This window comes from Leguminivora glycinivorella, chromosome 25 (genome assembly GCF_023078275.1).
Source record: "Leguminivora glycinivorella isolate SPB_JAAS2020 chromosome 25, LegGlyc_1.1, whole genome shotgun sequence".
In the NCBI taxonomy this organism is placed as follows: Eukaryota; Metazoa; Arthropoda; class Insecta; order Lepidoptera; family Tortricidae; genus Leguminivora; species Leguminivora glycinivorella.
The window spans coordinates 3,105,935-3,178,023 of record NC_062995.1 but is presented as its reverse complement, the minus strand read 5'-3'; the positions used below and the strand labels follow the sequence as shown (position 1 = coordinate 3,178,023).

General features: G+C 37.5%; 4 protein-coding genes and 1 long non-coding RNA gene across 8 annotated transcripts in view; 3 read left to right on the top strand and 2 right to left on the bottom strand.

The window, feature by feature from the left end:
* The window catches only part of LOC125239251, an 11,783-nt gene extending 11,539 nt beyond the window's left edge, over positions 1–244 (top strand). Inside the window, exon 6 of the mRNA XM_048146784.1 lies at positions 1–244. This exon is cut by the window's left edge and continues 59 nt beyond it. Within this exon, the coding sequence (XP_048002741.1) occupies positions 1–55 (55 nt within the window). The 3' untranslated portion in view covers positions 56–244.
* Positions 245–3,696: 3,452 nt separating this feature from the next.
* On the top strand, positions 3,697–25,027 carry LOC125239396 (U1 small nuclear ribonucleoprotein 70 kDa). 2 transcript variants are annotated; one of them, XM_048146965.1, is made up of 11 exons: positions 3,697–4,046; positions 6,794–6,976; positions 8,344–8,406; positions 10,197–10,278; positions 17,406–17,507; positions 17,970–18,092; positions 20,223–20,334; positions 22,310–22,442; positions 23,150–23,216; positions 23,989–24,181; positions 24,962–25,027. In XM_048146965.1, the coding sequence occupies exons 1-10, from the start codon at positions 3,903–3,905 to the stop codon at positions 24,102–24,104; spliced, it is 1,125 nt and encodes a 374-aa protein (XP_048002922.1). In that variant the 5' UTR covers positions 3,697–3,902; the 3' UTR covers positions 24,105–24,181; positions 24,962–25,027. The 2 variants fall into 2 exon arrangements, with proteins under 2 accessions (XP_048002922.1, XP_048002923.1); XM_048146966.1 differs by having other exon boundaries at positions 23,989–24,171; positions 24,952–25,022.
* Positions 25,028–44,213: 19,186 nt separating this feature from the next.
* Positions 44,214–46,444, bottom strand: LOC125239113. Of its 2 annotated transcripts, none has more exons than XM_048146606.1 (2): positions 44,933–46,444; positions 44,214–44,634 (listed from the first exon to the last, which is right to left on the bottom strand). In XM_048146606.1, the coding sequence occupies exon 1, from the start codon at positions 46,442–46,444 to the stop codon at positions 44,996–44,998; it is 1,449 nt and encodes a 482-aa protein (XP_048002563.1). In that variant the 3' UTR covers positions 44,214–44,634; positions 44,933–44,995. The 2 variants fall into 2 exon arrangements, with proteins under 2 accessions (XP_048002563.1, XP_048002562.1); XM_048146605.1 differs by having other exon boundaries at positions 44,214–44,639; positions 44,938–46,444.
* On the bottom strand, positions 45,162–57,610 carry LOC125239114. 2 transcript variants are annotated; one of them, XM_048146607.1, is made up of 8 exons: positions 57,327–57,610; positions 56,703–57,011; positions 55,352–55,573; positions 54,601–54,867; positions 48,996–49,064; positions 48,659–48,867; positions 47,842–48,001; positions 45,162–47,064 (listed from the first exon to the last, which is right to left on the bottom strand). In XM_048146607.1, exons 2-8 carry the CDS (start codon positions 56,905–56,907, stop codon positions 46,937–46,939), a joined length of 1,260 nt encoding a protein of 419 aa, XP_048002564.1. In that variant the 5' UTR covers positions 56,908–57,011; positions 57,327–57,610; the 3' UTR covers positions 45,162–46,936. The 2 variants fall into 2 exon arrangements, with proteins under 2 accessions (XP_048002564.1, XP_048002565.1); XM_048146608.1 differs by having other exon boundaries at positions 56,703–57,610.
* Positions 57,611–59,578: 1,968 nt separating this feature from the next.
* LOC125239248 lies at positions 59,579–61,523 on the top strand. Its single transcript, XR_007178511.1, has 3 exons — positions 59,579–59,742; positions 59,878–60,002; positions 60,381–61,523. It is a non-coding gene; the product is annotated as an uncharacterized LOC125239248 (long non-coding RNA).
* Positions 61,524–72,089: the final 10,566 nt, after the last annotated feature.

The following is a 72,089-nucleotide window of genomic DNA, read 5'->3' as shown; positions in this document are numbered from 1 at the left end:
ATCAGACGTCCGCTCCGTGCCAGACGAATCCATCGAGTGTATCGACCTGTGTTGACGTGTATACACGTCAACTATACGCAGAGAGTACGCGTTTACTACCAGACAAAAAATGGCGGACTACGTCAGAAACCGGTCGTAATTTATAACCGCCTAAGCCATAGAGGACTAAGTATGGCACTGATTCCACCGCGAGCTAGTAAGCTATGAGCTATCGGCTATAAAAACGAACAAAAGATAATCACTCCCGTGCAAATAAAAGAGACACGGCGATGTTTATAGTTACTCGCCCAGCGGTGAGCTATCAATATCGCCGTGTCTCTTTTATTTACATGGGAGTGATTATCTTTTGTTCGTTTTTATAGCCGATAGCTCATAGCTTACTAGCTCGCGGTGGAACCAGTGCCTAAGGGTGAGTTGTAACTCCATACTTGTCAATAGATGTCGCGACGAACGAAGAGTCTAATGCTCAACAATTTTTAGCTAATTTTAGAATAGTATGAATCAGTATTCTCTTTTCAATTCCTTTTCCTTGTAATTTACGTTAGTTGACGCGTGATTGTCGCTAGATGTAACTTAACTATTACTATACAAATAACTTTCATTTACTGATGTATGGAGTTACTACTCTTCCCTCACTTATTCCTCTATGTAAAGCCACTGATTATATCCATACGATATTGCCACTTTTTTATTTCCACTTTTTCTTTGACAAGTTGTACTTGTAAGTTAGGGTCACTATCAAGTTTACCTTATCGCTAAACGACTATTTCGGCTAGATGTCAGAAAATTTAAATATACAGTCAGTATAAAGTCAATTCAGCTGGGATGACATGAAAGTAGAATACTCAATCAGCAAAAAGTAAATTTAACTGGATGGCTAAGACTTAGAATGAATGAGTAGCCAAACGTCTGGAAATATATATAGTCCGTATGATTAGCATATCTAAAAAGCCAAAAGTGTAGTTAGTTAATTGACGTCAACACAGAACTATTCAGTAGCAAAACGTCCGGAAATATAATGTCTCATCGCCATGGTTTATAAATAAATATGTAACAGAACAGTTCTTATTAACAGTGCGAGAAGGTTTGAATTCTCAAGACACTTAAGCATTTTAAAACCAGACGTTTTGCTAACGGGTCGTTTGGCGTTTATTCTATTTAGCAATAAAAACATTAAACAATCCAGATTTTTTGCTCCTTGACCGTTTAGCGTTCATGTCTGTTTTGTAATACAGACATTCGAAGATGAAGATGTTTTGCAGTTAGATCATTTTAAATTGTTACGTTTTAAGATCCAGACGTTTTGCTAAAGACACTTTTAGCATTCATGTCTACGTAGCCACAAAGACATAACACAATCCAGACGTGTCAGCTATATAGTCTTTTAGCGATAAGGTAAATTTGATAGTGACCCGTAAGTTACAGTATTTTGTACTGAATTATATATGTAAGTTAAGTTACTTTATAAGGTAAATATCACTAGATTGAGACCAAACTAATTTGAAATCGATTTTTATTCAACTAATTGTGCCATTGGTCATTAATAAATAAATAAATATTGAGTCCCACGGTAAGCTCAAGGAAGCTTGTGTTGTGGGTACCCAATAATGACAATATAAAAAATTAGAAATACTTATACATTTGTCCCGGATCTGTAAGTTCACATCAGCCGGCGTATCATGCTGCCAATTTTATCACTTATCCACGTGGATAAGACATCTGTCACTCTCACACCGACATACTTGCTAAAGCGTGACGGATGCTTTATCCACGTGGATAAGTGATAAAATTGGAAGCATGATACGCCGGCAGGTTCACATTTTTGACACGTTTGTTTTGAAGTATGTTGCGATGTGGCTAAGACGTATCGTTTGCTAAGTCTAACGATTAATTTCGAATTGGTTGAATCGATTAAGCCCTATGTACAAGGAGGCGCTTATACAAATATATGGTTTCTATCAACTTACTGAAATGTCATTTGAATCGAAATGACAGACTCTGCCACAGCACTAGCTTAAAAATAAAAATGAATGATAAATGACATAATAAGTAAATCCTGCGTGATAAATTAATATCGTAAAATACTTACTAACGAAGATCCCCAAAAATGTAACATGTGTTAGATTATGTTTAAAGTAAGCGAAATATTGTTTTTTTTTTTTTTTAGTTTATTCAGATTCATATTGTTTTTAAGTACTTGATTTTTTTTAAATATTATTACAGGATTTTAACTAAAATTTCATTAGGTTGCGCGAGTTTACGTATTGTGGACGCTGTCATGTGTCAAAAAGAGGTTCTTACAGCTCTGGTTCTATAGATAATTAAATCAGACTTAGCACACGCGAAGAACGCCCTATAAATTGGTCTGCCTGATGTTTCATTGACTGCCGGTGTACAAGTGACAGTGTTATATTATATGTATAGACATAAATTAAATATAACAAGATCATACCATCCCATACATTAAAATGCGACCGCCTAAGACCGCGCTTACACTCCACCACACATAGATGGCGCCACAAAAAAAATGTCTTGTAGCTTTCGATTATACTTGTAGATGGTGTTAAGTGTCACTTTTGACATAGATTTACGGCTCGGAATTGACACTTAATGCCAATCTACAAATAATTGGTGGTAACAAGGCATTTTTTTGTGGCGTGCATCTATGTGTGGTGGAGTGTAAGCGCGTTCGTAGGCGGTCGCATTTTAATGTATGGGATGGTATGATCTTGTTATATTTAATTTACGGTATAGATATCCATATCTAATGTTTTTATATAGACGTCACTCTGTATGCTGTAAGACCTGTAAGTACCAATATACCTGTGTCATGAAATTATAAAAATAAAGATTTTTGGAAAATACAGTCGCCGTGTGTTATAACTTATAAAAAAGGTATAGCCTTATTAGAAATGTATGACAACGCGCCATGTTGCGGAAATTCATTAGAACTATTTTCAATATACTATAATTATTATTTACTGAACTGTCACCGCACACATAAGAACAACAGCGCCCTCTTGACAATAGTCTCAGGCTTTAAAGTTCGTATTTAGATCTTTGAGCACTTCGGCCGTTTAGATACCTCTAATGGCGACAATATGAATTACTCTTATACCTACTAGATGTAAGTATAGTTTATCGTACTAATAAGATAATATAATAAATTTAAGTCGTACAAAAATGTCTTGTATTATTTAATTTTCTGTCCTCCGACCTGAAAATGTCAAATTTCGGGCCGCTGCGGTGAACGAAATTTAGTGCTTTCTCTCTAGTTTAATAAAAATTTAAAATAAAACTAATAAAATCAATCTGAATTTCCTATGTAAGTTTTAGAAACCGCGCCTTTTGTATTTTTCTATTGATCAGTGGGCTGCCATACTAAAATAACATATTTAGACCACAAGTATGTAACTGCATACTAAATTTGAACTTCTTGCTATTTGTACTGAAAAAAGCTGGATAAAAGTATGGAGTATAATCATAATTACATTTAACTGGTCTTGCTGCTGCGTGTATAAACAAATAAAAGTAGCTTTATTTGACGTTCATATGCGCATTGTAATATGCCTACTTGAAAAATAAATATTTCATTTTCATTTCATTTTCATTTTCATTTTCAAAATGCAATAACAAAACGCAACTCAAATGTCGCAAAAAAAAATGCCAGCTAGCGTTTTCTGTCATGGCGGCCGCTGCGTGAAAATTGCGGATCTGCTAATTGCTATTCAATTCGTTGTGATTAATTAAAAAGTGTTATTTAATCAAGCTAGTGCAAGCAGCTTATAATTAATTTCATCATGGTTTGAGTTACCAAGCGTCACGGTGTAGAATTTTAGAAAATTAAGTGAATTTTATAGTGGACTATGTGCTAACGCTAAGCATTAGGTTGGGTTGTAACCATGACGCAGTTTTTACCTCCTAATTTGCTCGCCCTATTTGCGGCAAGGGACCCTATCCCTTATTTGCCGCCTGCTGCGAAGCTCCCGCATGAAAAGAAACAAAAAGGCTATGATGGCGTCGGCGCTTTTCTCAACATCTTTGAGGTTAGTTTTTTTTTTAATTATTCATCCCTTATGCGCTACTCATAATTATGTGGAAGATATTGGATAATTATCTGATTAGATAAGGCAGATGATCCTGTGAATTTCGGAGGTCAATATTCAAAGATCAAATTAGTGTTTATACATTTCTTTTCTTTGCTTTATTCGATTCGCATGGTTGAATCACCGTGAAATCGCATACATGAAATTAAATTTAAAATGAAATTTCTCTAATATGAAATTTCCGAGATAAGTAATGTTGAGTTAATAAATCTCTTGGAATTATTTTTTACTGCTATACAGATGATGGAGAAAGCTTGCAGTCAATAAATCATCCACTATGTGATTATTTGTCTGGAACCAATTCATTCCTATCCGGTCTATTCCTATTCAGTCCGTCCGTCCGTCCGTCCGTCCGTCCGTCCGTCCGTCCGTCCGTCCGTCCGTCCGCGGATAATCTCAGTAACCGTTAGCACTAGAAAGCTGAAATTTGGTACCAATATGTATATCAATCACGCCAACAAAGTGCAAAAATAAAAAATGGGAAAAAATGTTTTATTAGGGTACCCCCCCTACATGCAAAGTGGGGGCTGATATTTTGTTTCATTCCAACCCCAACATGTGATATATTGTTGGATAGGTATTTAAAAATGAATAAGGGTTTACTAAAATCATTTTTTGATAGTTAATAGTGATGTTAATAGTTTCGAAAATAATCGCTCTTAAAGGAAAAAAAAAGTGCGTCCCCCCCCTCTAACTTTTGAACCATATGTTTAAAAAATATGAAAAGAATCAACAAAGTAGAACTTTGTAAAGACTTTCTAGGAAAATTGATTTGAACTTGATAGGTTCAGTAGTTTTTGAGAAAAATACGAAAAACTACGGAACCCTACACTGAGCGTGGCCCGACACGCTCTTGGCCGGTTTTTTATTATCAGTTTTCCAGATGGTAATGACCTGTCAGTTAGAAGTAAAAAATTATGTGTAATTTCAAACTGATAGTCATTTGATCCGTTTAAATTGCTGAACTGATGTAAATATATAAATTGAAATAGATATAATACATGAAAGAAAAAATGACACCACTGGTGGCCAAGCCAGGAATCGAACCCGGGTCTTCAATAAAATAATTTGATTTTTTTCCCTAGTTGTACTGATGTAGATGTAATTTGGAATATATACACTTGTAACCATTAAGTCTAAACAAAAAATCATTCAAGGTCCAGAACCTTAAAATCATTCAAGGATACTATGGCTGTCCAGAACTAGTCGACCTGTTCACTAGACTCAAACATGCGCACAAGAGAACACAGTCAAAAATGTTGGCATCCGGTTTTAGGATGAGCAGTACAGAGTTTTGACAATCTATTACTACCATTTTTGACCCAACCATGTTTTGATACTTGATACTAGAGATGGGCCGAATATGGACTTTGCCGAATACGAATATTCGGCCGAACATTCGGTTCAGCTCTTACTGAACCGAACATTCGGCCGAATATTCGGTTACGCCATATTTAGAATGCGGATGTTAAGAAAAAACTATTAAATGATTGATAATGGTTACATATGTTACTAGAACCACATATGTTATTACGATTTAGTGAATTTAACTAAAACTTAGTTAAAACAACTCTAAACTCTTCTCAACTCTTAAACTACGGTTTTTCCAACTTTGTATTTGTATTTTGATGCATAGGCAATTATCTCTTTCTAGTAGTTCCTTAGAAAGCTACTAAAATAGGAGCTTATTATCCGAAGGAATACGTAAGATCTTCATTATTTTTTTACTTTGTTTATTCGGTAAATATTCGGCAAAGCAACCGAATTATTCGGCCGAATACGAACATTGAAAAACTTGCCGAATACCGAATATTTACCGAAAACTTGCTGACTGTAGATTAAAGAATTTATTTTGAATTGGTTATGTGAAGTGGCACCTTAGAGAGAGGGGGGGGGGGGGGGGGGCAATGTGGGGCAATGCTTAACCCTTAAATGCATGGTGATGTTTTAAAATAAATAAATAAATGTATACATTTTAAAAATTATGAAGTCTTTAAATTTTTAATTTTTTATACAAAATAAATATTAGCTTCAATGTACGCCATTATTGTTGTCATTGACGTTGTCTGTCACACTTTAGACTTAACAGAATTCGCAATACATTACCTCTTAGAAAAAACTTTCAAGGGTAATAAAAATCAAAATACAAGTTATTTTTAAAAGTCGCCGAACAAATGTTGATCAGTATAAGGAGAATAGCCTACAGTTCAATTCTTCACCTTGGTTACAGGCCCCACTCTGTATATGCATCATATATTTGATGGCCCGTGGCTCGATATGTAGCTATCCAAAATCACATTTATTGCTTAATTATTATTCATTATTATTTAATATACAATTAAATAAATTAAATAATATAATGATTTACTAATTATTATTTAAGGATTAAGATGACATGGCGGAAAAGTGTGAAAAAACAGGACGATGGCGATTTTTAGTATGTGATTTAGGCTGATTTTTTCGGAGTTAGTAATTAGCTTATGTTTAAACATTTTATCATAAAGGTTTCACAAATATACATTTTTCCCAGAGTCAGAAAACCATTGTCTATCACATATATTAATATCTCGTTAAAAGAAAAATTCATGCATTTAAGGGTTAATATCTTCACTTATAGCAATATCCTCATGCAGTTATGTAGAGTATGCACTGAGCTTGTCTAAAATATTTCAAATTCTACATTTCAGCACCCGTCAGAAACACCACCGCCCACCCGTGTAGAGACACGAGAGGAGCGCGCAGAGCGTCGTCGCCGCGAGAGAGCGGAACAGACCGCTTACAAGCTAGAACAGGAGATTGCACTGTGGGACCCGGTGGCCAACGCGAGGGCTACCGCTGACCCTTTCAAAACGCTCTTTGTTGCGAGAATTGTAAGTTATAAGAACTTTATACTTGTCGGCAAAGAAGCACAGGTCGCCTAATGCTTAGTGATTACTGCCGCCCAAAGACATCCGATACACTTAAAGATATGTGCACACTTTTTTCTTAAAGGTTGTACCCGCCTGGAAACACCGCATGTGACAGTTCATTCCATAGTTTAGCCACAGAATAATAAAGAGTACTATCGTACAGTACGGCCACTCCCGCTCCCCGCTGAAAATGCCGCCCACCCCCTCTCGGTTACCTGACAGTTACCGCCTGTCAAAAATGCGAACAGTCGACCTGTCATATCTCACTCATACAAGCATAGTACGCGTTTACCTACACGAGCTTAGACTGTGTGCTAGGAACGCGCCTCTTTCATATATTTGATCACCAGTGTCCGAGGTGTGGTTTAGCTGTGCGAGGCAGGAAGTGAAGTCATGGCACGTCCCATAGCTTTTAAAGGATTATGGAGTACTTTTTTCAGTTTCACCAAAGCCCTAACCTAAGCTAACCACTGGGGCCCGTTTCTCGAAGTTACAAGTTACAATTTACAAGTGGTAGTCCATGGGCCCGTTTCTCGAAAGGTACAAGTCTTGTATTACAAGTGTGTTTCCATGGAAACCCATACGATTTGACAGTTCGCGCACTTGTAATACAAGGCTTGTACCTTTCGAGAAACGGGCCCCATGTCTAATATGACAAGTTGGAAAGACACTTCCGCTTATAACTTGTAACTCTCAGTTTTGAGAAACGGGCCACTGATCTAGGTTTTTGTAATCCTTTTATGACAATACTAGCTTTTGCCCGCGGCTTCGCTTTCGTCAAATTATAAAATTCGACGAGACAAACTTCCACCCCCCGTTTTAGGGAAGTATGGGGTTAGAAAGAGATAAAAAGTAGCCTATGTCACTCTCTAGCCCTTCAACTATCTCCACTTAAAAAAATCACGTCAATTCGTCGCTCTGTTTTGCCGTGAAAGACGGACAAACAAACAGACACACACACACTTTCCCATTTATAATAAGTAAGTAAATATTCTTTATTGAACCATTTTACATGTTATAAATATACAGAATGTTGAGTGAGAGTATAACTAGGTAACAACAGGCGGTCTTATCGCTAACAAGCGATCTCTTCCAGACAACCTTAGGGTAGCTGGAAAAACGGAACAGAAACAAAAGTTAACAGGCAGTGCAAGAACAATAAAAAATATAGAGAAAACCAACACAAACACACATACATATATACAAAATACATAAATAAATATACCTTAAATACACATAATACATACATACATACATAAATACAATAAATAAAAATGGCAACTTAACATAGATAATATAACTATTCACCTATTCAATTTTTGTTACAGAACTATGACACATCAGAATCAAAACTGAGAAGAGAATTTGAAGGCTATGGAGCTATTAAAAAGGTAAGATTCTAGATCTAATTATTGATTACTGAGATTCACACATCTCTGTAACAAACAAAACTTGACCTGGTGTGGACCCGGCTAATTAGGTAGGGGGTAGGGCATAGCAAATGATATTCCGCTTTGTGTGGTAGGGCACAGCACAGTGGATATCATCTCGCTCGAATCTAGAGCAGAGCCCAACTGGGGAAGCCTTACAGAACTGCAGCCAAATAGCATTAGACCCTTCTCATAGTGTTGTGTTCCTGCCAGTGAGTAAGGCTGCCAGAGCTCAACGAGGGTGCGGTGTACTGAACTAATTTGTTCCGTCTATTGTCCTTTGAGTTGTCGGCAACCCGAACCCTCCTAAGAACTTGTTCACTCCTTCATTATTTTTAAAATCGGGACTTAATCGCATATAACTACATATTAAACTGACCTCCAACGTTTCAAGGACGGCGTTGTCCCCGTGGTCTCGGAGAAGACTCTTCTCTCTTCTTCTCTTGAGTCTTCTCCGAGACCACGGGGACAACGCCGTCCTTGAAACGTTGGAGGTCAGTTTAATATGTAGTTATACGCGATTAAGTCCCGATTTTAAAAATAATGATGTGTAATAATCGTGAAAGTTTAAATCAGTGTTGTTCACTCCTTGCTTTGTACTTAACACAGCAAAGAGGACTATTACAAGTTTATAATGGGTTGGCATTGCTGGCAACGCGTATGTGACACTCCTTGAGTTGCAGGCGTTTATAGGTTACGGTGACCGCTTTCCATCAGGCGGACCGTATGCTTGTTTGCCACCGACGTAGTATTAAAAAAACATGGAATGTGTTTGTAACAAGGTTTGATATATTTAGGGCCGGTTGCATCAAACCATCTGCCACCGTCAAAGAGGATTGAGTATTAAAGAGAGTTACTGTCAAAGTAAAATGTGTAATCACAGTGCATACACTGCCATCTCTTGACACAGGCTTAAAACTTTTGAACCTCAGTTTTGACAATTTGGCCCATATTCTTAGCTTGGTATGTGTTAAAATGTCAAATATTAATAGACACTAGATGGCGACACAGGTCAAGGCTAAAACGAATAGAAAATACACTATTTGAGTTTTTGTGGCGAAATGCGCGCCATCTCGTGTGGAGTAGTTGTGTTGTTAAGGCTGAGAATTCTTTCGCTCGATGTAGGTACTATTCATTTTTGAACTAGATGGCGACACATGTCAAGGATACGAAACAGAACCGAGCGAAGCTCGGTTGCCCAGATATTATAAGTATTAATTGTATATTATATATGTCATTGTCTGAGTACTTGCAACACAAGCCTTCTTGAGTTTACCGTGGGACTCAATCAATTTGTGTAAGAATGTCCTATAATATTTATTTATTTATTTTTAACCCCCGACACAAAAACGAAGGGGTGTTATAAGTTTGACGTGTCTGTCTGTCTGTCTGTCTGTCTGTCCGTCTGTCTGTCTGTCTGTCTGTCTGTCTGTTTGTCTGTCTGTCTGTGTGTGTGTCTGTCTGCGTCATCGTAGCTCCCGAACGGATGAACCGATTTTGATTTCGTTTTTTTGTCTGAAAGCTGAGTTAGTCGGGAGTGTTCTTAGCCATGTTTCATGAAAATCGGTCTACTATGTCGCGGTCGGGGGTTTTTTCAAAATTTATTAACCCCCGACGCAAAAACGAAGGAGTGTTATAAGTTTGACGTGTCTGTCTGTCTGTCTGTGTGTGTGTCTGTCTGTGGCATCGTAGCTCCCGAACGGATGAACCGATTTTGATTTATTGTGGTTATATTTATTTATTTGTTACAGATATACATGGTGTACAATAAGGAAGACGGTAAACCTCGCGGCTACGCGTTCATCGAGTACGAACACGAGCGCGACATGCACTGTGAGTCATATGCGTGCGCGCATGTACACAGGGTGTATGGTTTGTGACGACAAATGTTACCGCTGCTTGGTTTAATGTTTTAGAACTATTCAATACTAGCTTTTGCCCGCGACTCCGCGTTTAATTCGAAAATTACGGAATGCTCCATATAAACTTCCACCCCCCAGTCTAGGGAAGTGGGGGGTTAGAAAGAGACAAAACTAGCCTATGTCACTCCACCCCTTAAACTGTCTCCACTTAAAAAATCACGTCAATACGTTGCTCCGTTTTGCCGTGAAAGACGGACAAACAAACAGACACAGACACTTTCCCATTTATAATATTAGTAATGATGTTCGTTTTCCTTATAAAATTAGTATTAGTAGTAAAGTAGTAATACACTTTATTGTACAAAAAAAAAGGCGTACACCCATCTTAAAGGCCGGCAACGCACCTCCAACACATCTGGTGTTTCGGGTGTCCATGGGCGGCGGTGATCGCTTGCCATCAGGCGACCTGTCTGCTCGTTTGCCTCCTATCACAAAAAAAAATGACAGGTTAAAAATATCACACATCATTTGTACAAAGGCGAACTTATCCCATTAAGGGATTTCTTCCAGTTAACCTTAGAGCAGTTAAAGGAGAATAGGAGAAATAAAATAATGTAGAACATGTGGATATTCAGCAAAAAGAGAAAGGAATCCTTGTTGAATTTTTGACAGTGCAAGGACAAAAATTGCATATCACACCTAACCTAGTAAATTTTCCAGAGTTGTTCTAACTCATACATACAATCACGCCTGTGTCCCATGAAGGGGTAGGCAGAGCACATGAAACTACTCAGGTTTCAATGCCACTCTTGGCAAATAAGGGGTTGAAAGAAAACGAAACTGACATTGCAGTGACAGGTTGCCAGCCTCTCACCTACGCCACAATTTGACCCATATCCCACAGTCGCCTTCTACGACACCCACGGGAAGAAAGGGGGTGGTGAAATTCTTAACCCGTCACCACACGGGCAACTCATATAATTACGGATTTTGTCTTCTCTTTAATATTGCAATAAAAAAAAATTATCAATTAAATTGTTAATTCTGGTTAAGTTAATGTCGAAACTTGCAGCACCTAACCCCGTAGCCGAATGGCATTTCTGCAACGCGAAACGCCACCGAAACGCCGCAGAAAGGTAGTCTGGCTCTGTCGCGCCAATACGCAAGAGCGATAGAGATAGATAGCTAGGAAAGAAATATTGTCGTGAGCGTTTGTGCATTCGGCTATGCACACTGACCCGCAATTCAGATTAAAACATTGCCTACTTAATTTGGTCCGACTTGCATCCTTTACCAAGCAGTGGACGAAGGTTAGCATTAATGAGCATATTTCTATTATTATTAATTTGTCATAAATATAATTAAACGTCATGAACTATACATATACCTGACCATGCATTAACATATATCATGTTCATACATGTGTATGACATTTATTTTACATTTTCTATACTTTCGGGCACCTACTTCATTGAAATATCAACGTATTTTCTATGTATATGTTTATCATTATTTCCCCCTGTAATAATATCATTACTTCTCCCTTGGTTTAGGCGGTTATTAAGTAAAATATAATGATGACACATTTATGAATATGATCTAAACTCTTCATTAAAGAGTGTCATTATTTTACTAAAATAATGATTTGGAGAGTTATTGACCTTTTTGCGGGGCGGTTTTAGAAGAAACATTTTAAATACCTATGAAAAAGTTTTGATTGTGAAGAATAGCTTTATGGACTTTTCTTATTCACTACTGTAATTTCATTACTTTCATTGACTGTGGAGTACATCTATTTTGTCTTGCTAATATTTACGAAAAATATCAGGATACAAACACATATAAAGCATTACATAAATTCTAAGATAGTTTATATATATTCAAACTAATTAAATAAGGTAATACGTGTATCCGCTTTGTATTTACTTCCAAGCATGGGTTTTAGATCTTCTAAGATTGCCTTACTCTCGTGAATATGGGTACACTTTGACACAAATTGATATTTTGTGAATACAAAAGTTTATATAGCGATGTATTCTGAAACTTAAAGGCAGCCCGTTGAATTTACGCTGGTAGTTTAGTTCAATTACCTTTCCTGTCTTAGATAATTGATATTATATGATATGATAATTGATATTATATCTAAATAAATGAGTCTCATTTTTCAATCCCGTTAAGAACTATTTCTCCAATCTTCCATTGATATATATTACATTAGAATACAAATTCAAACCCCGCAGAAAGGTCCACACGGAACCTAGACACTTGAGTACATGATTAACAAGGCATTTTCTATTTTATATCACAGACCCAGCCGTTAAGACCCCACTCGAGTAACCGGCCATAAAATAGGTTTGTATGTGGTAAGATGCCAACATACAAATATTTATTAAAAACCCAACCAAACCTTTTTAATTATAGTAGACCGAATTCGTTGATAAAGCTGCTTATATTCAAACTTTTTAGGCGGAGAGATTTCTCAGGATTTTGCATTTAAAACTTACCCAATATTGCCTTAAACCCCTGTATAAAGTTAAAGATATTATATTATATTGAATATATTATAAACTAGGGAAAAATAGGAAAGGAAATGCTTGAATAATGTAATTTGTTTCCTTGTCAACACAATACCAATTTGTATTGTATTTACTTTTTATTGGGACTCGCATATCATATGATATAAAATGAAGAATATTCTTTATCCGTAATATAATGCATTATACTTATTCGAGAACAGCTTAGATCGTGTCCTCGAATCGTATGAATTTATCAAACAGGTTATTAAAAATAAAATATTCTCAAAAATATTGATACTTTATAATAATAAAGTAAAGAAGTTTTCACATTCTATTCTTTAAAAACTTCACTGTACCACTCTTGCCTAATAGTTGGGATGTAAGCAAGCATTAGTTGGCTCTAAAGAGCACCAGGTAAAGGTATCTTCGCGTCGGTAAATGTTAAAAGTGTAAGTAAAAGGTTGAAAAAAGCGTAAGTTTTCGGCTCGGGGCGTGAGCGGGCGCCGCGATTTTCGACGAGTTAGGTATCTGAAGTATTTAGGTACAGTATAATATAACAAATATCATAATACAAAACATTAATGAAATGCTTATTTCCTGTTCTATATGTTATACAAAAAAAGACAAAATTTACCTGCTCTAATTAAAAATGATAATAAATTATAATAAAATTTCCCCTGATATAATTTATTTGATACAAGTTACTCAAAATGTAATCATAATTTAATAACCCTTGCCATAATATTTACAAACTTGTTTTTTTTTTATCAAGAAGAAACGTCTTGTGTTTTGCTTTACTATAAAAAAACATAAATCAGTTCAAAGGTATTGTGAATCGTGTACACATTGTACACATCAAAGGTAAATAATAAATGTGTGCAGTGTGCAATTAACACAGAGGAGACATATTATGGTGGACTTTATAATATTAAAAATAATTATGAAAATGTCTGCAATAAACCTTCTTTACGAGAGTTGCGATCGCTCATGCCTCAGCATTTGGATAAAATGGTAAAACGTAAAATTCCGGTAAGTTACGGATGGTGGGTATAAAACAATTTGTACTTTTTTAATTGACTATATCGTTCTGGCGTCTCTCGGCTCGGTCATGGTAGGTACTACAGTAGGTATGATTTCTATTTATGTCTATGTTTACAGGTAATCATTAAAGTTGAAAATAATGATCATTATTTTCAACTTTAATAGTATGTACACGATTTTTAAATATATTTACTATGACGATTGATTATGATTATTATAATTGATTGTAAGAACATTCTCAATTATAATTTAATTGATATAATTATTTCTTACTTTATCATTATTTTCAACTAGGGTTGAAAATAATGACTTTATTCAACTGCAAGGTAATTGACTCAATTGACTGTTGTAATTATGTTTTAAGTGTTATTATTTTCACTGTGAATGTTTTTAATGAAATATTACAAAAAAAGTAACAGTGAAAATTTTATTTTATATGAACTATTCTTCATTACACAAATAAAATTATTATTATATTTTGTTTGTATGAACAATAGTCCATATAAATAATAACACTAACATATGACTGATCTGTGGCGACTAGGCGATACTTCATACATCATTTGTATGATATTGTCTTTCCAACACCAATATTAATTTGACCTTGTCCTTATATTTCAATCTACTAACTGAAAATGCACTTCGAATTATTTTTTCTAATAAATTTGTGTTTTGGTGGGTGGGTAGCACTGAAGTGTGTAAAATTATATAAATATAGATGTATATTACTCTAAATTTTGTGATTTTTCATGGGTTCACAAGATATTAACAATTTTAAATAGCCCCAAGGTATACAACAAAAGAAACGGGGTAAATATTACAATCTACATTTTGGTCAAGACAAAAGAAATATTATGCAGGTTTAAATACGGACATGCGAATGAAAAGTTTTACGCCCCCAGTCGCTATGGTACAGTCAAGTGTAAAAATATGGGTGTACACATCTTACTCAAAAATATGTCCTATAGCATCTTAGTCCGGTGTAATAAGAGCGTAGTACCATATTTATGAGACGATTATTTCGATACGTATTTTTGCACTTGACTGTACCCAGCATGGCTTAATAGTACAGTCTTTAAAAACCAGTTATCACCTCCTCTATATCAAAGATAATTGAGTTTATAGAGTTACTGCACACCTCGGACACTGGCGATCAAATATATCAAAGAGGCGCGTTACTAGCACACATTCTAAGCTTGTGTAGGTGAACGCGTACCATGCTTGTATGAGTGAGATATGACAGGTCGACTGTTCGCGTTTTTGACAGGCGGTAACTGTGAGGTAACCGAGAGGGGGTGGGCGGCACTTTCAGTGGGGAGCGTGAGTGGCCATACTGTACGATAGTACTCTGTATTATACTGTGGTTACTGTCAATGTAAAATGTGTATTCACAATGCATAGACTGCCACTGCTAGCCATTGTTTTGTTTTTACGATTTAAACGATTTATTTGTTTGTAAACATAGGTAACAATGTTGGTACAAAATTCTGTCAGAGCGCTATGCTTCGCCGATAGGCATACAAAGTACAATTTTGAAATTGGGTATACACATACCAATTACATTAAATGTCTATATATTAACATGCAAACATTAAAAAAGACAAACAACTAACAAGAAAATGGTTGAAATACATTAAAAATTATTACATTAAAATCCAAATTAAATTAAAAACTGATACTACAAGTTAATTGAATCAAACACATTATATTATGAATATTTAGAATAGATAAAATATCAAATAAAATTTTGTTAATAAATAAATAATAATAATAATTAAGCACAATACATACATATATTTTCTTATGTCAATAAGTCATGCACACACATACATATTATATACACTATAATTACAATCTAATTTAAAGCGTCAACAAGAAATTCAGGTATGGAATAATAGCACTTAGATGTCCATAATTTGTTTAGGTCATTTTTAAACAAGTGCAACGGCTTCATTCTTATAGCAATAGGAATTTTGTTATAAATTTTGCTTGCCAGACAAAACACGCTTTTCCGCATTACTGCAGTACGAGCAAATACTGTACAAAGGTTGTGAGCTCGGTAGGTGTCTCTGTTAAATATTTGTGACACTTGTTTAAATAAATGAAGGTTTGTTTTGACAAATACAGCGGTTTGAAATATAAAGAGGCATGGAAGAGTCAAAATGTTACGCTCCTTGAAATATGGAACACAGCTATCTAATTGATGCAGTCCAAACATAGATCTTATGCATCGGTTTTGTGCCTTGAACACGATCTCCCTGGTGGTCGAATTCCCCCAATATATTAGCCCATATCGAAGAGTTGACCCAACATAGCCATGGTACGCGGCAATTACTGCTTCAATGGCTACTATCTTTGATAGTCTATACAGCGAGTATGCATATTTACTAAGTTTTCTACAAACTTCCTCTGTATGTGGTTTCCAACATAACCTCTGTATGTGGTTTTATAAAAATTATGTTACCACCTACGGGAGAGCGGTGTCTCTTGACACAAGTGCCATGTATGCTTAAAAAGCCCCGTCCCAGTTGTAACAACGATTGTTGTGTTACCTCAATAAACATTTTTTATTTTCATTTCATAGACTGCCATCTCTCGACACAGGCTTAAAACTTTTAAACGTAAATTTTGACAATTTAGCCCGTATTCTTAATTTGATATGTGTTCAAATGTCTAATATTAACGCCCACTAGCCTAGCGTCACCCAAAGGTACAGTTAGCTAAAAATGTGTTTGAAATAGAGTCGAAAAGTGGTAAACCACTTTCTTGGCTGACTGTACGCCATCTAGGCCACCGTACCTTTTTCTTTATGCTTCCGAGGTACGTTTTTAGGGTTCCGTAGTCAACTAGGAACCCTTATAGTTTCGCCATGACTGTCTGTCTGTCCGTCCGTCCGTCCGTCCGCGGATAATATCAGTAACCGTTAGCACTAGAAAGCTGAAATTTGGTACCAATATGTATATCAATCACGCCAACAAAGTGCAAAAATAAAAAAAGGAAAAAAATGTTTTATTAGGGTACCTCCCCTACATGTGAAGTGGGGGCTGATATTTTTTTTCATTCCAACCCCAACGTGTGATATATTGTTGGATAGGTATTAAAAAATGAATAAGGGTTTACTAAGACCATTTTTTGATAATATTAATAATTTCGTAAATAATCGCTCCTAAAGGAAAAAAAAGTGCGCGCCCCCCCCCCTCTAACTTTTGAACCATATGTTTGAAAAATATGAAAAAAATCACAAAAGTAGAACTTTATAAAGACTTTCTAGGAAAATTGTTTTGAACTTGATAGGTTTAGTAGTTTTTGAGAAAAATACGGAAAACTACGGAACCCTACACTGAGCGTGGCCCGACACGCTCTTGGCCGGTTTTTTCCTATACTTGATCTGTCTATACGGAGTTACATATGTCTTTGTCTATATATCCTCTGTCAATTTACCGAATACTATTCCTTTTGTCTTGGAGCGTATGGCAAGGTCAAACCGTTGGGCCGTCACAGTCGGTCTTTAAATGCCCCTCTAACCCCCCACCACCCACAGCGGCGTACAAGCACGCGGACGGGAAGAAGATCGACGGCAAGCGGGTGCTGGTGGACGTCGAACGCGCCCGGACGGTGAAGGGTTGGCTGCCGAGGAGGCTTGGTGAGTCCCGCTATTTATATGTGTATTACATTTGTACTTATGTTTAGTTTATTTAGTATGCTTTCTTTTATTTCCTTTGTTTTGATTTTACTGTTGTAATTGTAGCACCGCTCACAGTCTCTCTGCTTAGCCTCGAGGTTGACTGGTAGAGAATGCTTTAAAGCATTAAGTCCTCCTTTTTGTACTGCAAGATTTTTCTTTTGTGCAATAAAGATTAAATAAATAAATATAGTTTTAACCCCCGATGCAAAAACGACGGGGTGTTATAAGTTTGACGTGTCTGTCTGTGGCATCGTAGCTTCCGAACGGATGAACCGATTTAGACTTAGTTTTTTGTCTGAAAGCTGAGTTAGTCGGGAGTGTTCTTAACCATGTTTCACGAAAATCGGTCTTCTATGTCGCGGTCGGGTTTCAAAATTTTAATTTTGTGATTAGGTTATCTCACCTCATTTTGTTTCTCAGGTGGTGGACTGGGCGGCACCCGACGCGGAGGCGCCGATGTCAACATCAAGCACTCGGGCCGCGAGGACAACGAGCGTGAGAGAGAACGCTACAGCCGCGAGCAGAGAGAGAGAGACGAACCACGTGAGTATAGCTCTAGTTGGTGCCATATTACAACATGCTAACAGCCACTTTGTTCCTTCTTCGTCTTCAAATCCGAATTGAGATGGGCCGAATATTCGGTATACGGCAAGTTTTTCAATGTTTGTATTCGGCCTAATAATTCGGTTGCATAGCCGAATATTTACCGAATAAACAAAGTAAATAACTAATGAAGATCTTACGTATTCCATTGGATAATAAGCTCCTATTTTAGTAGCGTTTAAAGTACTGCTAAAAAGAGATAAACATATGCGTCAGAATATAAATACAATTGTTTTGTAAAAAAGTTAAGAAACCGTAGTTTAAGAGTTGAGAAGAGTTTAGAGTTGTTTTAACTAACTTAGTTATCCACTAAATCATAAGAACATAATTGTAGTAACATATGTAACCAATATCAATCATTTAATAGTTTTAATTAAGATCCCCTTTAAAAATATGGCGTAGCCGAATATTCGGCCGAATGTTCGGTTCGGTAAGAGCTGAACCGAGTGTTCGGCCGAATATTCGTATTCGATAAAGTCCATATTCGGCGCATCTCTACCTGCTACCCTCTGCTGGGGTGTAGGGTTCGAATCACAGATTTCGGGAGATAGGTCATGCCGGGCGATTTGTATAGAATACGCCTGTCGCAAGGTCTGCGCAACCCACACAAAGCACCAGTAATTGTAAAGATAATGCACGCACACACCTAATCCACACACACTTGTAGCTGGACGCTCCTATTGCGCAATACACGCGCATCATTTCAATGGTTGTGTACATGCGAACGATAAGCGAGCGCGATCGCGCACGCACACAACGATAAATAGCGGGAACGCCTCGCCTCGTTTCCGAGAAAAATGTCTCACTGAGTGAATCGTTTTGTACACCGTTCATTGCGGCGCAAAACACTACACTGTTTACAATATGTTCCTTGTGTAGCCGCAATGTATAATTAACGTTTTAAAGCACAAGCAAACGTAAGGTTACATGGTACAACTCGGAGTATTACGTTGAATTCGTGTTTTATGTGAAATAAAAGGAAATAAATAGTATTTACCTATGAAATGTTATCCTATCGGCTTGGAAATTATTCAGGTCACTGCGATGTTTGCAAGTTATTATTGCACACTTCGGCATTTTGGATAAAACTCGTTTTTCGTCGGTGAACAGCGCGCGTGTACACTCGATGACAGCGGACGGCGAACTGGCGGCGGTGTAGGCCCAATGGGCCTACATCTGCGACCAGGCCGCGCGCGGCTTGTCCTCTCTATAGAATTTTTTCCTCTGAGGTTCGAATCATATTTCTCCATTTACTCCGGTCTTGGGCAGTTTGGGTAACCTCCTCCCACCCCATCCGTAACACCCTGAGCTCTTGCTGAACAGAAGGTTCCAGGGTTACCTAACTAATCCGGGGTTAAAACGCTAAATCCGAAGTTAAGTTGTAGTATATAAAGTAGTTGGCTAAACCTGGAACGCCAAGTGACCCTTAAATAGCTAACAAACGACCTCACCGCGACCGTGGAATTTTTTTCACGTAAGTGAGAGCGAGAAAAGATATTTTCCCCTCACTAGCTCGGAAACACGTGTTTTGTCCTTTAATACCAGCGGGTAAAAACGCATTTTATCCACTAGTGGGTAAAGTAATTTGACCTTGAATAAAGTCAGAATAGCTGCTTTAAAATTGATAAAAGTAGGTGAATCTAGTAATAAAGATGATTTAGCACCTGTGGAACTACTGGAAGCAGTGATAAACGCATTTTTTGCATTGTAGTTTCCTCGCTATAGTGAGGGGAAAAGTTTTGTGTTACACTCAGGTGCAAATGTATTTTACTTCTCGTGTTAAAAAACTCGCAAGTTCAGGATTCTATTCTCGAACCACTCGCTTCGCTCGTGGTTCAACTATAGAAACGTTTTTCAATTCCACACTCTGCGTTCAAATACAACTTTGCCCCCTTGTATTATGAAATGTTACAATATGAGGCTATACAATTATACATCAAAAATTTTAGCTGCCGCTCCCTCGGGACGGGAAGGAATGGTAGCCATATTTACCAAATAGTATCCTAGCGATTTGTTGTTTATCCTAAAAACTATTGCTTTTATAAATAGAATAATGCATATTGTGTCCAGGCGGCGGGCGCCGCCGCAGCCGCTCGCGCTCGCCGCGTCGGCGCAGCGGCTCTCGCTCACGCCGCCGCGAGAAGGAAAGGGACAGGACGAGAGAAGACGAGCCGGCTGAGAGGTAACTCTTTTAACACATTAATTACCAGACAAAAAATGGGCGCACTACGTCAGAAACCGGTCGTAATTTATAACCACCCGCTTGTATGGCGAGAACCCGCCCAGCGGGTTCTCCGATGTCTGAGCAAAGTTCACGAGTGCCCACCAGGCGGGTTTTTGGTTGCGAAAGTGTTGAAATGTCTTAACGTTAATACGGAATAGCGTGTCATGAGTAGAAGTATGTCGGGTCCACATTTGACCGTTTTACTCATTGTCACAGGTGTTTTGGAGCGTTCATACTTTTGGTACTTGCTACTCACGATTAGTGGTAAACGTATGAACTCTCAATAAACACTGATCATTGGTTTAATTAATAAATAATTTTAAATAAAAATATTTTTTTTTTTGCGTTAGTTCTTTGGCTGTTTTAAAGCACTATTGACCATAAATGTGTTATAGATGATGTTAAAAGCCTGCCCACAATATACAAATATTTTTTCACCACATCAACTGGTAAAGACTCTCTTTGCTATTCGAAAACGGATAGCAAAATCGCATTTTATCCACAAGTGCAAAGTATGTATGTATGTATGTATGTATAAGCTTTATTGTACATAAAGGAAACAAAAGAGACACAGTTACAGAGTCAGTAATATACAATGTAGGCGGACTTATCCCTTAATGGGATCTCTTCCAGTCAACCTTTGAGGAAATGAGTAGAAGCGAATTAACGATGAGTGACGAATTCAAAAATGTACAACCACTAAAAGAATTAAATGCAAATTTTGTATACACATGGTAACAAATATATACATATACAATTACATTAATACACCAATATATACATATATAATAATATAATAATAAATAAACATATACTCATAAAATATATATTTATATAGGTACTTAGACCAAAAAGTATATGGATATTAAAGTAATTTCATACAAATTTTAACTTAATGTCTTAAGATGGATGTTAGATTTTACCTATAAAGGATACTTTTCAATCATAAATATTTAATAAATTGACAGATTTAATTTAGTTTGATGTTTTAATGTTAGCATTTTATTCATGTTGGTGTGGTGAAAAATGTTGTTTCACTCGGTGGCAAAGTTTGTTTAACCTTCGTGCCTTGAAACCCTCACCTCGCGCAAGATTCCACTTCTCGAACCGCTCGCTACGCTCGCGGTTCAATATTGGAACCTTTCGCTTGCTCGGGTATCAATATTGGCACGTGCGGTTAAACGACAAATTTGCCCCCCTTGTAAATCAACTAACTATTTATCATACCTGGGAGTGCGAAGTAAATTCCAGATTTTAAGCAAGTATTTTGTATGGTGACAGGTTAAGAATTTCACCACCCCCTTTCTTCCCGTGGGTGTCGTAGAAGGCGAATGTGGGATATGGGTTTGTGGCGTAGGCGAGAGGCCGGCAACCTGTCACTGCAATGTCACAGTTTCGTTTTCTGTCAACCCCTTATTTGCCAATTTATTAGGGTTCGAAAATATTCGATATTTATAATAAATATCAAAATATCGGATATTTATGATATATATCGGATATATATCAACTTTGATGTATATCCATTTTGTATGGAAGGCATTTTATTTTTTTGTTGCATTATTTATGAATACTACTTTAGATAAGGAAAAATGTAATAAAAAACATAACATTTAGTAGAAAAACAGTAACAAACACAAAAAAAACTATATTTTTAACAATGTTACATTTTTTAAAACCATTTTTATATTGAAATATTTATAAAAAAATTATAAACATCGGATATTGATATATATCGTCGAACCTAGTTGGATATATATCCGATATATATCGGATACCTATATATCTTGATATATATCCTCGAACCCTGGCCAAAAGTGGCATTGAAACTTGAGTAGTTTCATGTGGTCTGCCTACCCCTTCACGGGATACAGGCGTGATTATGTATATTTATTTGTGTAATATGTGATGTAACATGACCGTTCCCTCGACGCAGCCGTCGCCGGCGACGTTCCCGCTCGCGCTCCCGCCGACGCGACAAGGACAAGGAGAAGCACCGCGACCGCGACGCGCGCTCCGACCGCGACCGCGACCGTGACCGCAAGCGCGCGCGCAGGGATAAAGACAAGGTATGCCACCATACAGGAAGGGAAGAGTTGCAACTCCATACATCAGTAAACGCGAGTTGTATAGGCATAGTTAAGTGACATCTAGCGACAATCACGCGTCAATCACGAGTCAACTAGCGTCGATTTGTCACCATTTCTGTCACGTATAGTCACGGACTTTAATTGTTGATCCGCTTCTAGCTCATTTTATACTGGAACGTCATAGCTTAACTATGCTTAACTGTGAGATGTCCAGTATAAAATGAGCTAGAAGTGGATCAACAATTAAAGTCCGTGACCGTACTAACAAATAACTTTAAGAGAAGATTCTTTAGTTCAAATAAAATCAATTTCTCTAAGAAACTAGCCTCTGAATTCTTACGGTTATCGAATTATTAAAAAAAAAAATACAGAGCACGTGTGTGGCATCCCTTACCACTTCCTAATGTAATTTTTTTTGACTTCTGCCGTCAAACACTTGACAATGATTAAGGTTATAACACTGACAATATTAAGGATCTCGCACACTAATTAATCCATTTAATATGTATGGAAACGAAAAAAAAAGTTTTTTTTCGAATTTAACAAAAAGCGATATACAGGGTGGTTCCTGATGATGAACCTGCGTGTCGAATTTAACGGAAAACAAAAAAAAAACACGGTGTATAAATCCTCCCAGTAACTTCTTTCAGTGTTGAAATGTAAATAAATGTATTATCTTGTTGCAGGACCGTGACCGCAAGGAGCCCAAACTGCGGGTGGACGAAATCAAGGTCAAACAGGAACCACACACTGGTAAGTCTATGTTTTATATACTACGTCGGTGGCATAAATAAATATTGGGGACACCTTACACAGATCAACTTAGCCCCAAACTAAGCAAAGCTTGTATAGTATGAATTTTCTGAGATGAACTTTTCGCTTTAGCCGTAATCTGTTAAACAAAGGCCTTTGTGTCTATTGTTGACGGCGGCTAGCTCTCGTTTAAACGGCACGTGCTATAGTCTCAGTGTAGTTAAAACGCAACTATCATGATAGTAATAAGGTTCAAATCCATAAAAAGCCCTTTCAGAGATAACACGTTTTGTCATCTTCAAAAAAAGTTACCTGCACACTGCAAACTGTTTAATAAATTTGAACCTTATTGCTATCATGATAGTTGCTTTTTAACTACACTGAGACTATAGCACGTGCCGTTTAAACGGGAGCTAGCCGCCGTGAACAATAGACACAAAGGCCTTTGTTTAACAGATTACGGCAAAAGCGAAACGTTCATCTCAGAAAATTCATACTATACTTATGGGTGCTAAGCGACGATATACGTACTTAAATAGATAAATACATACTTATATACGCTCGGCTAGATGGCGCTAATATTAATATATGACATTTTAACACATATCAATCTAAGAATATGGACCAAATTGTCAAAACTGAGGTTCAAAAGTTTTAAGCCTGTGTCGAGAGATGACAGTCTATACACTGATTACACATTTACTTTGACAGTAACTCTTAATACTCGATCCTCTTTGGTAATTAGAATCTGATAGATGTCCTTACATTACAGACTATCCCGAGTTCACTCTGCCCGCCATGGACGTCCAAATCAAGCAGGAGCCGGCGGACGACGACGAGAACAAATACAACCCGGAGGAGGCGAACGGGGACGACTACAACTACTAAACAGGCTGTTTACATGCTTTTGTGCATTTTGGCTCAGAACTCACTATCAGGAGGTCTTAGAATCTATTGCATGCATGCATAGCTGGGCATTAACTCGTTAATCCGTTAATCGTTAATTAACGAAGTTAACATTTCGATTAACGGATTAACTTTTAAGTTAACTTGAAAAAATGTTAACGGACTCGTTAACTTCCGTTAAATTTCTCCGAGTCCGTTAATCGTTAATCTAGTAGGGCGCAGGTGCCGTCTGCGCTTCGAAAAACACGTTCTGAACGCTACTATAAAAGCCCGAAGTACGGCAAATCCTATAATTTGCCGGTAAATCCTAGGTTTTACCGATGTCGATTGCTAAAAGTCCGAAATATTACCTAAAAAAGTATTCTTCACGTGGGTTTGCTTTTACTAACTTTGATTCGGTGAATCCTAAGCTTTACCATGGCGACTGTGGTAGTGATAGGGCAGCAAATTCGAGCCCTATTTACGATCACATTCGCTTCCCTAGCCTCTACAGCCCAAAGTGCCACAACAGTCCCGTCACCGCCAGCATCTCTCCTGAGACCGCTCTTGGCAGTAGCTCAGGCGATCACTGCCTTCCACGTGCAGCCTAGAGTTCAATAGGCTAGCTGTACTTTGGCCTTTTACAGAAATATAATACGTTATAGTGGATACTGATGCAACTAAATATATAAAGAAAAGTTTTTTTTTTCACGTGTTAACGGATTAACGATTAACTTTAACTTACGTTAAATTTGTCGAAATGTATCGCTTTAACGATTAACGAAGTTAACTTTTTTAGTAACGGATTAGCGATTAACGAAGTTACTATTTGATTAACGGTGCCCAGCTATGCATGCATGACATGAGCATTTCTCTTTTTTTGTTTTGATTTTTTTAGGGAATTTTAGGTCAATTGAGGAGTGTCTTTTCAAAAGGTCTTATTTATAGAAATCAACAATTTTATTTTCCCTTCACTAGCTCGGAAACACATGTTTTGTCCTTTAATACCAGCGGGTAAAAACGCATTTTATCCACTAGTGGGTAAAGTAATTTGACCTTGAATAAAGTCAAATTAACTGCTTTAAAATTGATAAAAGGAATCTAGTAATAAAGATGATTTACCACTTGTGGAACCACTGAAAGCAGTGATAAACGCATTTTTTGTGTTGTAGTTTCCTCGCTACAGTGAGGGGAAAAGTTTTGTGTTACACTCGGGTGCGAATGTATTTTACTTCTCGTGTGTTAAAAAACTCGCAAGTTCAGGATTCCATTTTCGAACCACTCGCTTCGCTCGTGGTTCAACTATAGAATCCTTTCACTTGCTCGTTTTTCAATTCCACACTCGGCGTTAAAATACAACTTTGCCCCCTAGTATAACAAATAACTATTCTCTGGGAAGACAGATAAAAGTAACATCTGAGAAAATTCGATGGAAAACACTACATTACACACACAATAAATGGGTGACACCTTCCTGTAATCACGTCTTTTGAAAACTTGAAATAGTATATGTGCGTTTTCACACTATCCGATCCTATACATACCCGGGCGTTTTCCAAAATAAATCTCGAAAATCGAATTCCACCAGATCTGGACGTGTTGGGGCTCTTTCTTCTCAGAATCACGAGCTGATTCGATCCCGACGATAAAAAAATGTGTCCTATTTTTTTTCCTTTTACGTCACGATTTTAGTATGAACATACACCGTGCGTGACGTATTGGAAACTCGAATTTTGTATGGAAAATTCGGGACACATTTTTTTATCGTCGGGATTGAATCAGCATATGATTCTGAGAAGAATGAGCCCAAACACGTCCAGATCTGGTGAAATTCGATATTCGAGATTTATTTTGGAAAAAGCCCACCCGATGCAGGACCTATACATTAAAGTCGTTATCTCTGATTTTTGCCTTTGTCATCCTTCCTACATGCGGCATCGGATTAATCAAATCAGATAATGTGAGAACGATTTAACTATTTAAGTTACATTAAAAGTCTAGTGACGCTAACATAGTTGGTTGCAATAGATCCAAAATGTTATGTTTAGAAGATATGTTTAAAGACTTCTTCAAATAAAACTTATGCATTCTCTTCTTGTTACCTGTATATGTGTGTCAGTGTCAGGTGCAAAAAAAGATCGATTCTAAGAAATATCCAAAAGTAGCGAGGCTTTAGAAATGTACAAAAGATGTAAACGGTCTATATAGTCTTTTTCCCCTCACTAGCTCGGAAACACGTGTTTTGTCCTTTAATACCAGCGGGTAAAAACGCATTTTATCCACTAGTGGGAAAAGTAATTTGACCTTGAATAAAGTAAAATTAACTGCTTTAAAATTGATAAAAGTAGGTGAATCTAGTAATAATAAAGATGATTTACCACCTGTGGAACTACTGGAAGCAGTGATAAACGCATTTTTTGCGTTGTAGTTTCCTCGCTACAGTGAGGGGAAAAGTTTTGTGTTACACTCGGGTGCAAATGTATTTTACTTCTCGTGTGTTAAAAAAACTCGCAAGTTCAGAATTCTATTCTCGATGAACCACTCGCTTCGCTCGTGGTTCAACTATAGAATCCTTTCACTTGCTCGTTTTTCAATTCCACACTCGGCGTTAAAATACAACTTTGCCCCCTTGTATAACAAATAACTTATTTTATGTAGCGTGCATGTTTCGAGCGTTTACCCATTTTCTTGGACACTGTCATGGTTAATGTATATTATTTTTGTACATTTGGTAAGTGTACTTACTTCCATCAAATACGTACTCAAATTTTAATCAAAAGTTTTTAATGTCCATAAAAGAGACTAAAAAAAGCGCTCAAACGCCGCTCTATTTGGCTTCGCAAGGGAGTCCCCTCGGTTGAATCTTGACTCGTAAACTAAGTAATATTCAAATAGATGAATTGTATTTGCGAATACCGTATTGTATTCAAAATGGATTATTTTAACGCTGTCTGTTAAGTTATAATGGTAAAAACTTAATAATTGCCCTTTTAAGCGATATTGAACTTTATGGTGTCCCATGTAAGTTCCTATTGGTTTGGCGCAGCCGGCTTTAGTCGTCAGTAGCGGCCAAAGGGTTAATGTGGACAAAAACGTCTGGGAAATTCAGTACATGGCTTCCATAGCTGGGCATTAACTCGTTAATCCGTTAATCGTTAATTAACGAAGTTAACATTTCGGTTAACGGATTAACTTTTAAGTTAACTTTAAAAAATATTAACGGATTCGTTAACTTCCGTTAAATTTCATCGAGTCCGTTAATCGTTAATCCAGCACCCCAAGCGGCTCGCTGCGTCGCGAATACCACGTCCTGACTGCTACTGTAAAAGCCCGTAGTACTCGTACGGCAAAACCTAGTATTTATCGGTAAAAGCAGATCCGTCGGTTATAAACAGTCTAAAGACCAATTGGCGACTTTGGATCACTTATTAGAGATCTTCTAAATCTTATTAGACGTGCTAGATCGATCACTAACCTGGGAATAGAGTGCAATCATCAGGCATGACAGACAAATCGCGCAACCGACGCATCGAGTCCGGCGGGCCTTAGATTACTCTACCAAGTTATCGTGGCCCACAGCATCGAATTGTCGTCTCAAATCTCAATCTGAAGAACCGACGCACCACGATCGCGACCGCATGAATGACCCAATAATTACCAATCCGAAGTAAAACCTAGGATTTAGCCAACCAATGGCGGTAAAAGCCCGAAGAGACCGTAATTATTACATTTCGGTTTTTACCGATTGGCGTCACAGGTTTTAATGGTTTTTGGCTGATACTAAGTAAATACAAATACATAATACCTACAGTGAAGTCCTATTTTTATGACGTGTTAACGAATTATCGATTAACTTTAACTTCCGTTAAATCTACCGACATGTATCGCTTTAACGATTAACGAAGTTAACTTTTTAAGTAACGGATTAACGATTAACGAAGTTAACTATTTGATTAACGGTGCCCAGCTATGATGGCTTCAAACAATATAGGTTACAGATGCATAATGGTTTTCCATCATATTTTTCGTAAACGTTCGTAAAGGCGACGTTAGTGGGCCATTTTTTTTTTTCAAAGTTGTCCACCCCACTTTTTTTGTAACATGCGTATTTTTTATGCGATTATTACTCAAAATCGCGAGCTCTTTCGATCCTGATAGGAGAAAAAAAATGTCCCAAGATTCCCGGACATTTTTTTGAACCTTCCATTCCGTTACCGCCATACAAAATGTATGAAAAAATGCTAACGGAATGGGAAAAAAACCTTGGGACACTTTTTTTCTCCTATTAGAATAAAAAGAGTTCGCTATTCCGAGTGGAAACCACATAAAAATTTCCAAATCCAAAAAAAAGTGTGTGCTACTCTGCGGCGGCGCCACCATAATGAAATTCAACTAATTATATGTTAAAATGATGTTCGTAAGACGTACAGTATGTACGTATAATTTTATGACTGTACCTATAGCGGGAAACGAAATAATGGGCTTTTATTGTGGCGTCGCTGCAGAGCATGCTCTGCAGCGACGCCACTCAGTTCTCATAGATAGAAATGACATCATCTACTTTTTTCTCATGGAAATTGATGTACCAATGCTGTTTATTATGTACGTATTGAAAAAATCACTATAACTTAGTAAATTTATGTACTTTCAGTAATTCCGCATTCCGCCTGAACGGTATGAGCTAGTATGTAAGGAGGTGTACCTACGGGTAAGCGAGAGGGAGATATGTTCCTTCCCGCTCGCTCCGCGCTCGGCGCGTTTCGTTCTAGGTTTCAATAATTATTATTAAATTTATGCCCCTGTTGTACACTTTGCTTTTTACTTCGATTGCGAGGAATTAATTATATTTTTCTCGGCAATTTACACCACGAAATTGTCGTAAAGCGAAAGAACATAATAGGTACATAAGATAACCAATTCCCGCCAACTTTTTTTTCAACATGTGATCAGAGTTTCAGACGCTTGGTTTTTTGCCAAGTCAAAAATTTTTTAAACGATAAGTAATCGAATCCTATTTTATTTAATTTACTTAATTTAATGACAGAAAATACGGAATTCTAATAAATTATAGCAAAAATAAAATAACCTATCAAAGTTTTATCACCTACACAATTTTATTGCTCAATAAAATTGTGCAATATGTTTTAACTGTTTGTCTCTTGAGACCGATTACCTTAGTCTTAGGCCGGCACGGCAACAGACAGTCTTAAAATTCATAATTTGATAAAGTCATAGGCTTCCCACAGACAGTCTTAAAAATTCATAATCTTAAAAAAAACTTGTATGCAATCTGACAGTTCAAACTGACACTGACAAGACACTGACAGATCTGTCAGTGTCAATTTGCATACAAATTTTTTTTAAGATTATGAATTTTTAAGACTGTCTGTGGGAAGCCATAATCAGTACAAAAATCAGATCGAGTGCACGGAGTTCCATACAATTTCGCGACCGTCCACACTAGGGCTTCCAATACCGGGATCCCGGTATCACGGGATCCCGGGATCCCGCCTTTTTTGGGCACATTTCAATACCTGTATTTAATTTAGTAATACCGGGATCCCGGTATTTTTAGTAACTACCAAATGAACGTAAATCACTCATCAAAAACGTTAAATTTCTGCATCACGATGGTTACTACACGCGTAAATCTTCTTCTTGCTCTCGTTTTTCGATTTGACACATTCTCTGTTTGGTGTTTTTGCAATATTTGTATGAAAATGATTGTTTTTTCGATGATTAGCTAGATAAAGAATTAAAGATACGTGTCAAAAGCATTCATTGAGGAGGGTCGGCCGTAGGGTTGTAAAAAAACGGTTTTTTTTCTGGCTTGAAAAAAAAACATGAAAAAAAACCGTGAAAAAAAACAGTTTTTTTTCTGGAGTATGTTTTTTTTCTAAAGTACGAAATCTCAAAATTTGCAAAGTAGTTAATACTTTTATACGGTTTTTTAGTTTTAATGTTAACTATTAACGAATTTAATCAAATAACTTTAATTTCTGGTCTTATAAAAGTAACATTTACGAAATCTGTAGTTTGTAGTTATCACTATTTACTGTTGGCAACACCACCGCCTCTCCACGCTACACGCCGCATCGGGGATTCCCCAATAAACGTTTGTATACTGAATTAAAATGTACGTTATTGTTATTGAAACACGTTACAACTCACGAAAAACCGTTATTGTCGTATTATTTGTTCATCTGAAAAAAAATCATATTTAGAAAAAAAACCCAGGTGCTCGGTTTTTTTTCATGTTTTTTTTCATAATTCTGAAAAAAAACATTTGGTTTTTTTTCTATTTACAACCCTAGTCGGCCGCGAACATTTTTTGACACATTTGTCGCACTTGTGAATTCGCACGTAAGTGTGACAGAGGAGCAACACATCAAACGTAGTTGCAACAGGACACAAATCCTCTGTAAACAAATCGCCTTGATGCATCTATATCATAGATATAACTTTTCAAAAAATTCCTTAATGCATACGAACTAACGTATACCGTAGCTACTCTATTTTTACTATGCGTGTGCGTTAGTGTGTTGAACTCTATCTAGCTCAAAACTTTGCCGTACATAACATTCCCTATACTTAGTACCGAAATTGGGAAATCACTCCTTAACTATCAAAATCAAGAAAAATACTTTTCTAATCCGTAAATTAAGTGTTCCTATTCCGCGGATAATCTTTTTGATTTTGATTATCATGGATTTCCGCAAAGTAATGTGTGATTCCATAGATTATTTCTTAATGTGATTTTTGATAATCTATGTCGGACAATTCAGCTTTTTTGGCTAATTGTTCAATGATTTGGCGGATTTATTTTATTAGTGCATTAGCGCCTCTAGCGCCACGAAATACAAAAATACCACTAAATTGTACCACAGATATTGATTACAATGTGTTTCTAAAAAAAAATCATCTCATGTTCTAATTTCAAAAGTCAATGATGAAACTATAATCGAGAAATGCTTCTTAATGCTTGTTATTTAATAAAGTGATATTATAGTTAAACCTACAGCACAACTACACCATTAACACTGACTATAAAATGTAACACAGCATGAATGAGCCACAGCAGCTTCCTAGTATCACAGCCATACTAAAGAAGAGGCGATTGAGGTGGCTCGGGCATGTGTATCGAATGGAGCGGACTCGTTTGCCACGCTGGGAGATGTTGTAGATGCAAAAAGACCGGTCGGACGGCCAACGCTGCGCTTTAAAGATTGCGTGAAGCGTGACATGGTCACATTTGATATTCCATGCGACCCGTGGCGACGACTGGCCGAAGACCGAACCACGTGGCGCCGTGTTGTCCATGACGTTCAATCCAAGCACGACAATGCCTGGTTCTCCTCCTTGAATGATAAACGCATGAGGCGTCACGAGCAAGCCTCTAAACCCCGCTCATCTGGGGGAGCATACACCTGCCGTGTGTGCGGACGAGGGATCCTCTATCGAATTGGGCTGTACAGCCACAAACGTAAGTGTCGCAAGGATGCCGTTTGAACCATCTGGTTATATATGCAAAAGCTTGTTATTATTAAAATGTAAAAGGTTCTATTCCGCACGAGCTTAAAGAGATCGATTTGGCAGAAAACATGGTTTGCTATAGCCGCGTCTTCTTGTGAAATGTCCGATATGGCGGCGATATCTAACTTACAGAATCACCTGAGTAGAGATCTGGCGCTCTTTCCCGTTTGCTTTTATTCTGCGTACTTGGGACTGAGGACTCATAACAAAAATAAAGAGCACAGGGCGTAGCCCTTTGAACTATGTATACTTAAAAACAATAGAAGTTGAACGGACTTGGCCACATAAGTTTGCGAACCGTTTGGGTTGAAATCGAAACTTATGAAGTTGGAAATGTAATCGATTTGACACCTCACTAAGTCGGATTGGCAAGATTCCGCTGTAGTATATAACACGCATGAAAAGTAACGAGATTTTGAATAAAATTTGTTATTTTAAGCAAATTACTTGGTTTTTATATTTTCCCGATTTCAATACCGGGATCCCGGAATTGAAATCGCCAATACCGGAATGAATACCGGTATTGGATAAGGTCCGGTATTTGGAAGCCCTAGTCCACACACACTCTTGTTTTTTAAGATTATGAATTTTAAGACTGTCTGTTGCCGTGCCGGCCTAAGACTAAGGTAATCGGTCTCAAGAGACAAACAGTTAAAACATATTGCACAATTTTATTGAGCAATAAAATTGTGTAGGTGACAAAACTTTGATAGGTTATTTTATTTTTGCTGTAATTTATTAGAATTCCGTATTTTCTGTCATTAAATTAAGTAAATTAAATAAAATAGGATTCGATTACTTATCGTTTAAAAAATTTTTGACTTGGCAAAAAACCAAGCGTCTGAAACTCTGATCACATGTTGAAAAAAAAGTTGGCGGGAATTGGTTATCTTATATACTTACCTATTATGTTCTTTCGCTTTACGACAATTTCGTGGTGTAAATTGCCGAGAAAAATATAATCAATTCCTCGCAATCGAAGTAAAAAGCAAAGTGTACAACAGGGGCATAAATTTAATAATAATTATTGAAACCTAGAACGAAACGCGCCGAACGCGGGAGCGAGCGGGAAGGAACATATCTCCCTCTCGCTTACCCGTAGGTACACCTCCTTACATACTAGCTCATACCGTTCAGGCGGAATGCGGAATTACTGAAAGTACATAAATTTACTAAGTTATAGTGATTTTTTCAATACGTACATAATAAACAGCATTGGTACATCAATTTCCATGAGAAAAAAGTAGATGATGTCATATCTATCTATGAGAACTGAGTGGCGTCGCTGCAGAGCATGCTCTGCAGCGACGCCACAATAAAAGCCCATTATTTCGTTTCCCGCTATAGGTACAGTCATAAAATTATACGTACATACTGTACGTCTTACGAACATCATTTTAACATATAATTAGTTGAATTTCATTATGGTGGCGCCGCCGCAGAGTAGCACACAAAAAAGTGGGGTGGACAACTTTGGAAAAAGTGGCCCTAGTACTTCTTGTACTGAGACTGACTGAAATAGCAAGACACGTTATGAGTTTTCCTGATAATGGGCGAATCCACTTTTTCACCGACATTTTTGGTATCTCTGGCGTAACTCAAAATGTCTCTGGAGTTATCAAGAAATCGAACTTATAATGAAAAAAGTTTCAGTTTATTCGGTCTAACAGTTAGGGTTATGTTTTAATATACTGAAAAATACCAATAAAATTAATTATTTAAGGGTGTCATTTTACAACTATGTTAAGAATGTGCGGACAGATTTGAGTCGGTCAAAAAGTTGATTCGCCCAAATACGCCCAAAAAAGAAGGAAAAACGTTTCACACTACATTTATTTGTACACTTCCTGAATGTTACAATGCCAATAAACCAAAGTAGGTTCGATATTTTGTATCTAATGTTGAAAAGAGAAAATGCGTTAGTGTCCGGAGTTTTCTATAGATTTTGTCGCATTCGCTCTATTTGAGTCTACAGCGAAATATACTTTATATTTACCTCTTTATCACTCTAAGTGAGAGTGATAGAGGCAGATATAAACTTCGCGGTAGGCCCTTCACTCTTTTAGGGGCATTTCTTAAGTTTTTGCTGGACGTTGGCGATGTGTTTAGACCATGTGTGACGTCATGAGTAATTAAGTAATAAACAATTAAGCGCTGTATACTTGTTTTATTTTATGTCATACTAGCTTTTGCCCGCGGCTTCGCTCACGTTAGAAAGAGACAAAAAGTAGCCTATGTCACCCTCCATCCCTTCAACTATCTCCACAAAAAAAATCACGTCAATTTGTCGGTTTTGCCGTGAAATACAGACAAACAAACAGACACACACACTTTCCCATTTATAATATTAGTATGGATTACCTTTTTTACCTTTTTTTTTTTTCTGACGGAGTGGGAATGCTGTTACGCACGGTGTGGGACTCGCCGTTTCTTTCCCCTCCCCTATCGAGAGGGGGGAAACTTGGCCCTACCCACTAAACCCACTCCGGCGTTCCATCCTCTGCCGTTTGTGAGGGCGCGCTGGGATCGATGTTGTCATCATGTCGTTCACCACGGCATTACCTTTTTTACCTGTCAAATGTTTTTGATGCAGCAGGGTTACTGTATGGAGCGAGAGATATCTCTCGCTCTTAAATGTTACTTAGAGCCCAGGTCTCGTAGGCGATTGGCATGTCTGCGACGCGAAAGGAAATCGAAACGACGCAGAAAGGCAGTCTGGCTCTGTCGCGCCAATACACAAGAGATATTATCATGAGCGTTGTGCATTCGGCTACGCACACAAGCAGATCCCTGTCGCTCTTAAACGTAGGGCCCATGCGCGGATCCAGGGGGGGGTCATGACCCCCCCCCCCCTGGAGCCATACAAATAGACCACGTGACCTCCCTGGGGCCCCGGGCCTTTACCACGTGACCCCCCCCCCTGGGCACGAAGCTGGATCCGCGCTTGGTAGGGCCAAACTACAGCTTGGCAAAAAAGATTGGAAATGAAACCATTTTTCACACGCAGCAACACCTGTTCTCATAGAAAATTCACAGAATACATATTACAGCAGTTCTCAAAAAGTTTGGACATTGCCACGTCAGCAAATTTTAATTGATCCTATTTTGTTACCAACATTTAGTGATATAAGTCGACTTTCGTAAGATATATACGGGATAATTGTTATAATTAAGAAAATATAGATACTAGAGAACCTTAATGACCAAATAAAACTTACTAGAATCTCAATTCATGAAATAAATCTTGGTAAATAAAAAAGGAATTAAAAAAAAGCAAATTTAACTTTTTCCTTAATTTTTGTACAAACTTTTCGAAAACTGCTGATTAGTACAAGTACAGAAAGCCCTCTCCCGAAACTTGTTTAAAGAAATAACGACTCATGCCACGATACTATTAAGTTTAAATTCCGACCGCGCAACGCTAAATGCCTACAATTATATTAAAGTAGAAGTGCGCTCCCTTTCTATCGCGTAACTCTTACCTTTTCTAACGATATAGGGTTGTCTCCTTTTAAAAATAATATAATCTTAATATTTAATTAACCTAACGGCCTAGCCACGACAATGGTCTAAGGCGGCGAGCGGGGCGGCTGGGCTGCGCGGGAAACGCGCGCGGGCGCTAGCCATGCCACGTACTTTTAGAAGCGGCAGCAGGGCCTAGGAGCGGCCAGAACGTTTTCATATTTAAAAACATGTTTTTTACTGTCGAATATGACTCTAAAGTGCATAGAATGCTTTAATTAGTCAATTACGTCTTGTACAAGAGAATATGTGTGATGACTAAGTACATGGAATCTATTTTATGGCTAGTTAAATGATACTTAATATTAAAAAAAATTAAGAGTAAATACGAATACGCGAAGATACATACTACATACGCGAAAGTACAATTCAATTTTCATTAAATAAAGGTTTCGGGTTCAAGACGCTCATAATAAAAACAAAATGTTTTGTTTCGCGCGGAATCGCTAGCCCCATCTAGCCGCCTAGGCCGGTCGCGCCGCTGTAATGTCGTGGCGGTGCGGGCGCGGCGCGCTACAGTTGTTCGAGTCGCGCGCCGCTCCCGCGGGTAGGCCCGTAAAAACCCGCGCGCGATTTCGAACAGCGGCAAGGTCGTGGCATGCCTCGCGCGCGCTGCGTTTTTGTTTTTGTGACTTACCGCTTGCCGCTGCCACAAGACGCCTTAGACCATTGTCGTGGCTAGGCCGTTAGTGGTATGTAGGTTTAATTCTAATAAATTCGCGTAGTCATATATTTTTGGTCAGGCTTTAAAAGTATAACTGGGCGAATCAACTTTTTGACCGACATTTTTGGTGTCTCTGGCGTTACTCAAAATGTCTCTGGAGTTACCAAGAAATCGAACTTCTAATGAACAAAGTTTCAGTTTATTGGATTTAACAGTTAGGGTTATGTTTTAATATACAGGGTAAAGTGAAAAATACCAATAAAATTCATTATTTAAGGGTGAAATTTCACAACTATGTTAAGAATGTGCGGACAGATTTGAGTCGGTCAAAAAGTTGATTCGCCCAACTAACACTTCGTCACTAGTTGATAATTATTACCTCACCTAAATTAAGGCTATAATTAACTGTGGCTCCATATTTTAGAAAACTTATATGGGTGTAGATAATAGTTATTTGTTATACAAGGGGGCAGTTGTTTAACTGCTCATGCCAATATTGATACCCGAGCAAGCGAAATCTTGAGCGCTGCATGAGTTGCAAGGAACGTAGGCAGGTTGTGCTACAGCCTACTAACTGGTAGTAAATTACCAACATTTTACATATCTTAGGGACCGGCCACACTTAAGAGACGCATGTCCTGAGGCGCGCAACGGAGGCGCGGCGGCGTGGCGCGCGCCGCGCCGCCTGGGGGCGCGTCTTACGTCCTTCCTATACAAAATGTACTGAGGAGACGTTTTTTGAATTACATTCAGGCGGCGTGGCGGAGACGTCCGTTGCGCGCCCCGAGACACGCGACGCTTAAGTGGGAACGCTGCCTTAAATGACACATTTATCTAAAACTTTTATCACAAATTTATCAAAAAAAGAAGCAAATTTTGGGGTGGTGCACATTTCAATTCATAGTAAGTATAAGTACCAAGGGTATAAATAAAACACCGTTTGCGAGAAGTGGTTCATTATGTGCCTAATTCCCTATGTCGAAACTTCAAAGACCATAAGTAGGTATACTGAAAAACGTCATACGATACACGTGCGAAAAGGAAATTCGTAATTCGTGTCGATTTAAAACACTCCCTTCGGTCGTGTTATAATTTATCGCCACACGTTCCGAACGTCCTCTTTTCCGCACTTGTGTCGTAATGTAACTAATGTACTACATATTTGACGCAGTGCCCTAAAAGAGCACGAGACGGGTGCGCGGCAGCAGCAATAGTCTTCTCAGGGTGTTGGCACTGTTGGCCGAGCGCCTCGACTGCCCGATTACCAAGTATTGGGTGGAGGTGTCGATTGGGAGAGCCAAATAAAGCTTTTTGAATCGACACATCTGCCTAATAGTTCTTTAGGTACTTGCTCTAGGTCTTAGTTTTAGTTATTATCTTAGTGTTTAATGTAGAAACTAACTAACATAAGGTAACTGTACCATATTACGGGAACTTAAGACGTTTCCTACTTTGAGTGAGGATTGTAAAAAAAAATACGAAGTTTCTGGTCGTGTTAACTATTTTATTTTAAGGATAAGTCTTCTACGATGGATTTAAGACACTATTTTGCATCGTAACTTCTAATTTATAGAAATTACCGTTGTTTTACTAAACCCTTAATTTGGCCATTATTCCGGGATACAATTTTGGTATGGCTCTAATTCCGGTAGTCGTTGTACGTTATTACGGGATATCTTTAAAGTCCACGTTGTTGAAGCATAATGTAAAAAAATGAATTAAAAATATTGTTTAAATAAATATATAATGCACATATCGTTTTGATAAATGCTTATACAGGGTGTATTTTTTATAATTGGCAATGCTTTGATGGGCTGGGATGGGATGGGAAATATGATATTTTACTATTGTATGATATAACAACAGGGTTATAAGTTCCACTGTCTGTCTGTCTGTCTAAGGCATTGCTTTCGAATGGATGAACCGATTTCGATTAGTTTTTTTTTTTTGTTTGAAAGAAAGAGTGTTCTTCTTAGCCATGTTTGATGAAAATCGGTTTACAATGTCGGGGGTTTTTCAAAATTTAATTTCAATCTAGAAATAGTTTATATAAAAAGTACATACCTACTCGTGATAATTTCAGTTTTTTTTGGTACTGGTGGTGATACTTTATTCAATATACGAGTATTATGAATATATAAATAAATAGTAGGTACTCAATAAATGAATATTATAGACCGTTCTTACACAGATTGACTGTCTAACCAATATGTAGTATTTTATATTTATATATGTCTAAATTATTATGTATTGTCCTCATGTAAATTTTAGCTTACTAGTACTAATGATGATTGAGCTAAATCGTAGACGGACAGACTGACTGACGGACAAACCAATATGCGGTATAAAGATTTTTAGCCAACTAAGGAAGTTTAAAAACATAATAGCCGGGTCTCTGTACCTTATTTTATGAGTTTATATACTTTATATAAGTATACCGGAATAAGATACACTCATATAAAGTCGTGTACTTAATTACGGCAGTCAAGACAAAGGCTATATTTAAAAGACAAACAACATTTTTTCTTAGTATATTGGAAGATTATATAACAATTATACTCTAAACATCGCATTAAATAAATAAATTAATAATTTTATGATATAAAACAAATTTAATGTCGATGCCACACTCCAATACTTCGCACGTATTACTCAACGAGTATACATTTCGTATTCAATTATGAGATTAAAATCTAAAAAATATATGTACCGTAATTATGTCACTATAATCTGTAATCTTTACTTAATGTATTTACATCAAATATATGAATATACTTAACCGCAAATAATAATAGAACATAAAAACATTACGGACTGTGTTTCCGTTATTCCGTGATACTCCCGCAATTATGTACACCGCGTCAAAATGGTGTACATTATACCGGGAGCGGGTATTTTAATAAAAATATGTTTTAAATTAACTTCAAAAGATGATATAAATGTATTTTAATAACTATGAGACGATTATGATGCAAATTTAATATCAATAAACTTATCAGCATCACAGCAAACCCTTACGAAGTTCCGCTGCCGCGTTAAGCTCACCGTCAAACACGCCCATAGAAACCATTGCGTGGTTACGACTGACGCGTTTGGAGGTACCCCATGGCTTCAAAAGATAAGATACATATCCGAAAATCGACGTTTTCGGTTCTATATGATCTATAGTTAATTAAATACTGCATTAAATTAAGATTTTACTGACAGTTTCCTTATTTTGCGACAAAAACCAAAGTATCCCGGAATAATGTACCACATTTTACTATCCCCGAATAGTGTACAGATACCTTAGCTCTTACATTTTTATTTTTTGTACTAACATCTTATGGATCAATGATGGATCTGAAATAAACGAATTTTATTTTATTTATTTAAAAAGTCCTAGTATCATAGAGGAATAAGTAAGGGTAGAGTTGTAACTCCATACATCAGTAAATGCGGGTTATTTGTATAGGTATAGTTAAGTGACATCTACCGACAATCACGCGTGAATTCTCAGTACCACTACTCGATACTAGGTGGCAACTGTGTCTCGTCTGCTAAAAAATTAATATTAGAACAGTTTACAACTTATATTACAAGAAGGAATTAATAACGGAATACAGATTAATACAATTCGTCACTACTTTGAAAAAAACTGTATCTTCTTCTGCTAATGAAATAGTACATTACATCAGAGGCCGGGAAAATGAGGATTTCCGGCCAAGTGGGTATATACGGCCGAGCGAGCGTGCGAGCGAGGCTGGATAGGGATACGAGGCCGGGAATCCGTTTTCACGCCGAGGCATGTATAGTGCTTTTCTCAAACATACAATGATATAAAAAATAATGCTCTAAAAATATTTTATAAAAAAAAGTTACTTTGCAGGCCTAGGCCTAAAAAATAATATGAAATCCCTTTACAGTCCTCTCGAGTTGTTGCGCCCAAAAAGCGATACTTCCCAGCCCATTTTAAGGAACGTAAAGACTTATTTCATTGCATGTTTGAGAAAAGAAAATTGTAGTAAGTATGTATGATATGCATACAGACTTACTGCGTTTTAACTTTGAGGAGCAGTGTGAGATACGAGATTTTTTCAAAGTAGTGACGAATTATAATATTAGCTAAAAATTGGTGAGCATTAGACTTTTCGTTCGTGGCGACATCTATTGACAAGTAGCAGTACTGATAATTTACTATTTATTCATCTATGCTAGTATTCAATTTTCTTGTTATTCTGCGGACTGCGTCACTCCCAAAATAAACACAGTAGTAGACATGTTTGTTTATTTTAAGCATTGTGAGAACAATGGCGTATTTGCTCATAATATGCGTAGTCTATTAATCAATTTGTCTTTTGTTCGAAACTACACTTTTAACTTAACAGTTGAATCAATACGATATACTTATTGAATAATGAGATTAATGAGTTATTCCAGAAATTAGATTCAGTCGTTTAAATGTCTGTATATTTGTTTATCGAACGAGCAAGTTTTACATTCGACTTTACACGGTTCAACGACATAATCCGTATGATAGTTCCTCTAATTTGCTTTTTGAAGGATGTATTTAACATGTTTTTTCTACTCCCAAACTGTTATTCGTCATTTACAGGGACCTGCATAGATCTTTAAAACTCTATATATAGTAAAGTCTATTCCCCAAAGGCTTTGGGGAATAGACTTTACTATTTGCGCGGCGCACAGTAACGAAAAAATTTAAAACGCATTGTTTGGCTCTGTAACCATGGCAAGGGATCATCCACATATTACGTCACACCAAATTTCAGGTTTTTGGACCCCTCCCCCCCTATGTCACGCTTTTTTGTATCCCTTTAACAGGGATTGTCACATTTAGTATGACCCCTCCCCCCCCTTACACTGTGACGTAATATATGGATGACGCCCAACGCATTGTTATAACGTTACTGCGCGCGTGCGCTGGTAGCCGGCGGGGGATAGGTTTGTAAATCAAAAAATGTTCGTGGTGTCTGCGAAGTCTTGAGGCGAAGCCGAAAATTATTACCCACGCCACTATATACTCTTTTTTGACCTCCTTTAAAGGCCGGTTGCATAAAATACAATTTTAATGTTTGTTACATTTATTTATTAAAATTATGTGTTTTAATAGGTACCGAAAAAAAAAAACAGTTCCTCCAACAAAAAATAACTGTAGTGTGACTGATTGATGTAGTCTAACTTAAGTATAACTCCCAGTCTAAGGGCATTTATACAGCTTGAGGTGTAGGTAGTTCACGGTTCAGACGATATTCATCCCGTTTGTATAACGAAAGTGAATTTGCCAGTCGCTTTTCGGTGAAGGAAAACATCGTGAGGAAACCGGACTAATCCCAATAAGGCCTAGTACCCTCCGGGTTGGAAGGTCAGATGGCAGTCGCTTTCATAAAACTAGTGCCTACTGCCTACGCCAAATCTTGGAATTAGTTGTCAAAGCGGACCCCAGGCTCCCATGAGTCGTGGCAAATGCCGGGATAACGCAAGGAGGATGATATTGTATAACGAAAGTGGCAGCGAACTTTGTATAGCAACATTCAAAGTTGTTCACTTTGAAAATTGCCAAAATTTGACATACACATAGTCACGCCTGTTTCCCGAAAGGTTTTCAGAGACTACGGATTTCCATCGATAAATAAATAAATAAAATAAATAAATATTGGGGACACAGATCAACTTAGCCCCAAACTAAGCGAAGCTTGTAATATGGATGCTAAGCGACGATATACATACTTAAATAGATAAATACATACTTATATACATAGGAAAACATCCATGACTCAGGAACAAATATCTGTGCTCATCACACAAATAAATACCCTAACCGGGATTCGAACCCAGGACCGCGGCTCAGCAGGCAGGGTCACTACCGACTGAGCCAGACCGGTCGTCAAATCGGAACCGGTCAATCACAGCACAGCCTGGCAAAAAAGTGGCAATACATATCTTAGTATCGTTCAGTTTCATACACATATTGATTTGAGAGGGATTTGTATGGTCGTTTAGATGACGCTAATAATACATCTTTGACTGGCTAGATGGCGCTAAAAATATATTTGACAATTTTGACATAGGTAATACCTATATCAAGTTAAGAGGATACGGTAGCGAAAATGCTAAAACGGAAAGGAGCCCCCCTTTCAACTTGGGAATTTTAGTTAAATATACAAGTGTTATTAACTAGATTTATCGAAAACAAATTGTCCATTAAGAACAACTCAGTCAAAAGATATTTCAAAAAACTCTTTAAAATCGAGGTTCCGCTCTCGACTCTTTCCTCCTTCAAAACTTAATCAATCGGAACGAAATTTGAGAATCTGAATAACAATGATAATCTATGTCGGACAGTTTAGCTTTTTTGGTTAATTGTTACCAATCTTGAGTATCACACCTTTTTTTGCGCCACAATGAAAAAGGCCATTTTGGAAATTTTTGATTGGCTCTAGAGTCTTTAAAAAGCACAATATCAAAAAAATCAAAACGGTTCGACACAGATAAAAATAATAACAATCTGTGTTGAAAAAATCATTGCTCTATCTTCAAAAACCAGGGAGGAAATAGTCGAGAGCGTTTGTATGGAGAATTGACCCCTACCGTATCGTCTTAAGAGCGCTATGACAAAAAACCGGCCAAGTGCGAGTCGGACTCGCCCACCGAGGGTTCCGTACAAACTTTCAATGGTTAAAATAATAATACTACTCATACTCATATTCATTTATTTGTAACGCCATTTTACACGTCAAGATTTGATTTAAAAAAATAATATTCATACAAGAATAATACTTAGAGAATAAATAGACAAAAGATTGAAATTACAAAAAGTTAGGCAATATTCACATAAAAAATGCACAAATATTTTTTTCTAATTAGGTAATAAAAAAATTGTCATATTTAAGTGTAGAACGGGTGCTCGACCAGCCAATTTTTTAAGCGATACTTAAAGTTCGACACACTAGGCGCTTCAACCCATATTGCGGCAATTTATTGTAGACGGCAGGGTCCATCACATGTGTTAATTTGTTGGATTTCGCCAATTTACTATCGATACCTACTAACTTTCCGGCATTTCGAGTGTTGTACTTGGAATACATGTTGTTAGTTTTGTCACAGAATATATAATAGTACAGTTTTGTATGCTGCCAAGTTCTGTCTTACATAAATGGCTACCTGCATGATAACTATTGCAGGCAGTGTAAGGATTCTTATTTTTTAAAGAGTTCTTTGGGCGGAGTGTGTACAGGTCGTTTCTGACAGCTCGTTTCTGAAAGCGAAATTCGTCTCACACCTTACTACTGTCAACTCTGCAATTCTCTATTATAACCTTGTGTGTTACTGTGTTTGTTGTCCCAAATAAATTAAACAAATTGAAACTGTTTCTTTCATGTCATCTGGATGAGATGTGACAACTGTATCTTAGACAATATCCTCCCCGCCGTTATCATCAGTGTCTTCCTTTATCCTGGGGGTGTCGTTGCCCTAGTAGCATTTTGAGTTGGCTGCTTGTTGGGCCTTTGTCCACCTTTAGGTTGGCCAACCGTCCGGCGTGTCACCCCTAGGAATAGAAGGACCAACGATAGAATCAACAAGGGGCCAACTACGTCGGGCCAACTGCGTATTTATAGAAGAGGCCCTACCGTTGGCTAAACGTTATTTATTCAACTCTTAAACAAGTTGGGCCCACGTTGAAGATCCTACGTAGGGCCCTCACTCGATTTTCCACGTAGGGCCTTTGAAACATTTCCGACGAAGGCCCTACCTAATAGTTACAGCTGTTGGCCCTCAGTTTCTTGTCCATACATAGGGCCTTTCAGGTAGTATCTTCGGAGGCCCTACGGAATGGTAATAGCTGAAGGGCCATCCGTTGATTATCAACGTAGGGCCTTATAAACATCTCTGTCGGAGGGCCTACGTTAGGGTCTCTCAGGGTGCCTGTCCACTGGAGCGGAGCGAGGCAGCGGAACTATGAGCGAGGTAAAAATCTACCAATGGAATATCAGGAGCGGAGATTTTATGATATTCTATTGGTGGATTTTTACCTCGCTCACCGCTCCGCTGCCTCGCTCCACTCCAGTGGACAGGCACCCTCAAGAGTTTCCTTCGGAGGCCCTATGGAATATGTCGCACCATTAGAATTGTACCGACCGTGCTAATTCTCATAAAAGTTGTATTTAAAAGTTAGGTCGGTACAATTCTAAAGGTGCGATGTATAAATAAGGAATTTCAGAAAATGGGTAGTCACGGACTTAAATTGTTGATCCATTTCTAGCTCATTTTATACTGGGCACGACATAGCTTAACTATGAAATAACAAAGTTATTGTGGCCTCTAAATGGCTCAACAATTAAAGACCGTGAGTGTGTACAACCAGTTAGCGTAAGATGTTAAAAAAAAGGTCTGTGTCAGTTTTGTGACTTTAATTAATTTAAAAAATTTGTACACCAGTGTGAAATGACATACGTATTAAAGAAAGAGTACAACACAATAATAAGTACACTGGTAACAATTTGGTGGTAGCAGCACAAAATAGCAGGCCGTCCCTATCGCACTATTTGTAAGTGCGATAGGGACGGCCTGATATTTTATCATCTATCGCGCGATCATGCTTCCCGTGCAGGTGGTAATAGGCTACTTGACCCTTTTTAAAGTCTTTCTTATATTATTAATTACTGTTCTATGAACCGAAAAAAAATATTGCCATTATGACTTAATATTCCACAAAAAATATTTTCAAAATATACTTATACTTTAAATCAACAATTAATACAATTTTAATGGAGCCTTACTGGTCTTAATTAAGTACATATACTTCTATTAGTGACCGGCCACACCAGAGCGTCGCGTGTCTCGGGGCGCGCAACGGACGTCCGCGCCACGCCGCCTCAGTGTAATTCAAAAAACGTCTCCTCAGTACATTTTGTATAGGAAGGACGTAAGACGCGCCCCAGGTGGCGTGGCGGGGGCGTGGCGCGCGCCGCGCCGCTTGGCGGCGCGCCTTACGTCCTTCCTATACAAAATGTACTGAGACGCTTTTTGAATTACACTCAGGTGGCGTAGCGCGGACGTCCGTTGCACGCCCCGAGACACGCGACGCTCTGATGTGGCCGGTACCTTAGTCTTTGGCCATACTTAATAGTATAACTTTGAGCTGACAAAGGGTATACATACAAAAGAGTCATCATTATCACAAAAGTTGGGTAACAGTAAACACTTTTTGTGCAACTGTGACGAGATAATTTTTTCTGTTTGTGCCGTGACTAACTTTATAAATGCCTAATTTGCTACTTTCGATTGGTTCCACATAAAAATCGGATTTATTTAAGAAGGAATTACATTGCAAAATATAGTCATCAGACTTCGGACATTTTTTTATCTTCTTAATGACTACAATATCACCGTTTAAAGTTACGAAGCATGAATCCCCAAGACATGTACTTAGTACACAATTGTCAAAAATTGGGATTTTTTTTATTATACCTCCTTGCTTTTTAACTGGAATTGTTTTCTGAGGCAGACTATAATTGGACTTTTCACCCAGCCTCTTAGCAACTTGTTCTAGAGGCATGTTGTGTGAACGAACTAATCGTTTTATTTTTGACATGAAATTTTCGAAAGGAAATGCAGAGAATAAATCTAATGATCCGAAATTATACACATCTGCTGCCAGATGCAAAAGATTATGCACGTTATAAACAGTAAATTCTTCGCTATAGAATATTCGACTATTTTTTACAAAGCAATGCAAAAGGCTGTCAGCATAAGACCGCCACTGATCATTTTGAGATATATCTTCACTGCATAGTATGTATATCGCGCAATGCAACATCATAAAATGTTTATAAATAGATCCATTCGGGAAAATTTTCTGCAATACAACAGGACCTATATAGAGGACAAACGCTCTGAACTCGGTGGCTTTCCAATACTTAAATAATTTCAATGGCCGAGGACGCCTAGAAAACTCGGCAGGGTAATGATTATGACAGAGTAGCAAGCGCCTAGATATTTCATCAATTTTGCGAATATTTAGTTTGCACTCTTTCGGTCCATTTTCAATCCAACAACGAATCATTTTTTTCACAACTCCTAGGCAAACTAGATGCATAAAATCGAGTGGTACTTGAGTGACCAACCCTACATCAAGTTCTGTTAGTATACTTTTTAAAATCTGATGGTCTTCATATTCTTGATTAACAAATCCAATATCAGTTCTAAGAGATAATTCAGATGAATATGGCCACACAGTTCTTCCAATATATACACCTTCTTGTTGACACTTCTCACAAGCGTGCAAGGAATTGTGAGATTTGATACATTTTATAAATGCCCTAGCTGGTGCATCTGCTATGATGCAACTTACTCGAAATTCAAACTTTACTCCATTAACATATAAACCATTCTGCTCTAACCGTAAACATTCTTCTACAAAGGGACGCAGAAATACAGCAGCATTGTTGGGCTTCGATTGCCCGTAATAAAGTGCTACAATAAATGGCTGCTTGTCGGGAGATTGATCTAAAATACATAAAATGGGCCAAAAAGAATGAGTAGTACTAGAGTGTATCGGCAAACCATCGACATTAAGTGTTACTGATAAAAATGAACACTCTCTTTGTGACATTTTTCGTTGCATGAACGGGTAGTTTTTAGATGTTGTGCCTTTAGAAGCTCTTTCTACTAGATATATTTCAAGACCAAAGTATACATACGATCCACCAGCACAATCTATAACGTTTACATTACGCGGCGTTTCTAATAATGTTCGGGCATCCTTCGGTAAAGAAGGATGCCAAGGTTGCAACTTTTTAGCAAATCGTTGAGAGCAGAGTGACTTATATTATGTTTCTTAGACCACAATACAAGAAAAGAATTAATATTATCCTCTGAATCAGATGGAACATCAATATCTCTTAAGGGTTCTTGAGTATAGTCATCAATTGAAATATTTGAATTAGAAGCTACGTCAATTGTACCGTAATCTTCCCTAATAGAACTGCGATCTGCACTTAAGAGTGATTCATGTTCAGTATTGGAATGAGAAGTGAGTAAACGTAACTCTTGTTTGATTTGTATTGTCTTACGAGCTAGACTTCGTTTTTTTGTTTTTTTTGTAACACCGTGTTTGCTACTGCTTGGCTCTTCGGGCTTCCCGTCCTCCATTGCGGTCTTTAGTGAATCTGAACCAATTTGATATTATTTCTTGTATCTCAGCATCAGTAGCGTTGGCTGCAACCTGGTTCAACCGCACTGCGTCTATAAAAGATGTAAATACATACGCAATTAGCTAAGGTCAATAAGGTCAGTTAGGGCAAGCAAGATTAAGAGTTTTGAATGATTCACGGTTATTTTCATTAGACTTATATTGCGGTCAATATAAGTCTAATGAAAATAACCGTGAATACCTTTTGATTTTGTCGAGGTCCCGATATTTCGACGCAGTTGCATTAATCACGGTCTATATCCCGGTCAATATAAGTCAAGCAAGATTAATTTAACTCTTAAATGCATGACCTTCACAAAGATTTATTCAAATTTGAAATTTGACATGCTGTAAATGAGTCAAAAACGCATGATGCATATATACATCACTATGCATTTAAGGGTTAAATTGGAGACAGTCAAGTATCCATATCTTCTGCTGCCACTCGCTGACTAACAACTTATTGATCACAAAATGACTATCACACAAACGACCAGTTTGCAAAACTGCTAGCTGTTAATTCAGTATTTAGATGAATCTTATAATACAGATCGATAGAGCTCAAAATTGTGAGAAAAATGATATACCTATCAGCGGCGGCTGGTGAAAATTTCTGCTACACTGAGCAAAAAGAAACCACCTACCTTAACATTAGCTACTTTACTAGTACCTAAGTAATCAATTTTAGGCAAGCCGGTGGGAATCGGCTTGTATGGATCAGCCGCTGCTGATACCTATATACCTAACTGATTTTTGCCAAAATGGCTTTTAAGCCATTTAAACCCAAAGGTATATTTAAATATGTTTGATGCTCTGAGACAGACCCTTACCTCTTATAATTTTTATTAGTCCCAAGTCCTTGAGAGCTATTTTCTTATTTTTTCCTGTCCAATTACAAAGAACTGCCAAATTGTTTGAAAAAAGCTTTTCCAGTATTCTTCGTATTATAACAGGTATCTTGGGACCTCCCACGAGGCTTAGATGATTTATCTGAAAATGCAAAACATGCCGTAAATTAAACTTTTTAAGTAAAATAGTTTACGTGAACTATTTTCGAACAGCTGACTGAGGGCTGCCATCTCGCCGAGCATAAATTTGTGCTCGGGCGAGGCAAACGTGCTCGCATGAGCACGGAAGTTTTCCTCTCGAGGCACTGTCTCGCAAGACGTGCGGCCAGTGTGGTCGCGGCTAATCAGGTAACATGATTTTTTTTTATAAAAAGAACTAGAAGACGGATGTCAATGCGGCAGTTTTAGTCAGGTGTTTGTACGAGGGCCGTTCCGAAAGTTGTTAGCTGCTCAGGCTCTACTCATGAGATTTGAATAAAATTTATACTATTCTAGGGGATATTTCAATACCCATCATATTCAAAAGAAATTATGAGACTAATGAGAAGAATTCATTTTTTTTTACCAAAAGCGGTTTTATATGTAGTTACTGATATCTTAAAAAAATGTTTACGTTGGTGAGGCGTCGACGCGTCCTACTTAAACAAATTATACATACATCACCTTGGTCAATAATGAAAAATACCTCAAAACAGTATGAGCAAAATACAAATTGCATTATACTAATTACACATGGCCTTGAGGACCCTCTAGCCATGGATGGTCACATATGACAAAGTAATAATAATAGATGACATACCAAAAGTTTTCTGTTCTCGGGAGCTGCGTTTATCCACTTTTCAATATCAATCAAGTCCTTGCTGTCCTCACATGGCAATGTTATTTCCCCTGGCAGTGAATGTTCCATCGAGACAGAAGATGATCGCATCCTAATTAATATCTCATTCTGTGCGATTTGCATCTCTTTCAAGTCAGCTTCAATTCGAGCTAAGTGCTTAGCTATGACATCTGAAATTAATATAATAATATAATGTTAGCAAATATTTACTTTAGGTATTCAAATTTACAACAGGGTAGTAAGGTAAAAATGCAGATGCAACTTATGAATGGCACTAAGAGTAGTTAACTCCTCTCACCTAAGGCTTGTGAATTTGGCTTCTCATTTATAAATGGTGTTATTGTCAAGTCTAGGTTATCCAGGCCACCTGAAAATAAAAAGATTTTTAAATTAGGTGATCATAATTAAGTCGTCATATTAACCTACTTAGTCTTAAAAGACCATATTCTTATCAAGTCTTAAAATGAATGAAACTGCAGACTGTCTCATAAACATATAAAGGAACTGTGTTACTAGGCTTGATGCATACTTCTTGATGCGAACAACTTAAAACAAGTTTAAAAATAATGATAAATCTATGAAATTCATATCATCATGAAGACTGATCATCATAATACATGCCATAAAATATTTATTTTTATTGGAAAACGTGTAATATACCCTTTTCATAATTGTACTGGCAATACCAATATTTTTGACAGTTCTAGACTGGCTTTCTCTTCCGGCTTTGTCACTTCCTTTTTATCTGAGCTCTGCAATGGCCGATTTATAGTTCTAGTCTAATTTTTAAATCTATTATGTGAAGTTTAATCGTGATACATCCTTAAAGGATGTAAGCAAATTGTATCGTTATTTATATGGAATAAATAAAACAATTTGTTGAGTGCTCAAAACGTTTTTATTTAATTGAATACATATCGCCTTCGCTTCATGCCGTCATCACGTTTCCACCAGGGCTCGCTTCTGCCTTTATCAGGTTATTAGCCCAGAAGATCATGCTGCGAGGCGGATTCAAGAAACCAAGAAAGGTACGCTGTTCACTTTCAAACGTCAATTAACTTTTTGAGGTTATGTCAGTCCCTCACATGGCATATAACCCAATTGCACTCAACAAATAAATTGTCACGATGTCAAACTCACAGAACGAGCATAATGGCGGGCACATTCCCGTCGAGAAGCTTGATGGCTTACAGAATTATTCAAACTGGAAGTTTGCAATGAAGATGTTACTAACCCTAGATGGTCTTTGGGGTTGTGTGGATGGAACAGACACTGACAAGACCCACGACAGCCGCGCTTTGGCCAAGATATGTTTGACGATCAAGCCGTCCCTATATCAATATGTAAGAGATGCCACGTCTGCAAAGGATGCATGGAAGAAGCTTTCCGACGCCTTTGAGTCTAAGGGCCTCTACAGGAAAGTTCTCTTATTGCGGCAACTTCACAAAATTGAATATAACGAATACGGCAACATGTCTGACTATGTTGAGGCCGTTATGCGGCTGGTTCAACAGCTTTCTGATATAGACAAGAAAATAGAGGATGAAGTGGTTGCGGAGATCCTGCTCAGCGGTTTGCCACAGGAGTTCGACAACCTAGTATCCGGCCTGGAGACCGCCTGTCTGACAAGTAAACTATCGGTGGAAGTTGTGCGAACAAGGTTGCTACAAGAAGAACACCGACGGAATGCGAGTGATCAGGAAGGTTTGAAGGCTTACCTCGGGTACAAGAAGAAGAAATCATCATCACCTATGTTTTGTCAATTTTGCAAGAAGAGCGGACATACAATTAAGCGCTGCTTCAAACGCCAGAAGGAGCTGAAGAATGGGGAAAACCACACAATGCTAGCATCGGCCATGGTTTGCAGCAGAGGTGACAGCAGCCACGATTTTGTGGTTGACAGTGGTGCCTCTCAACATATGGTTTCTGACAGGAAGCTACTGGAAGATCCTATAGGTAAAAATTCAACCATTTTAATTGCTAATGGTAGTAAATTACATAGTAATTGTACTGGTAGGGTCCCTTTTTGCTCTAATGTTAGTTTGACCAATGTCCTCCATGTGCCGGACCTTTCAAGTAATCTTTTGTCTGTAAGCCAAATCACTAATAGAGGTTACACTGTTGTTTTCGATAAGGATCATTGTAAAGTCTTTGATAATGTTAAAGTCACTGGCAATCCAATCATAATCGCTTCGAAGGATAATGGTTTGTATAAATATAAGGCTCAAGGACGACACACCTTTGAGGAGGAGTCTTCTAAGCTCTTGCACTCTAGGCAAGAGACAGCGAATGCTCACGTTGTTTCGACTGTCCCAATGGACTTAATCCATAGGAGATTAGGACACTTGTCTGAAGCAGGTATGAAGGTTCTAGGTGATGGGAAGAAATGCATGAACTTTCTTTTACAGAAACAAGATGTCATGAATGGTAGTTGCGAGCCGTGCTTGACTGGCAAGATGGTGCGTTCACCGTATCCTGCTGTCAGCACGAAGCGCACTACCCAGCCCTTGGAACTCATCCATTCAGATGTGACCGGACCTATGCAAGTCAAAACTTGGGGTGGAGCTCGTTACCTTCTGACCTTCACAGACGACCACACCCGGAAAACGTGGGGATACCTTATGAAGCATAAATCAGAGGTGAGATCTCATTTTATTAACTTTAAAAATATGATAGAAAAACAATCTGGTTTATTTATTAAAATTTTGCGCAGTGACAATGGCCTTGAGTTTACTAATTCTAAACTGGCCAATTATCTTAAAGACCATGGTATCATACACCAAACCACTGTCCCTTACAATTCTGCTCAAAATGGCATTGCAGAAAGGGCCTTTTTAACGATTTTTAATAAAGCTAGGGCTATGCTGCAGGAGTCCGGCCTGTGCAATCGCTACTGGGGAGAGGCTGTTATGACAGCCATTTATCTTAAAAATAGATCTCCTACCAGAGCGCTTGCGGGTGGAATTTCCGAGACCATGTGGACTGGTCGTCCTATTGACATCAGTCATTTACGCGTCTTTGGGTGTACTGCTTATGCATATGTACCTAGTCAAAAACGTCAAAAGCTTGATGCTAGAGCAAAAGCTCTCATCTTTGTTGGTTATGGTGAAACTTTTAAAGGATACCGTTTAATTGATCCAAATAATCCTCGTAAAATTGTGCAGTCTAGGTCTGTTATTTTTAATGAGGATAAATTTTTAGGAAAACATGACAGTTGTAAAGAGACTTGTAGAAACTATTTTTATAATTATGAAATTGATGGCCTTAATATTCATTTGCCAAATAATGAAAATAATTGTGATGCTCAGAATAATTTTAATAATGACTCTAATTTAAATCAAATTATTAATAATGAATTTAATGATGTCATTCAAAACAATATAATTGATAAATCAGCTGAGTGCTCATCCTCTTTTAAAAATGTTTCAGATGCTGAGTCACCAACGCCACCGGCGTGGTCGCCGCTGTCTGAACACTACTGCACGGGCGATGATGGTGCAAGTGACGATGGTGATGAAGATGGCGTCCCGAAGGGCGCCTTGTCTTCTCTGCCAGAGTCATCACTTGATGGTTGTGACGATGGTGATGAAGTGGGTGCTCCAACGGATGCTGTCTCTTCTCTGCCGGAGTCTACACACAATGAGCCTACGCTATCGGTTATTTCCGACGCGTTGAGGCCACGTCCCATGCGTAGTACAAGAGGTAATGTGCCACAACATCTCAGAGACTATGATTTATCATTGATGGCGGAAGGCTATTCGCCAGAGGAGCCTACCACATATAGCGAGGCCGTTCAATCCTCTGAAAAGGAAGAATGGTTGAAGGCCATGCAGTGTGAGTATGACTCTTTAATTAAAAACAAAGTATGGATCTTGGTAGACAGACCAGCTGATGAAAATATCGTCAAGTGCAAGTGGGTGTATAAAAAGAAGCAAGACACTTCAGGTAAGCCTGCTAAATTTAAAGCGAGATTGGTTGCCCGTGGTTTCAGTCAAATTGAGGGAATTGATTACACGGACACATTTGCTCCTGTAGTAAGACATAGCACTTTGAGGATATTGTTTTCTATAGCTACACAACTGAACCTAGAGATAGACCATATTGATGTAACAACCGCATTTTTAAATGGCGATCTTAATGAAAAGATTTATATGGAACAGCCATCTGGTTTTAAGAACTGTGATAAGGTTTGTTTGCTTAAGAAAAGCTTATACGGCCTTAAGCAGGCAAGCCGAATGTGGAATATAAAAATACATGATTTTTTAGCTAGTCACAATTTTATACAGAGCCAATGTGAACCATGTATTTATTTTAAGAAAAATGATAAAGAGTATATTATAATTGCCCTTTATGTCGATGATTTTTACATTTTTCATAATAATTGCTTGAATGGTATTTTACTACTTTTACAAACCAATTTTGAAATTCGACATTTAGGGAAATTACACAATTGTCTAGGAATGAATGTTCATAGAGAGAATGGTGTTACAACCTTAGACCAAAAAGAATATGTTAAGCGTTTGCTAATTAAATATAACATGTCAGAGTCTAAATCTGTTTCTACACCGTTACCGGTCAATTGTAAACTTGAAAAATCTAACAAGACTCACTTAGATGATGAAGTCTATCAGTACAGACAATTATTAGGAAGTTTAATGTATTTATCCGTCTGTACTAGACCTGACATATCTTTTGCATGTAGCCAACTCAGTATGTTTAACACATGTTTTGATGAAAATCATTGGCGCATAGCGAAGCGAGTGCTGAGATACCTAAAAGGTACTATTGATTATGGCCTTTGTTTTACAAAGAGCAATACTTTTAACCTTACAGCATTTGCTGACGCAAGTTGGGCCAATGACCTTTCAGATCGCAAGTCCTATACTGGTTTTGTGATTAAATTAGGCAACTCCGTTATTAATTGGGAGGCTAGGAAGCAACAATGTATAAGTCTTTCTAGCTGTGAATCGGAATATGTAGCTATTGGTGACTGTTGTAAGGATATATGTTTTGTACGAAATTTCTTGTCAGAAATTTTCGATAAAACCATAGAAACCTGCATTTTTAATGATAGCCAATCAGCACAAAAGTTACTGTTAGTCAAAGAGTACTCCCATAAGCGCACAAAACATATAGACCTAAGATATCACTTTATCAAGGATCTAATCCAAAAAGGACATTTAAATGTAAAATACTTGCGAACTGATGAAATGATAGCTGATGTATTAACAAAACCTTTGTGCACTGAAAAGCATTGTAAATTTAGAGAAGGTCTTAATGTGAAATCTTTACAAAATTAACTAAAGTTCATCTCTCTTATGTATTATGTTATTATTTTTAAATTTGAAATTCATTCCTATTGTATATAATTTTAGCCGCATGACTTAGAATATATGTACCTGTTTTATTTTTAAACTCTAAGCGTGCAGCATGTATTTTATAAGTAAGCCATATGTAGAGCCATGCTTATATAAAAATATTCACTTAGTATTGATATCACAATATGTAAAGTGTAAGGAGGAGTATTGGAAAACGTGTAATATACCCTTTTCATAATTGTACTGGCAATACCAATATTTTTGACAGTTCTAGACTGGCTTTCTCTTCCGGCTTTGTCACTTCCTTTCTTATCTGAGCTCTGCAATGGCCGATTTATAGTTCTAGTCTAATTTTTAAATCTATTATGTGAAGTTTAATCGTGATACATCCTTAAAGGATGTAAGCAAATTGTATCGTTATTTATATGGAATAAATAAAACAATTTGTTGAGTGCTCAAGACGTTTTTATTTAATTGAATACATATCGCCTTCGCTTCATGCCGTCATCACGTTTCCACCAGGGCTCGCTTCTGCCTTTATCAATTTTTAACTTGCGTTGGGTGTAGGTAGTAAAACATACTCACTTGGACTTTGCAGAAGCTGTGACACTTCACTGTCTGTAGTCTTCGCAGAGCTTTCCTTGGAATTTTCACGTATGCTCAGATCTGTATCATCATCACTTTTGTTCAGTTCTGTATATACCGGTCTAGAGCGTTGCTTTTGGGATTTTGAGCCGACAGGTGTAGATTGCACCGAAGAAGTTACTTGCTTCCGATAAGTCCTATTTTTTTCATCAGTATAAGCCTCATAATCATCATCACTATAAACAGTATGTTTATTTGATTTTTCACCTGTGAAAGTAATCTCTTGTAATAATATGCCTTAATACTAGGTGACAAAATATCTCAATAACACAAACATCTAAGTAATTTTGTTAGCACAGATACAGAGTGACCGCTCAAAAGTGCCACGAAAATCCAGTCTCTGGTGAATTAAATTAAAAACGGATTTATGAAACTTCTGTAACAAAAAAATACTATACCTAAAATAAAATGTTCGAATAGTACCACATTTAGACCAGTAGATTAATTCCTCATTTTAAATAAACATGCCTACTGTATTTAGTATTCAAAACATATATATTAAAGTAATAATATACTGTTGAGAAGACATAAGTCATGGATAAAGTTATACAATTTTCTAATGTACACTATCTCTAATGTAATAGGTAATATCAAAGCAAACCAAGTAGTCAAGATGATCTACAAACAACTATTGTAAAGAGCTTGCTAAGTAACTACTTCTGCTTCTTAGAATTACTGGTAAAAAAAATACCTGTACAAGATGCCCTCTCCGATGTTTTAGCAGGAAATACTAATTTGGTAGCTGGCGGTGTAGGGTATACAATGTTATTGTCATCTGAATTACTGCAACTGTCACTATCATAGATTTTTTTAGTCTTTTTGCGTTTTCGAATAAATACATCGTTGCTATCACTATTCACTTCTGACTCCTCTTCAGCTTGTTTTTCTTTGTCTCTTGCTTTTGCCAAACTATCTAAAATAAAAAAACGTTTTTAAACCAATAAGTCCATTAAATGTTGCAACTATTGTAAAAAAAAAACTTTATTAGCCGACTTTCTTTTAAGCTGCCATTCAACCTGGTCTCACAGTTATATTTTATTTGTATGCCATCTGGGAGTTATTTTTAAAGTTTCTTGGCACAAGGCAAAAAGATGATTTGACTGGGTTTCTAAAATGTCTGAGAAAAAAATATTTACACAATGTCCAGGTGTTTTGACCTTATAAAATATGTCTGATTCTGCAAATATCTAGATTTTAATATAGGTCATATTAAAATGCCAGTTTGCACCATCTAGGTAATTCTAGGGTTAGCAAAATTACCCAGAATATGTCAAGAATGTATGGACTAAGGCTGACTCGAGGGTTTAGTCCAGCCAGTCCATACATTCTTGACATGTCTTTTGACATATCCCGGGTTAGTTAGCTAAACTTAGATGGTGCAAGTGGGCCTAAATCCAGTTAACCCAGGTTGGACAGCTAATCCTAGTCTCCCTTAGAAACAATTAAATTAAAGAAGTGATAAACAATTCAAAAAATTACCTGTTAAAAACTGTAAACAGGTGGTAGAGTAAAACCAATCTTACATGCATATTATTTTCATGATCATGAGACAATATAACTTTTAAAGAAAACTTGGAGGGGAATTTATTTTTCACCACACCTACCGGTAAAGGCTTAGTTTGTTATTAGAAAATGGATAGCAAAATTGCATTTTATCCAGTCTTAAGCTGGCTGGTAGAATTTACTCACAAATTATGAATTTGAATCATAAATATTTAATAAATTGATGGTTTTTATTTAGTTAAATGTTTTGTTGTCAGTATTTTGTTGATGTGGTGAAAAATGTTGAGTTTCACTCAGTGGCAAAGTTTGTTTAGCATTCGTGCCTTGAAACCCTCGTATCACTCAAGATTCCACTTTTTGAACCACTCTCTACGCTTGTGGTTCATTATTGGAATCTTCTGCTTGCTCGGGTATCAATATTGGCACGTGCGGTTAAATAACAACTTTGCCCCCTTGTAAAACAAATAACTATTAAGATTGGTTTTTACTTGTGATGTAGAAGAAATCTCACAAATTATCGCATGCAAGCACGCACTAACCAGTCTCATAGAATACACGCTTTATTTCGAATATTTCCCAGGAATTCGTGTCAGCTGTAATCGTTCCATCAATACATTTATTAAACTTGGTCATCAATTTTTGGGGCGGCCACAGACATCGCTGCTTCCCGGGCGTCAGCCATTCGCGTCTAACTATACTGACCCCTCCACCACTATCTTCAGCAAACTCAACGACGCTATACATGCCGCTACACAGAAAAAAATACAGGACGTGCCTCGCTGTGTGGACCCGGCTGATTAATGTATTTTTGCACACTATTGTTAGAGGTTATTGTCATGTATCACACACTAAAACCGAAAAAACCCGTTAATATAGGCGAAAACACATTATTAACACGCGACGCCATGACCGCCATTTTAAACGTGTACGGAGCAAGGTGACGCGTCGGATGTACTATGTGAATAGCAAAAAACTGCAATTTGATTCGCGTCATGTGGCGTGTAATAATGTATTTCCGACTTAATGTTATTCATTACAACTTAAATGAAGGCACCATAATATATCATTGATTACTTATTACGCAGAAATCATAACAGAGCACACTACATAGATAGATACTCAAAATAACATTCGTGGTAGCCAAAAATATCATCTTGACTTACCTGATCACTGAATGTTGACGCCAAATACGAGAAATTTCCCTTGCTTTACTAATTGCTCACATCACCAAAGAAAATACACCGGTGCCGGCGCAAGCGACGCGACGCCATGCCTGCCCGGCACCAAGCTGCGCAAGGTCCGAAAGGAAAAAGAATAGGAAGCAGTGTTGCCAGGGCCCTGGACTCACAAGTCACGTTTCGTTTAACATTTTACTATGTATAGTAAGATGTTAAACTTGCATGCAAACTTTGTCTATAGCATATTTTCTTTATATAAATTACATGTCCGTTTTTTGGGTCACACATTTTGGAGAAAATTGGCTGTGACAGACGGACAGACAGACACACGAGTGATCCTATAAGGTTTCCGTTTTTCCTTTTTGAGGTACAGAATCCTAAAAACGAAACTTTTTTTACGAAAGTGAGAGTGAGAAGAAAGTAATAAGTCCACCTCACTGTCACTTTTATGAAACAATTGCAATATAAAATATGAAAATTTCAAAGGGATACCGTATCAGAAATTCCTAATTTATTTGCTTCTACAGTCAACAATATTGTCCTTTTATTCGAAAATGTTTGAACGATGTATCAAATGTGAAACGTTATTCAACTTAAACGTGGCCTAAACGAAAATATTACTTTGCTAAATGAAATTGTCCAATAATAGTTCAGATAATTTGCACAGAAGCGAACTAAACTGTCGCTTCTGTGCAAATTACTAAGATTCTATACATAACGTAATTTGACTAAAAGTGACAGCTTATAGTTTGATTATTCTGCTAAATGGCATTCGGCCAATTGTTGTCGGCGAATCAATAATAGGCTAAAAAAATGTCGGAGAATCACTACAGGTGTAGCCATTTATTTAAATAAAAAAGTAAATCCTTATATAGTTTCTTTTTGACCCAGTGGTTGACTGGTGGAGAATGCTTTAAGGCACTAAGCCCACCATTTGTACTTATTTTTAAGTGCAATAAATAAATATAATATACAGTAATGTCTAGAATGTTTACATTACTTAAAATACTTTAAAGAACTCAAGCCGTACCGCGTACCTTGCAGTACAAAGAGCATTACATCACAGACTTCATAAAATTAACCATCGTACTAACATAAAATAATGATTACAAATTACAATCAAACTATTAATTTACTCCTTCACATAAACCGTGATGTGAAGTCGGGCTCGGGTCAAATTAAGGCTTATGGGCTTAGTAAACTACCGTACGGTACGTTCATATTAGATAATACTGCATTGGCACTTCTCCAAAATAAATTCGTGACATTTCAAGATTTTCAGGCTAGCCCGAAAAGTCACCAAAATTGTCTGAAAATCGTAACTCCCATGTCACCAAGGAGGGCTAAAAGTCAGCAAAATTGTGACTTTTGGAACCGTCTAGCAACACTGATTAAGGAAGAGCCGGGCGGGGCACCATTATCGCGTGTTGCCAATTATACAGAAAAATGATATAATATAGAGCCCTGCTGAGTGTACGACGGGGTGAGAGGGGCAGTATATATAAGTATTCCCGACGTTTGGGCCGTGTAGATTATATACACGTTTATAATCTCTCACTAATCAGAAATGTAAAAGTAAAACTCGTGTCACATTATAGTCTAATGGCCGCTGTACACACATGGCCAACAGTTCCACCAACCCCCTTGGCCATGTGTGTAGAGGGCTACTTGGCCGTAAGTTGGCAGTTGGCGCTAGCGCTTGCCGGCCAACCGATTCGTGTCGGTTTTTTGTCCACACATCAAAGGATCTTGGCGCCAATTGCCAACTGCGTTTACACGTTGGCGCTTCATTCAGTTGGTCGTCAGCCGTCAGAGAGGACGGTAGTGAAATATTTACGAAAATAATAAGTTTATCTATGTCAATAATAGTGTAGATTTTAGGAAATAAAATAACCTTGCAAATGTTTAATGTATTTCCTAAAAAAGATAAATGTTCTTATCATAATATTAAAAAAATTGTTAATATATCAAATAATTAAATTTTACTACGGGGTTATTATTTTTTAATCAAATTTTTCTGTCAATGTCTATGATCTAGAATTTCCTAGACTTTTCCATTCCACGTCCATCTTTCATGAAGAGCCAATGCCAAGTGATTGGTTCGCCAATGTGTAAACAGCGGCTCTTATCTTGGCCAAGGGGTTTCACAAAGGGCTGGTGGAACCGTTGGCCATGTGTGTACAGGGGCCATAATGAAATATTGAGTGGCAACACCCAATAAAATGTCATTCTGACATTGATAACTTTGACAAATGACAAGCTACTCAAGCTCTAGCTATCTAATTACTTATTGTTGAGTCCATGATGATATTCGCGATATTTTTGCCGTGATATGCAAATGCAAACAAAAACAAGAAGAAAGGGAAAACAGAGTGTCTAGAAGTGGTGTCCAAATTTGTAGGTTAGTAGATCATAATAATTTTGATACTTTTGTTTAAGTATATCACCAATCTACAGTTCATTAAATACGTATATCTTTCGGTTCTATCTATTTTTTTTAAATGATGGAATTTAACGGTGTATTTATTCTTTTCAGGAAAATTCGACGTTTCTGAAGAAAAACAAGTTCTTTTAGAAAATCTTGGGATGCTGAAAGACTTGCTGATTGAAAAGATTTGCTCAGTCAAAACAAGTATTTAGAGGAAATATCGTCAATGACTGGTAAATATTAAACTGAATTAAGTAATTGTCTTTTTCAAAAATAGATTAGCATAGGTTACCTACCTACTTTGACTATCATGTTGATTCACTTAACACTCAATTTTAATTTTTATTAAATGGACTTGCTATAACACATATAATTATAGATTTAATACAACCAAAATTACGATTATACTTATTGTATGCAGGGCCAAAATAATTTTATTGTTTGTGAAACCTACAGTGCTTATAAGAATGTATTGGGTTTATATTATACAAGACTTGCTTGTTCTTAAACTGAATTAGCTATCAGGCCGTACAATATATGGATGGAGCTGTACTACATGTCCTATAATGTATATGTAAATGGTGTTTATATAATTAAATGTTTCCTTACAGATATCAGTTTTTCTACATTGAAAAGAATAAATATTGAGAGAAAAGCTAACCATGATATCTTCTGTACTCCAGGGAAGAAAAGATCAGACAAGCCCACAAGATAGAGCTAATCTGGAGCTCAGCAAAGAGAAGAGTCACAAGCATAAATTTTGGCATACCAGCAGCTGACCTTGAAAATTCAAGAAGCTTTTGACAGCATAACACCAGAGCTTTGGAAGAAAATGACTGATCATGTGCTCAATATTGAAGCTCAGTGTAAAACCAGAAACAGAATAACGGAAGAACTAGAATCGTTTATTTTAAGTGTGTTTAATGATGATGACTCTGACAGTAGTTCAGAGTCAATGGAAGCTGGAAGCTCCTAATAAAGTACAAAACCTTGTTAATTTTAAATTAAAGGAAAAATGGAAAAATTCACATTTAAATTCACGTATCATTTGCAGATGTTTCTGCATGATAAAAAATAACTTCTTAATTTTACTTCAACTTTTCCTCCCACAACTAGGCTCATTCACTACAGAGAGTACTCCACTCTCGGTCAATCGGTCAAATGAACTAGTTGGTCTTTTAGTTCCTTTAGATCAGTGGTTATTGGGAGTCAGGGATGATAATAGGTCTGATACATTTCATTCCAGTCTCCTTTTACACATGATATTTCTCCAATCTTTGGTAATTGAATATAATTCCAAGTTGTAGTACCTACCTATAATATTATCCAAGTTTATTGTATATAGAAAATATTTCATTTTCCCGCATAGATTTAGACCTTAAACATTCCTTTCATCTCTTTCTCACTTGTGCCAATGGCATTTTTTACTGTTTCGTTCCGTCTGTTATCACTTCACTCAGTCAAGCGCTCTGCGATCCCACTGAACTATAGGACCTAATAAGGACCGATTAAGACCGTGCAAAAAGATTTAGTTCCTATCGGTCCTTTATGGGATTTCATTCCTAACAGTACTTAGTTCATGACCGCCACAAGCCTACAACGTATCAGCATTGCGATACAACGAGGAAATGTCTCCTGCATTCCTTGGTACAATGCCTAAATGGCGTAGCTATTGTAGATTAGGCTAGTTCTTAATTTCATTTCATTATGATTTTATTTATTATTGTAGAGAAATAAATGATTATGACATTTTACTTCATGACTTTTTATTCTGATGAAATATTTTTTTCTACAAAGGAGAGCTAGTAGCGGTCTGCATTATATGAAAACATAATATCCGATCAAACTATTTTTATTTACAATCTTTTGATTAGGCTTATTACTTTTAGTCCAGCCAGTGTATCTCCTGTTAACCAAATCTTGTTAGTGAAATTATATATTGCGTGACGAGTTTCGATTCGTCTTATCCGTATTGACGAGTTCTTTTGATTATATATGGTAAGGGTCTGATATGCTGGAGCTGGAAGGCCTGAAAGGCTGGATAATCCTACGATATTCCTGATTGGTTAATCCAAGTCCGTTTGTGGAAAATATTACGTTGGTATTACATCGTTGGCCCATTGCATTTTAATGGTACACTAAAGCTACAAATTCATCATCGGTTAACCAACCGTAAAGCTCGTAGGGCCATCGTTAGAGGTTTGTGGGAAATTACACAATAAACTTTGTGGGCTGGCCAACTGTAGCAGTCGTTGGCCCACTGTTGTCAGTTTGTGGAAAATATTACGTTGGTATTACATCGTTGGCCCATTGCATTTTAATGGTACACTAAATCTACAAATTCATCATCGGTTAACCAACCGTAGAGCTCGTAGGGCCATCGTTAGAGGTTTGTGGGAAATTACACAATAAACCTTGTGGGCTGGCCAACTGTAGAAGCTGATGGCCCATTGTTGTCGGTTTGTGGAAAATATTACGTTGGTATTACATCGTTGGCCCATTGCATTTTAATGGTACACTAAATCTACAAATTCATCGTCGGTTAACCAACCGTAGAGCTCGTAGGGCCATCGTTAGAGGTTTGTGGGAAATTACACAATAAACCTTGTGGGCTGGCCAACTGTAGAAGCTGATGGCCCATTGTTGTCGGTTTGTGGAAAATATTACGTTGGTATTACATCGTTGGCCCACTGCGTATTTAACCACAATATATTTTCGTGGAATTTAATGCAGTTAGCCCAATGTTCTACCTATGGTAAAAAATCTTCGTTAGTTATCCTACCGTAAAGCTAGTAGGCCCAATGTTACACGTGTGTGGGAAAAACAACAGAATCTCTATGCGGTAGGTCCAATGTTGGGGCTTTGTTGGTAGACCGATTATCATCTCCCAACAATAAACCAACCGTTGGCGAGGACACCCCAACGATAAATGCTACTAGGGTGACTTTCGGTCCGGAGGTAGCGGGTTCAAACCCGGCTCTTACCAATGACTTTTTTCTGAACTTATGTGCGAAATGTCATTTGATATTTGCCAGTCGCTGTTCGGTGAAGGAAAACATCGTGAGGAAACCGGACTAATTCCAATAAGTCCTAGTTTCGGGTTGGAAAGTCAGAAGGCAGTCGCTTTCGTAAAACTACGCCAAATCTTGGGATTAGTTGTCAAAGTGGACCCCAGGCTCCCATGAGCCGTGGCAAATGCCGGGATAACGCAAGGAGGATGATGAATGGGGATGGGCACGGAACGAAATCAACTTAAGGTGACGGACCCAATCATGGACAGTTTAAGAAAAAATTTCGCCTGTTATTGATATTTCACTGATAAATGTAAAAAATCTACCGCCAAGCGTGTTAAATCTTGAATGTCCTATCCTTCTTCTACATTTCAAGCGTATTGCAGAATAGATACTCCTATTGGTTTCTTCATAGTTAACAAATTAAAACTAGGTGTTTTTTCTCCAATTATGGACGGCAATTCTCCAGTAATGGATCCCCCATTATGGACAGTGAAATAAGTTTAAAATTTTACTTTTAAAGCCAACTGATACGTATTGAGTCAATTTTATACACCATAAATACAATTAGTTTGAGTTATTTTAACATAGGATTGTCTCTTCTAAATTTTGGTATTGTAAATTGTTCCTTGTCCATCATAGGAGGTAGGCAGTTTTTCGGGTCCAATAATGGACACTCGCAAAATAACGTCATTTCTTTATATCTTTGGAGCAACAAACTAGTATGTTTTATACCTTATCTCATGCTTAACGTAGTAAGTAAAACGCATTCAAGATTACACCGTGCGTTATTTTTTTATTATTTTATACATGAACTCATCTCTCTTAGCAACATTACTAAGAATTCGTCTTGATATTTTTTTCAGTAAACTGGTGAATTTTATCTTGTCTCCAAATCCTTCAGAAATAACCGAATTAATTGAAACTTCAAAATTAAACAGCTCTACAACTCTAGTTTATGGTACATAGCCCTCAGTTTTTTGAAACTTATTTTAGATACTTATTTTTAAGGATTTGTGTTTTTTTGTCCATAATGGCATCACCGTCCATTATGGGGTATTTTACCTTACTGATTCCTGTGCAAACCAAAGTAGGTACCAGCTGCTTCGGAAGAAATACTGAAGTTAATATTTTGCCGGTGCACTACAGATTGTAGTAGTGGTAGATGTGGGTGTGAGAAGGCCTTTATGGACAGCTAATTGTATCGTTACCTGTTGTGTGAATGCATTTATACAGCATCGTTTTACAATCATGTTCATGAAATACATATTTTACACGTTTATCACATACTTACATTTGTTGTATAATTTCGTTTTAAAGTCGTATAATTATTCAAGAGTACATGACACAGAAGCATATGTCTACATATTATGAAAGGTATTTGAATGATCTACAAGATTTTTTAAGAAAACATTTGTCTAAGATAAATATTTTTCAAGATATGGAGCAATGTTAGAAGCAAAAAGTGGGGGGGAAAACTATTTTTAAAAAATTAACAGTTTTTAGAAGCTCATACCTAGATAATGGTTAAGAATAGAAAAAAAGTTTCCAGAACAAAGTTATAGAGAATTTTATAAGCTTTCGAAATGTAGTAAACCAAAATTTCGTATGACGCATAGTTTTTGAAATATGAGCAAAAAACCAAAAAATGGGACCTTTTTCATCCCCCCCTCTTCGAGCTCACGTCCAAAGTCCGAGGACTTTTAGTATGTATGTCTCCTGACTACCCCTAACAACATCCCGTAGTGAAACTTTCTGCTTTCGGCCATTCCACCTAGACCCCCCTTTTGAGCATTCATTGACTGATCTAATAATAAATAGTACTATCGTACAGTATGGAAACCCCCGCTCCCCGCTGAAAATGCCGCCAACCCCCTCTCGGTTACCTCACAGTTACCGCCTGTCAATAACACGAACATTCGACCAGTCATATATCACTCATACAGGCATAGTACGTTCACCTACACGAGCTAAGACTGTGTGCTAGGAATGCGCCTCTTTCAATATATTTGATCGCATGCATTTGAATTTCTTGACTGATAACTCTAATACTAAATTGAATATACTCTAAGGTAGAGCAGAGTCTAACTGGGGAAGTACCACCGCTTTACAAAATACCGCAGTCAAGTAGCACTAGACCTTACTCAATGTTGTGTTCCTGCCGGTAAGTAAGGCAGCCAGAGCTCAACGAGGGTGCGGTATGCTGACGACGGGAGGACCTACGGAAGTAATTAGGACAATAGATTGACCTTTGAGTCGTCGGCACCCAGGCCCCTTCTAACTACAGGTTTGTACAAGTTTCTAATGAGTCGGCAACGCACATGTGCCACTCCTTGAGTGGCAGGCGTCCATAGGTTACAGTGACTGCTTTCCATCAGGTGGACCGTATGCCTGTTTGCCACCTACGTGTTACAAAAAAAAACTCTCGAAGAATTCACCTTAAACATTAAAAGCTAAATCAAAATCGATTGATTCGTTCGGGAGCTATGATGCCACAGACAGACAGACATGTCAAGCGTCAAACCTATTATTATTATAACACTCCGTCGTTTTTGCGTTGGTGGTTAAAAATAAGAAACCTCCTTCAAAACTATAATAAAACACAACTTTCTATGAAAATTGGTCAAGTGCGAGTCGGATTTCGACATTTCCATACAAACAGGTCATGAGCGCCTGACGAAATGTGATAGCAACGTACACTAAATTTCGTATTTTCAATTTCGTATATTTCGGAAACGATAAGAGATAGAGCAAAATGGACTTCAGATTTTGGTTGTCGGTGGCACAATTTTTTTGTTTTCGTATATATACACCTTTTTTGGACCTATGTGGGCAATATTATGGTCAGTGAAGTTCTAAACGGTCTTAAGCGCCTCCTTTTTAGTAGGAACTTAAGTCATTTTGGAAAATGATTTTTTTTTAACAATTTCTGAAACAAAACGAAACAGAAATTGATTTCTTTTGTACCTGTCCAACGCGCCTACACAATTTTAAGACGTTTAGTAACTACTTGCAGCGGCAGTGAGTGAAATTCGTAATCTGAGTTTTTTTCTCTTAAGTTCGACTTACGCTTGACTGTAGATTTCTAATAGGTTTTCCTGTAATCTACAGGTAGAGGGCTATCTCGTGTATTTTTTTGAAAATTTTACGCTAAGTAGTTTCGGAGATAAGGGGGGGGGGGGGGAAATGGTAATTTTTTGCTTATTTTCTTAAATTACTTCTAAATTACCGAAACAAAAAATATAAAAAAATATATTTCAGATGCTGGTAAAATGCTCTTTCATTTGATATGTAACACAATATAGTTTTAATAACTTTGATTTTTAATTTTCAATTTTACCCCCAAAAGTGACCCCTGTGATTAAATTTCATTTAATTAAATTACATGTCCGTCTTTGGGCCACAGGTTTACATACGTGTGCCAAATTTCAAGTAAATCGGTCAAGCAGTTTCGGAGAAATCGGCTGTGACAGAGGGACAGACAGACACGCGAGTGATCCTATAAGGGTTCCGTTTTTCCTCTTTGAGGTACGGAACCCTAAAAAGGCGATATATTGTAAAATGTACAATATTTATCGGCAAAATTGTACACTTTACTCATACTAAAAGACAGTAAAAGTACTTGTTTCAGTTAGAAAATCTAATTAACTGTCGGTTCATTAAAAAACATATGGAAGAAAAAGCTTTTTCAATTAGTAATGATTTTTTTTTCTGATGCTCGTTTAGGAAAAACCGCGCGAAGCACGGATTTCGGAGCTCTTATTATTTACAATTTGATAAGCTCACTCTCATAAATGCGGTAAATTTAAATTCCTAATATCATGTACTTTAGGCCCATTAAACAATATTTATCATTTAATCCTTTGAAATTGAGAAATTGAAAGTAAAAGAACTCAATTTTGTCTTGAAAATACATCGAAACAAGTGATCATTTCTCCGAAAATCTACATGTTATCGAAGTTATTTTAGTATATAAATAATCTGCACAATGTGCTTAAATTGGTTATCCATTTGTCGTTATAATTTTTTATCATGATTTTTTGCCAATTTTTTGAAAACTAGCCTTCCTGTCGCTATTTTACCGGCGACGGACGCCTGCGATTTCAGTGCCGCGCCGGAGCTCGAGGAGGTGAGGTGAGACTATGTCGCTTCGCTCTCCGAGTTTTCATCGCAAACGTCGAGAATATTTATCGTTGTGTGGGTCGGACGCCTTGTTTATACACGGGCTATCCTCGCATTGTGTGTGTGTAAACAGCGACTAACGAATTTGATCCTAGATCCGTAAATATTTGCTTTTGTAATATTTTGTTATGTTTGAATGTTAAAGTATTACAACGTTATGATGATAAATATGCGAAAATTACAATACGGTCAAGATGATAAGACACATCAAGATGGTACTCGGGATCTGATGATGGAGCCAGAAGGTGGTCACCAGTACCAGTGAACCATGTAAGTAAACGACTTCGTGTTCAGGCTCGTTGGGTTCGTCTCAACAAGACCTTTGACAAGAGGTGGTACTCAGGGTCTGATGATGGAGCCAGAAGGTGGTCACCAGTACCAGTGAACCATGTAAGTAAACGACTTCGTGTTTAGGCTCGTTGGGTTCGTCTCAACAAGACCTTTGACAAGAGGTGGTACTCAGGGTCTGATGATGGAGCCAGATGGTGGTCACCAGTACCATGGGGTCTCATCCGGAACAGTGCAAAATTATTTCCAAATAGATCTCATAGATGGCGCTAAGTGTCACGATTGACGATTATTATTTTTTTATCAAATAGATTTAAAGGTATTTGAAGCGTCATAAATTAAGTACATTATAAATTAAATACAAACATCGATGACAACACAAATTTAATGCATTATTTTAGAAATTTTCAAAGAAATAATATCACGTAATATATTGCTACTGACTATGACGCAACAACGTGAACAACCTGCGCGCGACAGTATCGAGCTACCTAAATTTTATTGCATATTGTCACTAGATGGAGCTGTCACTATCTACAGTATACTGCCAACGAAACGGTGCGATTGTGTGCGTTCCGTTCATTGAGATATATGTACTACGTACTATAGGCGACGTTGCCAGACGGAAACTCTGCACAAGCTGACAAATGCGCGGAGTGCGCGAAGCGGTAATTTACGCGTAGAGTAGTAAGTCCACCATCAGATGTGACACATTATTATATTCCGCCTGTCAAAATTATTTATTTATTTACAACTTAAAAAATACAAAGTAAGCGATCACTGCCGCCCATGGACACCCGAAACACCAGGGGTGTTGGAGGTGCGTTGCCAGCCTTTAAGATGGATGTACGCTCTTTTCTTGAAGATTTATCTTCTTTTTTAAAATACAAATATATACTTATATATAATAATATATATATAGTGCGGTCAGTTTTTTTGGACAAAGCGTAGGTATCCATTGTTCTCTTTTTTCATGACCAGGCCAAAGAAAACAGCAAAAAGTGAGCGTGCTAAAAATACAATTTTACTCAATAACTGTTACCAATCAATAAACAAATTAACTTTTTTTTTATATTATAGTAACATAATTCATAAAGTAGTAAGTAGTAAGTAGTTACCTAATAATTTTCCAAATTGAAATAAATATATTTCGCAAATCTATTAGAGGTGAAACACATTAGTAGGAACAATGAAAATGGCACATCTGCGCAGTTAACTTTTTAGTCTATGATTGCGTCACCAAAATCGCGCAGCCTCGCTCCCGCTCGCGTGTTCGTAGAATATTCAGCTGTCAGCCGATAATATTTGTTTGTGTACGTTAATAATGTAGGTATACGTTTGTAGTAGTGTGCGTGACAAAAATGTCGTCTATTTCTATTAAACAGCTGCCAATGATCGAAATTCAAATTAGTTGAACAATTTCCATTGAAAAAAAAAAAGTTTGTAATGCATCGGTCCGAATTGTGGATACTAGTTTTATCATCTTTTAGTAGATACAATTGAATGTAAAATTATTTATTTTGCCTGACACTCTTGAGTATTTTTTATGCCGTTATTTTAATTTTACAATATAATATTTGGAATATGGTGCTTATAATTATTAAATATAAAACATTTTTTAAATACTTTTTGATACAAAATCATACTTCATTGATTTGGAACAATGCTTTTTATCGGACCTACAGTCAACCAATTGGAACCCTAGGCCACTGTAGAACTATGTCATAGTAACGTTATAAATCAGATTGTAAGAAACCTCTTACTGCTTGTCATTTTGACATGGTTGTAGAGTGGCCTAGGGTTACAATTGGTTGACTGTACATCCGACACTATCGGAAGCGTTTATCGGATGTAGGATGTCGATCTGACACCCGATATCGGATCGGATAATGTGAAAACGGCCTAAGCATTAACCGTTAGTGCGTTTTCACATTATCCGATCCGATATCGGATGTAGGACCGATATCCCATACATTGAAGCCGCCATCTTTGATTTTTGCCTTTGAAATCCTTCCGACATTTGCTACATGCACGACCGATGCGATGCATGCGAAATCAAACCTTATCGATATGGAAGTATGAGACGCGACGATTGCCGACTGGCTAGGATTTCCGAACGCACACGAATGCGCGCTCGGTCGCCGATTTGCGGCGGAGTGGGCCTAGACCTCGACGCGACGCCGCACTTGCGTCGCGCGAAGCGCAACAGCATTTTAAAATATTATTATTGTACAAATATAATTATTTATTAACCACATCAGCCCCCCCCCCCCCCCCCGACCAAACCAAACCAAAACACACTACATTTTTGCATTTTTCCCCTCGCTAGGTCGGAAACACGCGTTTTGTCCTTCAATACCAGCAGGTAAAAACCCACTAGTGGATAAAGTAATTTGACCTTGAATATAGTCATATAGTGAATCTAGTGATGACGATATGTTTTACCACCTGTGGAACTCCTGGAAGCAGTGATAAACGCGTTTTTTGCGTTGTACTTTCCTCGCTATAATTCCACACTCGCCGTTAAAATACAACTTTGCACTCTTGTATAACAAATAACTATGTATTTTATATTTTTGAATATATTTTTTCAGACTGGCACTTAAAAAGAGTTTAAACGTTTTTTTTTTCTAAAAACCTAAATTTTTCAACAAAGGTTACCAAGGCTCGATCGGCGCGCCTAGTGGACGCCAGGCTTAAATTGTCTGGTCTTGGTGTTTTAATAATTTTATGTGTTTATAGTCGTAATTTATTTGCGAAGTATTAATTTTATATCTGTATTTTTAAATTACACGATGTTGTGGTACCGGGAAGCATATTTTAACTTAAAAGGACGTAATGACAACATTTCATACCATGTTTCAGAAAATAAATAGTTTCGGAGTTTAAATTAAGTTTGCAGTGTTTGCACAATTTTATGAATAAAAATATTACTCTCGAAAATGTTTTATCAAATACGTACTTTACATTTTGTTCATTATGTTTACTACATGTACATTCTTAGCTATTATCTTATGTATTTCTTACATAATAATATTCATTTCCATATTTCTAATTAACTACGCGCCTGCTTTAGAGTGCTTTAAATTTTAACAAATCAATGCATCCTTTGGTCGGGGGCTGGGGCCTCTCAACTCAAGGTCGCCGGCGCCGTGGTCGCGGGGCGCGGGGCGTGGGGCGCGGGGTGGGGCGCCGCGGATCTCGTTCATTCAATTCCGCTTACATGTGTTGCGGACAGAGCGAGTATATTATACGTACGCGGCGAGCACACATACAAGCCGCACGGCAACGCCATCTAGTAATGTTCGACTTTAAACGTCCATGTGACGTTATAGGTTTAGTGCGTGAAAGCTAAAACAGATGTCGCAAGATGTTGCAGTTTGATGACTATTTCGACGTAGGATACTGATAAGAGTTTTGTTGGCCACGCGTGGCTACTGGCGCCATCTAGCTCTTTGAGTGTGGATTAAATTTAGCCTACAGGTCTAGAATACTTAGGACGGCGCCCATTTTTAGTATGGGATTAGGTATCTGTACTAGTATTATTTGATCTGTGCCAGTACCAATGAACCATATGACTAAACCACTTCGTATTTAGGCTCAATGAGATCGTCTCAATAAGACCTTTGACAAGAGGTGGTACTCGGGATCTGATGATGGAGCCAGAAGGTGGTCACCAGTACCTACCAGTGAACCATGTAAGTAAACGACTTCGTGTTTAGGCTCGTTGGGTTCGTCTCAACAAGACCTTTGACAAGAGGTGGTACTCAGGGTCTGATGATGGAGACAGATGGTTGTCACCAGTACCAATGAACCATATGACTAAACCACTTTGTGTTTAGCCTTATTGGGTTCATCTCAATAAGACCTTTAACAAGAGGTGGTACTCAGGGTCTGATGATGGGACCAGATGGTGGTCACCAGTACCAATGAACCATGGAACTAAACCACTTCGTATGTAGGCTCATTGAAATCGTCTCAACAAGACCGTCGACAAGAGGTGGTACTCAGGGTCTGATGATGGAGACAGATGGTGGTTACCAGTACCAATGAACCATATGACTAAACCACATCGTCTTTAGGCTCATTGGGATCGTCTCAATAAGACCTTTGACAAGAGGTGGTACTCAGGGTCTGATGATGGAGCCAGATGGTGGTCACCAGTACCAGTGATCCATGTAACTAAACCATTTAGTAATCAGGCTCATTGGGTTCTTACTTCTTCTTAATAAGACCTTTGACAAGAGGTGGTACTGAGGGTCTGATGTTGGAGCCAGATGGTGGTCACCGGTACCATAAACCCATGTAACTGAACCACTTCGTTTTTAGGGTTCCGTACCTCAAAGAGGAAAAACGGAACCCTTATAGGATCACTCGCGTGTCTGTCTGTCCTTCTGTCACAGCCGATTTCTCCGAAACTACTGGACCGATTTACTTGAAATTTGGCACACGTATGTAAACCTGTGGCCCAAAGACGGACATGTAATTTAATTAAATGAAATTTAATCACAGGGGTCACTTTTGGGGGGTTAAATTGAAAATTAAAAATCAAAGTTATTAAAACTATATTGTGTTACATATCAAATGAAAGAGCATTTTATCAGCATCTGAAATATATTTATTTTTTATTTTTTGTTTTGGTAATTTAGAAGTAATTTAAGAAAATAAGCAAAAAATGACCATCCCCCCCCCCCCTTATCTCCGAAACTACTTAGCGTAAAATTTTCAAAAAAATACACGAGATAGCCCTCTCCCTGTAGATTACAGGAAAACCTATTAGAAATCTACAGTCAAGCGTAAGTCGGACTTAAGAGAAAAAAACTCAGATTACGAATTTCA

Excerpts from the sequence above, each read along its gene's own strand:
- LOC125239396 (XM_048146965.1), top strand. The coding sequence starts at position 3,903 with ATGACGCAGTTTTTACCTCCTAATTTGCTCGCCCTATTTGCGGCAAGG. Across the intron at positions 6,977-8,343 it reads CGCTCTTTGTTGCGAGAATT|AACTATGACACATCAGAATC; the intron begins GTAAGTTATAAG and ends TTTTTGTTACAG. Across the intron at positions 17,508-17,969 it reads TTGGCTGCCGAGGAGGCTTG|GTGGTGGACTGGGCGGCACC; the intron begins GTGAGTCCCGCT and ends TTTGTTTCTCAG.
- LOC125239113 (XM_048146606.1), bottom strand. The coding sequence starts at position 46,444 with ATGCAACGAAAAATGTCACAAAGAGAGTGTTCATTTTTATCAGTAACA.
- LOC125239114 (XM_048146608.1), bottom strand. The coding sequence starts at position 56,907 with ATGTATAGCGTCGTTGAGTTTGCTGAAGATAGTGGTGGAGGGGTCAGT. Across the intron at positions 49,065-54,600 it reads ACAGCTTCTGCAAAGTCCAA|GTGGCCTGGATAACCTAGAC; the intron begins GTGAGTATGTTT and ends TTTTATTTTCAG. Across the intron at positions 47,065-47,841 it reads ACTAATAAAAATTATAAGAG|ACGCAGTGCGGTTGAACCAG; the intron begins GTAAGGGTCTGT and ends CATCTTTTATAG.